This window comes from Populus alba, chromosome 3 (genome assembly GCF_005239225.2).
Source record: "Populus alba chromosome 3, ASM523922v2, whole genome shotgun sequence".
In the NCBI taxonomy this organism is placed as follows: domain Eukaryota; kingdom Viridiplantae; phylum Streptophyta; class Magnoliopsida; order Malpighiales; family Salicaceae; genus Populus; species Populus alba.
Genome location: NC_133286.1, coordinates 8,950,500 through 9,022,588, shown reverse-complemented (window position 1 = coordinate 9,022,588; position 72,089 = coordinate 8,950,500). Strand labels below are relative to the sequence as shown.

Genomic DNA, 72,089 nt, shown 5'->3' with positions numbered 1-72,089 from the left:
GATCAAAATGCATAAATTCCAAACTAAAAAGAGCAAAATAGAATTTGAGAAAAATATCAAGATATTTTTTCAAAAATATGTTGAATGAACAACACCAAGTTAAAAAAAAAAAGGCTACAATGTTTTCCTCACTTTCAATTTTAGTCCCTTTTTTTATTATTTATAATTCAAAAAAACCAATTTTTTTTTTCGCAAAATCGAGTATCAACCCAATATCAAAGATGTTTTCTTTAACATGAGAACTAGATAGAAAGAAATCAAGTCAAATATGTAATCACCATAACATGGATTCAAAAAAAATCCTGTCATTAAGTTAACACTTAATTTTGCAAAAACTTTTTCCAATTTTCTATTTTCCATACAATCATAACTAAAGAGACTACAATTGAAAATTAGTAAAAACAAAATACAAACTTTTTCATCCATAAAGGAAAGAAGAAGAAGTTTCATGTGCAAGAAACAAAGGAAGGAGAGAGAAAGAAAAGGAGGGAAAGAAATAGAAAAAAAAAAAGTTATTGAAGTCACTTTAAAGCTCCATTATACACATGCTTTACCTTGAAAAAAAAGGCAACAATGTGATAGTTTTAAGGACATCAACGACAACCACCTTTAGAGGTTGGATGATGTATAATGTGTTGCCCTAAACTCGATGGCACTTCTCACACGCTAGCATGTGTATTACATGCTCTAGCCCTTTTTGTTCTTTTTGTTCAATTTAGTCCCTACTTTAATAAGAGGTCTTCAATTAAGTCCCGTCATTGAATCCACACAATCCAAACCCTTTTTTATTTTAGTCTTTTATTATCTAATAACTCTTTGATTTAATCCCTAATGTCATTCCACCCAAGCACAAATAATTTTTAAACAAGGATAGAAGAATATAAGGGAAAATAAAGAGACAACTTGCTAACCAGATGATGCGAACTCAGAGGGTAAGAACGCTTGAATCTACAAATAAGATAAAAATAAGTCATGAAAGTTAATATCATATTGAAGATAAGACAAGACTTCAATGATTATCTGAACCGAGACACCAAAATTATTAGATAAAAAACCTCAACCCTTTAATTATAACAAATAAAGAGCTTAAGGCATAAGAAAAAACACCACAAAAATAATTAATCTTTGATAAGTCCAAAAGAATTCAATAAAGAACCAAGTATGAGCAACCTTGTAAACACAATATTATTAAAAAATAAACCAAGCATAAAAAAAAACTAAATACAAGTTAAATAATCATATTTCTACTAGGTAAAAACATCTTAAATAAGTCTAGAAAAATAATAATATTACTAATCCAAATAGAAAAAAGAATATTAGATCAATTAAGAAAATAATGTAAATCATATACGACAGCTTTTAGATCTTATCGCAAGATTTTCCTGATATCTAATTTATATGAAACTTTAACGCTGTAGAAAACAAAACTTTTAGAATTTTTTGCAACATTTCATCTTGATTCAACAGTTAGCTAAAAAGTTTTGTTTATTAGCGTAAATGCATGCATTAGAAAAAAATAAAGCCCAAAATCAACTTAAACTTGTCAAACTCTTGCATGAATCACATTAATTAAAGCCTTATCATTCATTGTTGAAGTATGAAAGCTTAACTTGTCCCAAATATCCTAAATAGGCTAATTGACTTGTAATTAGCCTAATTGGCACTTCTAATAGATCATTTGGTAATGCTTATTAATTTTTATAATTTATTCTTTTCTCAAAAAAATTCAACCTTGAATCATTTCCGATATCAAACAGAGAAAAATCAGAAAACATTAAAAATAACACTAATATTTATAAAGAAAGATTCACTTTATATGAATTGTCATTAATTTGATCAAGAATTTAGAATGGATCATCTCCTCTATGCTACAACTTACATCTCTCACAGGCTAAAAGTCTTTCATTTGTAATATGCGTCTAGACCAAATCACCTTATTCAAATATAACACACCTATGACCTTCGTTATCTTTAGATGCATGGTTATAAAAACCAAAAGTTTTCTTAATAATTTCAATAAGTGATGCAATTAATGCACTAGAATTTCTAGCAAATTTCCATAAAAACTAACCAAACCATATACTTTACCACTAGAAACATAATTAATAGACATTATATCATTATAATCCTACAACAAAGAAACAACAACATTATTTTGTAGAGGATTAATCGTATAAAGAACATTCTTAACAACATTATTTCTTACATAAAGCTCACATGCTTCTTTGTTTTTCCCTCAAAGATCTTTTTTATTTTATTTGTTTTTTTCTTTATATTTTTTGCCGACTCTTTATTCTTTTCTCTCTCAATCGAATATGATTTTCTTCTCTCCTCAAAACTCATGACCTGATTTATAGTTACACTCTCTTTAACCTCACTTTTTATTTTCAATTTCAAATGATCTTCGTAGACCTATTTCAATAATAATGATACAAGAGTATTGAATTTTCTATTTTTTACAAAAACAATATATATTTCTAAAACTAACATGTATTATTTTCCTATCAAATTATCATGACATTCCAAATAACAAGTGTCTCATATATATAAAAACCACATTACATAAAAACCTCGTCATTGCATTTTCCATGAAAAATAAAACCAAAAACCTATTTATTAATTTTAACAATTTATATTTATAAGGTCTATAATACTTTATAATATTCAGATTCAACTTCCAAACAATTATAATACTAACCACATAAACACACATTAACACAACTTTCATCATGTACCTTAATTTTTATATAACATCTTGCATGAAAAATATTCTCTCTTTGTCAAATCTACTCCAATACCAAATAATATCTTGATACATGCCATTTAGAATACTAATGGTTTTTGTTTTGCTTACCAACTTATGATGATAAAACTAATTATTAATTGTCAAAATATACCCATTTAAAAAATTGTAGATATTAAAACAAAAGATAATAAACACACCCTTTAAACACAAAATAAAACTAAAAACATGTAAAAATAGAATGCATTAAACCGCTTTGTATACAACTTTTTTCCCCTTGTTTTTCCATATAGCTTTGACGCAATTATAAATCATTTAATTTTACACTAAATTTCCCCAACGAAATAATGAGAAAGAAAAAAAAAAAAAAAACAAGAAACATTCTCAGATAACAAATTTCTCCAAATTACCCCTAGAAGCATTTCCAAATTCCCTATCAACCTCACTAGCCAACTCTATCTCACCCATTTCCTTTAACCCTCTGCGCAGCACCTTAACCACATACTCATCAGACGTCCACGTGTCTCCACAACCACTCCTCCGCAGCATCCCACAAATTCTAACCGTTGATTCCTTCCTCCTAGCCTCAACCAGCCCTCTGACTACCCTCAACAGCCCCCGATCACTTCCCCACTTTACCCAACTCTCCCCTTCCTCCAAATCACCAATCAAACGATCGATGTCGTCGAAACATTTATTCCTGGACAGCGCAAAGATGACGTCAGCGTATAAATTAAGGTCAATCTGGCCGGGGTATTCTGATCGGAGGGTTGAGAGGACTTGAAGGGCTAGGGAGCACAAGTCTTGACGCAGGAGCTCGCGAATGATAGAGAGGAGGTCTGACCTAATCATGCGGGCGAGGTTTGGGAGTTTCTTACTGGAATCAGATTTGTTGTTGTCGGCGCGTTTGAGGGATTGGATGGCTAGGATTGCTTCAGTGCTTAAGATGCGGCCTCTGACAAGAGGTCCACGTTTGGAGCGTGGACCGCAGCGTATGGGAGTGAAAGTGGAGGTTTTTGTAGGGCTTAGGGTCTTGAGTTTTGTAGAAAGGAAATGTGGAGTGGTGAGGTTTAAGTGAAAGTAGGAGAAGGAAGCCATGGAAAAGGGGAGGACGATACAGCGAAGCGAAGAGATAGTGTGTTTTTAAGTGTTCTTATGGCGTTAAAAGACAATTCTGACCTTCTAGATGCTGCTGCTCCATAGACGGGGAAAAAAAAAGAAAAACGTCGACAGCAGGATTCGAACCTGCGCAGGCATAGCCCAACAGATTTCGAGTCTGTCTCCTTAACCACTCGGACATATCGACAAACTTAATGTAATGTGCGAAACACAAATACTTAAACTTAATATTAATTAGCTCTTGAAAGAAACAGTGTCATGTGTAACTGCATGGTCTAAAGTTTGTATTCTTTCTTCACTTTAATTCTTTATGTCAAGCTTTTATAAATTTCCTTCTTAAATGAGCTAAATGATTCTTGTTGTTTTGTTTTATGTTAAAGTAGGCCAAATGAAGTTGGTTTACATGTTTAAAGTATTCTTATAGGCGTGTGTGTCTTATTATTTGTTTATAATTTTGAGAATTAGGAAAGATAATTAAAAAATAATTTTTCTTTTGTGAAGACAATTAGATTGAGGAGTAACTCAATTTTGCTATATGAAAATTGTTCCACAATATCCTTTCTATTAAGGCTTAAAAATTTTCCAAGTTCTAAAAAGTATTAAATTTGAACTATTTGGTTCTTTTCTTTTTAAGCATATCTCCTAATATTTCTCCTATCTTATGTATTTTTTTTATGTACAAAGTCTTTCTATCATTAAAAAAAAAATCTAAGTTGTGAGTTGTTTTTCTTGTTCGTTTTGCAACATGCACTCTCTTATAAAACATTGTAGATTAAAATAGTTACTTTTTATAATTTTCAATTTGATCCTCAATTTTATTTTATTTTTGCACAAATGAACCATTTTGAACCCAAATTAATAGCCAATTATACTCTCTTTTTTTAAGAAATGGTGGAATTAAAAGATAATGAATCAAAGTGAAAAATATGAAGAAAAAATGTGGAAACTTTGAATTTTATATAAGAAATTCAGTTTGACACCCCATCTTTTCATTTAATATGTAATTGATCCTTTTCATTGTCAAAAAAACCAATTTTGATACCAAATTTATTTCCTTTACTTTTTTTTTCTTTTTTTTTTTTAGAGAGGATAGAGCCTGAGTTGCTAGTTTTCAATGTAGATAAGAGTTTCATATAGGTATTACGGATGATCTTGGTGTAAAAATGTGTTTGTTTTAGCTTTTGTGGTTGAGGTTGAGGTTGGGTGTCACACGTCCTTACGCGGTGTCCAATGGCAATTTTTTGTTACTTTACTTGATTTTAGAGTCGCCATCTAGTATTTGATTGAGTGTTAATAGAAAACCCGGATGTATTAATATTTGTTAGAGATTCATAGGTAATGGACTGATTGTGAGAAGGTATTAGCACTCCTAACACACCCTGTCTAAGGTAACCTGCTTCATGATTTTGATGCAACATAAAAATTTGAAATATTAGTCAAATTCTTCCATTAATTTTCTCACATCAATTTTTTTTTTTTCACTGTGGACTAGTATTTATAGAAGAAGTGTGGCTTAGCTATAATCACATTAGTCCCTCAACTTTTTTTTTTATTATTGAATTTATTTTAAAAACAAGCAATATCAACATCAACTCAATAAGAAAAATTAGTGATTGTAAAATTAACACGTTAAAAATTGAATACATTCAAAATATCTTTGAAAATTTAAATTCTTCTGAGATAATGTTAAAATGCTAAAAAAATATATATCAAAAATATATATTTTTTCGGGTTTTATTGTTTTTTTGCTATTTTTGGTTTTTTTTCTGAAAAAATATCAAAAATATGAGTCAAAAATTGGATAGTAACGTTGGGTATAACCCAGTTATGAACAAAACTCAACCACAAAAGCTAGTTTTTCTTGATTTTTTTTTAGCTTTTTTGGTGGGCTCCTATGCACAAAACTCAACTTTCACCTTTAAAACAAACACACTCTATTTGAATGAGGTGAGTTTCACGTAGGTGCTATGTTTCCTTCTCCTTGCCTGAAAAGATAGATTTACGAAGATTTTTTATTCAAGTTGATTTTAGATTTTAAGTCATTTATGGTTTATTTGAGTCTAAGAATAAATTTATCAAGTTATTTAGAATATTTTTTAGATATTTTGGATAAAAAGAAATTGAAATGAGTTTTTTAGCCAAAAAAAAAAAAAAAGTCATGCTTTTTTGACCACCTTTGTCACTAGATTATGCAAACAGCAGACAACAAGTCATCAATTTTTTGCTTTAAAAATATTGGGTGGACAAAAGGTCATCCTCCCCTTTAAAAAAATAACAAAAACAATATAAAGTTAGGTCCAGACATGCAGGTTAGGCTAAAAGGCTCACACACCTTTTTTTTTTAAAAAAAAAAAAAAAACAAAGACCTATGCACATGACCTCCTTTTTATCTTTTTTATTTTATTTTATATTTTGGTAAAAAAAAATTAATAAAAAAATATTAAACCAAATTAAATTCATGAGCCCGGTCATAGAATTCACAACATCTAGGGTATTATTTTATTGTTTTAATGCATTTTTTATCTCTTGATAAAAAAAATAAAAAAATTATTGATGATTTAATTTTTTAACTCAAAACTAAAAACATTTGACAATTTATTATCAATGATCTAAATATTTACAAGTCCAAGATCAACTTCTCATTTTAGTCTGTAATTATTATTATTATTATTATTTATCAGTTCATTTATTATTTAATTTGTTTTATAAAATACAAAATTATCTTTTCAATTCTTAATTGAAAACTTTAATGATGCTGAAGAATGTATCCATAACATCGAAAGTCTTCTTTTGCTTTGCAAATTAGCTTAAAATCCTAGTCGAAGTGTAGCGTCAGTATCTTTAGCTAATACACATTATAATATTTGAATTTATTATTAACAATTAATTTATAAATAACTATTTATGAACCTATCATGCGTAATTGTTTGAAAATTTTGGTCATTAATATTTGATGGCTATAAAGCATCCACTTTATTATGTTTTATTATAATCTTTTATATGATTTTCTTAAATGTGTAATTCTTAACTTTCTATATTGGTGTGTAAAAATGATTGATTGATAGTTTTTTTAAATTGATTTTTTTTTTAACGATCAAATCATAAGATATGTGGTTCCTATTTTATTCAAATCATAAGAATTTTTATGAACTAATAAAAAATATATATTATTGTCAAAATAAAAAATTTTACATGAATAATAAAAGGATAATTTTGACTAAAAAATTACATTTTTTTCTCTATAATTTTATTCATTACATTTCTTAAGAATATCTAATTATTATATAATTAAAAAAATCCACGATAAGGTACCATAACTAGTTATATATAAAAATAATTAAATGGTGAAAAGTTTGTTTAGAATTTTTAGTGTTGCATACACAAAATAAACCACATATGAAAAGGTAAGGTGGACCTCTTATGGGCCTTGGAGAGACTGCCTTCATTCTTCATTTTGATGGATATGATGGCATCCCGGTCCATCAAATAGGCCTACTTGACCAGGAGTACGAAATTTATGATGCACCAACAAGATCATGGCCTATATATATATATAGACACACATAATTAAAAACTAAAACATGTAGGGTGAATATTATGCAGCCACATTATTCATTCTCTTATAAAACATTATGAATAATCTTATTTATTTTTTAAAAAATTATTTTGATCCTTAAAGTTTTTTTTTGGATGATTTGATCCTCATTGAAGACGAATTGATTTGAATCTCTTAGATATTGGTTGAATTTGAAGAATATGGACTAAAATTAAAAAAAGCATCAAACATAAGTAATATGTCAAAAGTTTCAGGAAAGATATATTTTCATTCTTAAAATTTAAAAATAACACAAATTATACGATTTTGTGCCTCAATTTTTTTCAAATTCAAATTTAGTACAAATTTTTATGTTTATTATTTTTTTAGTCCCTGTTGGAAAGATGTGAGAGAGAGAGATTGTCGAATTCTAGTAGTAAAGAGAAAAAAATATTGTTGACACTGATTTATGCTGCTAAAATGGTCGATGTTTGTGTCGAATGATTTCATTTGATGAAATGAGTTCATATTAAGTATTTTTTTACTAGTTCATGAAAAATCAAATCCACACTTGATTTGATTTTTGGTTTCGGGTTATTTCACTTTTAGGACAAGTTTTTGGTTTTTTTTAAGGCTATAGATAAGTTTATCATAGTTACTAAGGTGTTTTTGATCAAAAATAGATTAAAAAATAGGTTTTGAGGTAAAAACACATAAGCCCTGATTTTTTAGGTACCCTAGTAGCTAGAATTTGGGCAAATCAAACGATATATTGTTTAATTTTTTTTTTTTCAAAAACAATTTGGTAAAGGAAGACATGTCATTCGCTCCAATTGCAATTAAAAACAAAATAAGAGCCCAATCATGCGAGTCTACTAGGGAAAGCTTGTGTGTGGGCCCTAACAAAATGGTTCACACGAGCTTGTCTAACTTTCCAAACTCAATAGCGCTTGGCCTTCGCATTTTTATTCTTTTTTATCTAAATTATTTTTTAAAATTAATGTTTTTTATATGGTTGTTTTTCTCAATTTTTTTATATTTTGATTAATAAACCCTTTTATTTTTCATTTTGTTTAGAAAGTCTCTTTTAAATGATAGTTTTTTTTTTACATTTAAATTTTGAAGAGTTTTTTTTTATTATATATATATATATATATATATTATGGATGAACTTTATTTTTTAAAATAAAAAAATATTTTTTAATATGTGCAGCCTTGTATAGTGTTTTTTTTCTCCTTTTAGATTATCTAATCAATTTAATTTTTATTTTTATTTTTATTATCATTTATTTGAAAATTTTATTTCAATAAATAAATTTAGAAAACAAACCTTAGTTTTCTCATTAAAGTTGTCCCTTTCTCATCCTTGCAACAGATGATCATTTGTGGAGTGATCTTCTAGAAAAGATCAAGAGCTTCACGTGTGGTCCTCCGTGCCATGACATGATAGAACCATCCAAGCAAAAATTGTTTTCGAAGTGATATGTTGTTAGAGCAATTATTGAAAAATATTGTGATGGGAAAGAAATAGGGAAAAATATTGTGATGGGAAAGAAATAGGGAAAAATATTGTGATGGGAAAGAAATAGGGATTTTACATGCCAATGTATCTATATTCATAAGATCCAAAAACTTTTATTTATAAGTATTAATAAAAAAAATTAATATTTTTTTATTTTATTACGAAGACATTATCTCCACACTCCTAATATATTAATCATCCCTGATAACCAAAAAAAAAATCTAAAAAAAAATATTATTATTTGAATCTATCCCACTGATTTCTGATTAATAGTTTAATTTATTGTTATTTTCTTGTAGCCACTTTTCACCGGCAGCTAAAAGAGTCCATCACCAAGTCTATTCACTTGTAATTTCACATAGATTAGATTCTGTAGCATTATTTTACTTCATGGCAACTACGGGGACTAATTATGATGGTAAATTTGGTTCTCTATATGCTGTTGACAAATATATAAATGGTGGAGACATAATTATTCATCCCTGGACTGATTCAAGGATATTGGATATCAACCATTGATGGAGAGCGTGCAGTCCTGTGAAATGATCCAACACCAAATGTCCCTCATGGTTCTTCTGACTATGCATGATTCAATTTAGCTCGTGGCGACTCAATTAACATCAACCTTTTTTATATCTCTCCTCGAAGAAGATCTGTGTGCAACTTTTTAAACAATTAATGCCATGGCTGAGTTGATTAAGACCGAAAGATGAAGAACAGTTGATGCTACAAGAGTCATCCATTACCTTCACCGAACAGCAACAGCAAAGACTATACGCATACTTTACCATGATTTGACAGTGTAATCTGGATTTGTGGTTTAGTTTTCCCGGTATATGCATGCCATAGCTTTCATTCTCAGCATGCTATGATTAGGTTTACATCATTATCAGTGAATCCATCAAGGAAAGTCTCATTAAATCTTGAACTACCTCTAATATTTCTTGATGGGCATTCCTGGTTATGATTGCTTTCATTTATTTAGTGGAATGGCTAATTATTATTATTGATATATCATAGATATGTTAAAGAATAATATAAATTATATCTTGGGACTTCGGAAGCGTTTGTTTTTGTGTTTGTAACTGTGTTTTGGCAAATTTCAAATTTTATTTTTTTTTTTGCTAAAATTGAGTGACGGTTGTACTTTCTGGATCGTTTTGATGTGCTGATGTCAAAAATAATTTTTTAAAAATGAAAAAACATCATTTGCATGCTTTTCGGCACAAAAAGCTATTTGAAAAGCAACCGGCCAAACACGCTCTTCACCTAATAGCTTAAGCTTTTGGGTTGATATAGTTTTTTGACATGGTATCAGAGTTTTAATGACCAAGCGATCATGAGTTCGAATCTCACCATCCCCATTTATTCGATAAAATTAAGCACAAAGTAATGTGAACATGTGTAAGTTTCAAGCCTAAAAGGCTTTCAATTGAGAGGATGTATTAGAGAATAATATAAATCATATCTTGGGGCCTCACCTAACAGCTTAAACCTTTGGGTTAAGATGATTTTTTGATATGGTATTAGAGCTTTAATGACCAAACGATCACGAGTTCAAATCTCACTATCCTCATTTATTTGATAAAATTAAGCACAAGATAATGTGGGTCTGTGCAAGTTTCAAGCCCAAAGAACTTTCACTTGAAGGGATATATTAGAGAATAATATAAATTATATCCTGGAGCCTCACCTAACAACTTAAGCTTTTGGGTTGAATTAATTCTTTAACACGATGATCATAGCTTTTAAGCAGGAGGCTGCATTTATTTCCAGTTCTTCTGTTACATTCTCAATCTGCATCATTCCACAATTACAATCTAATTGAATTATGCACGATCGATAAGGTATTTACATGCACTAAACTCTGCAGTTCTTGGATGCTCGAGTACTTGCCAATATCTGTGTTTTGACTGTGTACATCGTGCAAAGTCATTTCTCCTGCCATGTTCTCCAATACCAAGCACTTGCATCACCATCGAGAGACCAGCAACTACAAAGTGATCTGCAGCTCAATTTCCAAAAGTAGTTGCATGACTGGCTTTCACTCAATAACATTATGGCAAACTTGATATATGTATATTGATTATGAGCACATGCGCTTGTTCTTTCAATTCACCTTTTCCACTTTTTGCAGCTTAAAAGATTCTCAAATTAAGTCATATATATTTCTAATTTCACAGAGCTAGTTTTTCTTTATAGAGTAACTAATGCTGCTGGCTGTTTTTTGCAGGGCACGTAGGAAAATTGCGCCACAAGCACCGGATCCTAGACAAGGGTATTTGTGTTTCAATATATATAGAAAAAGACTATGAACCTGGGTATAATAAAATCACAACAGAAGGTGAAAAACAACTGTTGGATTATAATCAAACGGGGCATTTGAAGCTGCAAATATTGATCCAAATTAGCGAAGAACATGCCTGCTGATGGAAAATTAATTAGCTTGTGAGATTATTATTTTGATACATCAAAACAATCCCGGATGTGATTTCTAGGTGGATGATCATTCTCAAGAACCAAACCATAAGGTGTCAACTCAAGATTTTTAGTCGATCGCACACTTACATGTGAGTTGAGAAATGAAATGCAAGTAATAAAATTCGAACAAGAAATCTTCCCACTCCTTGTCACTTTACTTATAGACAAAGCTACTTGCTAATTAGCTGTAATTAAGAAGCACTTTTATTGCTTTAGTCCACTTCGACATGTAGGGACAGTATATAGTGCAGCTTTGCCCTGTAATTGCTCTACTTATCCACAAACAAGCAAGAATGAAGGACATTCCTTTGAAGTTTGAACTTCCAACAACCTTGGCCGGCGCAGAGAGTTCTAGTTTGGTTGTCTGTTAAGTACTTTGACACTGCTTGGAATTATAGTTTGTGGTCGAGCCTTGCTGAACATAAGTATCGGATGCCATTATACTCATTGGTATCCAGTGCAGTGTTATTAGGTTTCCATCACTGTCTTTCAAAGATTAATCACTAAACATGTTCAACTCGAATGAAACTTGTGTTTCACGGCATCTCCCTTGTTTTCCGCTTCGAGTATCGAGTGCTCCTGTGTAGTGCAATACTAAGAGGGTGTTTGGGAGTGTAGTAGCGGTTGATTTTCAAATAGCTTTTCGTGCCGAAAAACATGTAAATAATGTTTTTTCATTTTTTAAAAATTATTTTTGATATCAGCACATCAAAAAGATCCAAAAAGTACAAACCGCACTCAATTTTAGCAAAAAAAAAAATTAAAATTTTCTGAAAAGCAGTTTCAACCTCAATACCAAACACCCTCTAAAATGAGTGAACCAATCATCAAATCTCTTTTACCGTCAAAAATATTTGTCGATATTAAAAATAATTTTTAAAAGTTAAAAAATTTATTTTAATATATTTTTAAGTGAAAAATACTTTGACAAATAACCATAACCACACTTTTAAACAGGCTAGCTTTTCTATAGAATAAAATTGTTGATTCTCATTAAAAAAAAAAAAACAAAAACAAAAAACAAATCTCTTAGAAAACTTATGTTACCTGTTCAGTAAGAAACAATAGGGATTTGGTAATTTTGGTCAGATTTGAAGGAGGGTAGAAATGCTTGACAAGATCAACCATTAGAAGTCCTCTCCAGGGACCTACCATCATCGCTGTCTGAGTGAGGTCTAGTGAGCGACCCGCAATACATTCAACCTTAATTGAATGAATGATAGGTGTGGAATGTGCGAATGGGCCTCACCAATAATTTCATTTTATCTCTAAATATTTATGAAATTCCCAGTACAGACCAAAAGCACATGGATTGCGATTAATTCTGTGGGCTTAGGGTGGGTTCCCCACTCTTGGGAAAACAAAACGCTAGCTATTTATTACCCAGGTAATTTAAATAAGTGATAAAAATATAATTTAAATCAAAAAAATATTTAAAATAAGATTTTTTTTTAATAAACATTGAAATGATAACATATTAAATTGATTCGGGTTAATCTGTCAATTCACATATTAAGTTATGAAATTATGATAACCTCTTAGAAAGTAAATAAAAATAAATTGTGAAGATCGATTTTCAATAAACTTAATGTTGAAAGATAAAACTAAAAAAATATCAATAAAAAAAGGACTCAAGAAAATTACTCAAATCAACTCAAGTTAAACTGACAAATCACAACCCCCAGGTCATAAGATTTGGATAACTCAATAAAAAGCAAATTAAAACAAATTATAAAGTTCAATTCTCAACCAACTCAATGATATAAGATAAAATTGAAAAAGCAATCGATTAAAAAAATGACACAATAAACAACTCGAGTCAATTGTGATTACTTTATCAAATCTGTGACCCGAGTCATGAAATAAAAATAATTTATCTGCTATATTTACAAAAATATAAAATCCATTATAAAAATCTAAAAACAGCTTCGCACTAATTTTTCTAATAATCACACAAAAAAACATTTATCCTCTAAATTATTTTAAATTGTTACACACAAAATCCTCACCTAGGCTAGGCTAAGAAATCCAAAAAAACTCAAATTTTTAATTTAACTATAAAATTAACAAAAAAAAAAATTAATTGGTACCCTTTAAATAACTCATCATTAGTTCAATTCTAACATATTTAAGTTACAAAAACATACTCAATTTCATCAAGTGACAAATTACACTAATTTCCTACAAATCTCAAACAAACTCTAAAATACAAATCATACATTAATAAAATAAAATTATCATTATAAAAGTAAAACATTGAAATATACATACAAACTATAAATTCCACAAATAAATTTTAAATAAATTGAATTTAAACATAAACGGGTGTCACAACAAAAATGAATTTGTGTTTTTACTTGATAGATAGAGTGAAGCTTGATAAGAAATGGAACCTAAACAAGAGGTTGCATTGCAATCAGCAAGTTGGGTGGCTAGATTTTAGAGAAGGTTGTAAAGATTTTAAAGAAATTAAGGTTAGGGTTTGAATTGAATCGAAGAATAAGAAATGCAGGCGAGAATTGTCGGGTTTTACTTTTCTTTAAAATCATCGATAAAAATTGTATCGGCAATTCTATTGATAATTCAACACGTCGAAAATGCCAATGAAACTGCTAAAGGAATTTTTTTTAAAATTTTTTTATTCCTTTTTTGTTTTCATTTGAATTTATTGATGAAAACCTTTGGGCACAACTTTCATTGGTAAACAACGAAAAAATATTTTTCATCGTGAATTCTATTGTTTTTTTTTTTTTTTTTAATTTTCTAACAGCGATTTTTTTTATTAAAAAAAAAAACATGTTTACAAAATAACAAATTGTTTTCTAGAAAACATGTTTTTTTTCTCTTTCTAATTCTTCAGTGCAAAAAAAAAATATATATATAAAACAACAAATTTTTTTTCACATTCTCCACAATAAAAATATGAACTTTGTTTGGTTAACCTAATATTTTATAGTCATTTCTTTTTATAATTTTTAATTTAAGACAAATAAGCTTTTGTTTTCTATTTTATAAGAATTATATCTAATAAACATATTTTATTAATTTCCGTGAAAAAAATATCTTTATAATAATTTTTTTTTTTCAAAAGTAAACACAACCTAAATATCTCAAAACAAAAGACATGTTTAAATTTAATTTTTTTTAGGGAGCAACTAGCAAGTATATTTTTTGCTTAATATTTGTATTTTTAATTTTTTTCCTACTTCCACTTCTGTTTCACTTGAAATCTTTTCTATTTATCAAAGAATTATTTCAATTTAAAATTTTAAAAATAGTAGGTGAAGCTCTAAACTTCAATCTCAGCACTATAATATCTAATTCTCAATTAATTTATTATTAAACAATGAAATAAAAAAAATTTGAAAAAAAATCAATTAACAAATCTACCCAAAAATCAAAGAGATGTAGAAAATCCAAAAACTAAACTTAAAGAAGAAGGGAAAAGTGAAAAATCTGGAAGAAAAAAAAAAGGTTTAGGGGAATTCAATAAAGACAAATTCAATAAGCAAAGCAAAAAAGAAAAGGACCAACTGGGAATTAATATGTTCCTGCACTTTTAGTTTTTGTTATAATTATATAATTATAATATAATATAATATAATTTTATTGAAATATTTTAAAAGACGAATAGAAACACAACAAATAATTAATTCAACTTTGTGTTTTCATTTTTATTTTAGTTTGTTTTTGGTTTCAGGCTCAGAACCAAGTTGTCAAAAACGTTTTTTTAACATAACACAAAATATATAATATAAATTTAAATTATAAAATCATACATAAAGTATTTTAATTAATTATACATTAACAATTTCAGTCAAATAGTAATTAACAATTTCAATTAAATAGTAATTCATAATATAACATAATTAAAAAAAAATAAACAATAGATAAATCCAAACATCTTTATTTTATTCACATTAATTCCTCTACTTTTTAGACAAATCAATTCACTTACTTCGCCATTTATAAAAAATGAATCCCTTTAAATTTTGATAGGCTATTTAACATTAATTATTCTAAGGATCAAGCATGTCAATTTACTGCTTTTATTCTATATATTTGCCAGCTAAAACATAGTAATATAGTAATTGATATGTTAATAGTTTATATAAGAAATTGTGAAGAATGAATAGATATTTTATTTTTTACGGAAATGAAATTCACAAATAACTTATATTATTAAAAAAATTATAATAATTATAGTCAAAATCAAGCCTTTGATTATTATTTTCATAAGTTTTGCAAAATATAAATTTAAAACAATAAAAATGCTAAAATACCAATTATAAGAGTGCATAATTTTATATTTTTTTCAAACTCGTAAAATTAGTTTGATTTTATCGAATTTGAATGAATTTGATCATTTTTATTAAATTTTAAATTTTAATCTGATTTAACATATTAGATACATATTGTTAGTGAAATTATAAAATTTAACATCATTGCTCACAACCACTCACAAAGCACTAAATAATATTAGTTCCCGAAAGGTGGACTGACAAGGATTATTCTTATATATATATATATATATATATATATATATATATATATATATATATATATATATATATATAATACTCTAAAAACATGGAAAGTATTCAGCTTCCTAACGCCTTTCACTTATGAATATATTATATAATTATAATTATTATATGATAATATAATATAGAACTGTTTTTTTTTAGTTTTTTTAATGAATTTTTTTTTAAATTTAGTTTGTTAATGTTAAATTTTTTTTATTTAGTTATCGGATTTTCATGATATAGGTCCCGGGTTTGATGGATTAACCTGGTTTGATGAATTAACCAAGATTTTTTTTATTTTTAATTAATTTTTTTTGTTTAGTTTAGTTTGTTAATGTTAAATTTTTTTTCTATTTAATTATTAGACTTTCATGACACGTATCCTGGGTTTGGCGAGTTAACTTGGTTTGATGAGTTAACCCAGTTAATTCTGGATAAACCCGTCATTTTTTTTCTATTTAGTTATCAAACTTTCATGACACGAATCTCAGGTTTTACGGGTTAACCTGGTTTGAAGGGTTAACCCAATTAATTCAGATTTTTTTTTCTTTATTAGTTTTTTTCTTCCTGTTAGTTTTTTTTTTTTTGTTTTTTTTTAATTAATTTATTTAATTATCACACTTTTATGACACGACTTTATAGTCAGATCCACATCCAATATTTTTAGGTCTGGTGTTGTAGCTATGCTTACTTAAACTTGGGTAATGCAAGTTTAATATTATTATTAATATTATAAATATTACTCTTATATCAAACGTTACAATCAAACTCAAAACTCTTGGAAATAATTTAATAAAAAAACCTAATACTTTTAAATTTTATTTTTTAAATAAAAAAAATAACTCAAAGCAACAATTGGGTTATGTAGCTAGTATGTTTGTTGTGTGCGTGTGCGTGTGTGTGACAGTAAGATTTGAAAGTGTGGCAAACTCCCATCAGTCGCAATCAAATAAGCAAGATTCCAATTTATTTATATTTTTTCAGAAATGGAGTTACTATGCGACATTTTTGTTTCAAATGTGCCGTGGAATTTCAAACCATCTAGGAATTTCAAAGAGGTTTCATAAGACTTGGAACAATATTATATATATATATATATATATATATATATATATATATATATATATATATATATATATATATCTGTGTGTGTGTGGGCTCATTGATAGAACCAATTCATAAAAAAGAAAAGATACTGTTGGTGCAAAAGTGGCCTACCAAACAGTCCGTATGAAAACCACAATTTTGACAAATAAAGATTTTGATTGTTCTTCTGCTATATTTTTCTAAACATTCCACGCTATTTCTACAACATAATTAATTATAACTTGTAAATCTTTTTCAATATTCTCTTTCCCTTTCTATTGTAATTTGTAAACATAATATCATTTAGGCCCTTATTGGGTTATTTTCCGTGCTTCGCTGCTGCTCATATCATAATATTTTTAAAACATAATTTTTTTTTTAAATAAAAAAGTGAAAATACAAGCATTACTAACATTGTTTTTCTATTTACAAATAAGAGTTTAACAATTAGGATTTAATCAATTGAGTTTAAAGAAGTGAAGAACCAACTCATACATTTAATTAAGTAATTTGATAATTATATATACCAATAAATATAAAAGTTTATTGCTAACGCAAACTAACAACTAAACTGAAAAAAGTTAAGAAATAAAAATAGATTCAATATTTGATCTTGTAATCTAGTTGAGTTTAATAATTTAATTTCTTGGAACCAATTCCTCATTTAATTAAATGATAATAATAATTAACACGCACACGGAAGCTATTGAATAAAATTACAGAAAAACAACTATGTAGGGTTGCATAAAAAAATGTTATAGTCTAATTCAAAAATCAAGTAAAAATTAAATGCTATTCTATTAAACATATCACAAATTTTTTTAATTTATTTATTTTATGTAATGTCAATTAAACTTATTAGGGGTATTTTCAGTTTTTTCTTTACAAAAATATAGCGCAATTGTTAAAGTGTCCATGCAAGCGAAAAATACATAACTTCCATTAAGGAGTTTTTTTGTCTTTTCATATTGGTTTTCTCATTGATATCATGTTAGGTAAGGCTAATATGGTTTTTTGATAAATTAAAAGAAAAAATAAAAGAAAAGTTGCATGTGTTTTTGGGCGACGAGTGCAGGCTTTCCTGGCGAACAAACACAACCATTCGCTGTAGCGTTAGGGGCGGCTTGTCAAGATTTTCACAGTGGATAGTGGTGTCAAGGGTGGTAGTCCGGGGTGGATCCGGTGGACTTCTTTCTTCTCCTCCTATTTTCTCACTCTTCTTATTGGTAAAATACAAAGGTGTATTTTTTCTTTAATTTAGTCCCTTATCACTTAGTTTTATTTGATATAATAATTACGGGATAAATACCATATGTTTAAATAATTATGATATAAATCTCAAATGTAGAGAAAATCAATTTATGTCTCCTTAAGTTTGAATGATTTCTTGAATTTTAAATTCTAATAGTCAACCATGATAGTTTGTATATATATAAAAAAACCATTTTAATTCAAAATCCAAAAGCTTATGCTCATTTTTTAAATTTAATTATTGAGAATGAGAAATAGTAAAATTTAAATTCATAAGTATTTGATTATTAAATTTTATATCATGTTAAAAAAAACATTTTAATTTAAAATATTAAACTGTTAAATAAGATTTGCAAAATAATTTTATATTAATTCACTAATATTTATTGTCTTCTTATACAAATAATTAAATTATCAAATATAATTGCATATCATTTATGGAATAAGAAAGAATTTTCTGATCAATCTAAACTTATATGTGTGTGTGTGTGTGTGTGTGTGTGTGTGTGTGTAGAGAGAGAGAGAGAGAGAGAGAATTCAATTAGAGTAGTTTCACGTCATTCTTAATATATTGACGAGTGATAGTGACCAAATGATATGAATAATATAATATCCAAGAAAAATCTGATTTGAATCTCTTCTGAACTACAAAAACTTAAATTATGGTACGTGTTGTGAAAAAAAGAGAGGTTATGTTTGGTATGGTATTTATAAATTCATTTGATTATATATATATATTAGAAATAACTTTAGATTTAAATAAAAAACTTGTTGGAAAATTAAGTCAAAATTTTGATTTAATTAAAAGTAAAAATTTACTTTTTATTTTTTAATTCTAATTTATACTAAATTTATTCTTCAAGAAAATTATTTAAATGATATTTCAAGTGTTGACATGGTTTAAAAAAGAACATGAAAGATTAGTCATGACAAAAATGTAAGTACGCTAATTAGGGCTAAGTTAATTCAAGATATTTTACTAAACCCTCAGTTCAGATCATGTAATTGAAATAATGTGATAAAAAAATTTAAGAAAATTATAAAGTTTTTTTTAAATACAAAAACTCTTGTTAACTTTTCAAATTCATGACCTGAGTTACTAGATCCAAAGTATCAAATCTAAACAAACCATAAAGTTCAATTATCAATCAATTAAATATTGAAAGATAAAATTAAGAAATAATTTAAAAACAATAGAAATTAAAAGAAAAAGGATAAAAATTAAAATTAAAATAAACTTTATATTTAACTGAATGGTGAAATTTAAAAAAAAAAAAACAATTTTTTTTTAAATAAGGATGAAAATTGACATAGAAATAAAAACAATGCTGTAATTTAAAGTTGAAATTGAGAAAAATAATAACTTTTACAAAAAGGCTAGAAAAAAATTAGAAATTAAATCAATAAGAGCAAAATTGAAAAACATAATATTATTAATTTGAATTAAATGATGAAACTGAAAATCACTAAAACTTTTATGAAAGGGTAAGGAAAAATAATTAGAATCCTAAAGAATGAAGACCATATTAAAAAATATAATATTTGGTAAATTAATATTGAAGGATAAAATTAAAAACAAATAAAATTTTTACAAAAGGATTAAGACCAAAAATTGAGAATAAAAAGAATAAGAACTAAAGCTAGAATACCAACAACTAGAGTTAAGCTATAATTTTTTAGGGAGAAGAGAAAGAAGAAGGAAAAAAAAAAGTTTTATCAGTGCTAAACCGGACCACCACCATTGACACGTGTTGTACCAATAGGAAGATAACACAATGTTGTTCCTAACGGAAATGGTATTTTCAAACGCTGAGAGGCGCCGCATGCACCCCTAGGTGCACTACATGTGTGCCCACCTTTTTGTTTTATTTAGCCTAATACATAATTGCCTTAGAGCTAACATAATTGCCCCTTGTCTTTAGGCTAAAGTGTTTTTTTTTAAGGGTATTTTTTTGTTGATCTTTAGGTCACATATTAATATTTGATGTATTTTGATGATAATAATTAAATAAAAATGAACTAATAACATGCCTGGATGAAATTAAATTTAAATAGGTTTATATGAAAATCACATCAACAAGCATAAGGTATTGAATGAAGAAATCAATTAACAAGTTCAAGACGCAAAGCAAGTGAAGACTTAGTTTTTAAGTGTTTATTTTAGTACTTAAATGTAAATCTTTATATCATACTTGATAGCATAAATTAAAATGAATGTGCACATTTCACTTTGCATGCATTTGAAAATAATTGATAAAACGATTCTAAGAATTCTTGAGGGTTAAAATTGATAAATCTGAAATTCTACATGAACTAATCGATCGTTTGATGATACTAAATGAACTAGTCAACCGTTTGTTAATACATGATGAACACATGTGAATTTACAAAAATTGGTTGATCAATTGGCTTTATCAATCTGAATCGGTCAATTATTTGAGTTAGAGCTAACATAATTGCCCCTTGTCTTTAGGCTAAAGTGTTTTTTTTAAGGGTATTTTTTTGTTGATCTTTAGGTCACATATTAATATTTGATGTATTTTGATGATAATAATTAAATAAAAATGAACTAATAACATGCCTGGATGAAATTAAATTTAAACAGGTTTATATGAAATTCACATCAACAAGCATAAGGTATTGAATGAAGAAATTAATTAACAAGTTCAAGACGCAAAGCAAGTGAAGACTTAGTTTTTAAGTGTTCATTTTAGTACTTAAATGTAAATCTTTATATCATACTTGATAGCATAAATTAAAATAAATGTGCACATTTCACTTTGCATGCATTTAAAAATAATTGATAAAACGATTCTAAGAATTCTTGAGGGTTAAAATTGATAAATCTGGAATTCTACATGAACTAATCGATCGTTTGATGATACTAAATGAACTAGTCAACCGTTTGTTAATACATGATGAACACATGTAAATTTACAAAAAATTGGTTGATTCAATTGGTTTTACCAATCTGAATCAGTCAATTATTTGAGTTGTTAGAGAAACAATAATGACTATAAACAACTAGTTTTTCCTGGATATATATATATATATATATATATATAAACAATTGCAGAATTAGATACAAAATTTGGATATATATCATTCACAAGCTATTTTAAAAGAAAAAACAACTTCAAATAATCAATCCTATATTATAGTAATAGTAGTCCATTAAAACCTTCATATTATTGCAAAAGATTATAAATTCTCATACTTATCATATTTAATCACTTTCATACATTTTAAGTGCTATTGAGTGAACTATAAAGATATAAACTTCAATTATATTATTTATTATTTAAGAGAGTGTTGTTATATTTCAAACAATTATAATCCTTCAAGAATTCAAACAAAAAACTTGGTTAGGTACATCACTAAAATGATAAATTTTAAAGATGATATTTTTTTAAGTGGTGGAAAAAAGCTTAGTGGGGATTTATCAAGGATATTGTAGTCTTCAACTTAGATCAGTAATGAATATAATACTCAAAACTAGTTTGATATTTAAAATTTAAATATAGACTTGTCAAATCACATTAAAATTGATAAAGATTATTTAAATATAGACTTGAAAATATTATTCAAGGCGTCATTGTCATGTCTGGAGTGAGCCGGGGGTGTCGAAGAGACTTATAAAACAAACATATTGACAGCATAGAAAAACAAATATTGAGGGAGCACGAATATCTTAGATTTGACTTGTAATAATATTTAAATAGTATTTGGTTACTGTGATTCTTAAAATATTAAGAGATATAATTGTTAAAAATATGATAGAGCATTAAATAATATTTACTCTAATTTACTCATTTTTTATAACTATAACAAGTTATTAAATTCTATAAAATAATTTAATGTTTAATATTAAATAAAAAAATATTTTACAGGGATCCGAGTCCTGCTATCCCTCCCCCAGCTCGGCCGCTGGGTGTGCTGTACTAGTTTTTTCAACGAGAGCTAAAATCCACCTTGTTGTTCTGTCTGTGGAGAGAATATTACGAAATCTTTGCTTATTTTTATATGATCGATCGACAGTGAAATCAGGACATCCTGCTGCTGTCTTGGAATCACCAAAGAACGCAACTTATTAGGTAATCAATAATTTAAATAATGCGTGGTCAAACTAGCATGGTGTTTTAAGGGATTTAATTGCACAAAAGTTTATTAATAAATAATTAAACATTTCATTGCTTGTCTAAAAATGGGTTAACAAGGTTTAATTAATGAGTGGGGAAACGTCAAGGTTCTTACGAGGGATTGGGAGTCGTTAAAGATAACGCTTTTTGACGGATCAGACATAATCTTTATGTGGAGATTTTGAATATATTTGCTACAAACCAATATCATGCAGAACCCACATTAACCTTCGAAAGTTCAACAATGTGATTGCCGTAGGAAGCACCCACTCGCAATCAATTATAAATAATAATAAAAAAAACGAAGAAATAATGACTTGCACCTACCATTGTAGCAGTTTTTAAATATTAATTTAGTGCAAAAAAAATTTATTTTTTTGGAATGCAAATATAAAATAAACAAAAAATTTTAAGTGAATTTTTATAATTTTAAAATTGAACGTACAAGAAATTTCTTCTTCCGAAACTAAAAGTCATGTAAATCTGCATTTGATTAGTATTGTACAACAAAAGGAATAAAAACATAAAATGTTTAGGTCTCTATGTAGTTTTTAAATTAATTTTTATACTTGAGCAAAGAAAATAACATATCTCCTCTTGTTATTTCATTCAAAACACCACCTAATATGAGGTTTCTCAGAAGATAAAATACACTGTATTAGATAATAATATAAATCAAATTCTGATGTCTTATCTAACAACTTAAACTATTAGGTTAAGATAATTACTTGACATGATATCAGAACTTTGATGACCAAGTGGTTACGAGTTCGAATCTTACAATTCTTATTTATTTGATAAAAATTAAATACAATGTAAAATGAGTCTATGCAAGTTTCAAACCCAAAAGGTTTTCACTTGAAATGATGTGTTAGAGAATAATATAAATCATATCCTGAGACCTCACCTAACAGTTTAAGCTATTAAGTTGAGATGGTTTCTTGACACACTGAACTTCTAATATGTAAGCTATTGAATTGAGATGGTTATTTGACATACTAAACTTATAATTTGTAAATACGAATGGTGTGGTGGGAAAATAACTTGTTATAGTAAAAAAAAAAAAATTAGAAGAAATGAAGAGTTTTTATTTTTATTTTTGAATCCTACTCCTATTTATATAATGAAAATAAGAACGTTCATTCCTTTATAAACATGACTTTGAATCCTATCCTAAACATTTTGCAGTATATTTTTCCTTTCTTGGTTGGGGGATTAACAAGCTCTTCATTTGAACTTAAATTTTATTTTTATTTAAAGCTTGTTTATTTTTTTTTATTTTAAAGATGTTTTTAAAAAATAAATTTTTAATACTTTTAAATTTATTTAATATACTGATATTAAAAAAAATTAAATTAAAATATTTTCAAACAAAAAATATTTTTTAAAATAATTGTTACCTTACTAAAAAAAATTAAATATTTATTGGGGAGGGCCGGATTCTATTACAAGTTACAACCATTCATCTTTTGATTAGGTTACACACAATAATTACGATTGGTACATGCGTGGGGGACACAAAGATTCACCAGCCACCACCCGACAGAATTAACCCCTTGAGAATTTACCACCGCACTCTTCACTGACCCGGACAGTAAAATGTAACTCAATCGCTCTCTTAACTTGCGTGTGTGTAGATTTCCTATATGTATTTCTATTTCGAAACTCGTGTAAATTATGTTATATAAAAATTTAATTTTTTTTTATATTTTAGATTATTTTAATATGTTGATTTTAAAAATAATTTTTAAAAAATAAAAAAAATTATTTTAATATATTTAAGTAACAAATATATTTTAAAAGCAATCACAACCATAATCTTATACATGTTTAATAAAGCTTTAAAATTCAGAGTTGAATTTGAATGAGAATAAAATGTTATTTGAGAGATTCTATGAATTATATATAAATGATATTTTTTTTTATCTCCTTACCAAAAAAAATAGCAAACTATCATATCTTCGTTTAACTACACTGATGGGGAGATCCTTTAATAACCAGCTATAAATGATTTTAAAAACTATATATGGAGTAAAAATATTATTCCTGTATAGTAATCATTAAATAAATGGGAGTTATTAAGTATAATGGAGGCAGAAAAATCCATGGAAATCTTTCGAAAGAAAGGATCTGAAATTTTGTCACAGTTTTTTGATGCAAGCGAACCAAGGACACAGACAGATCACAGATGATCATTTTCGTTCTATCACTCTCTGCTCTCTGCCCTCCTCCCTCTCTCACCTTTTTCCCTTTTTGTAATATATTCACTACCCTCCCTCCTCTTTGCACTTGACAGAGTGTGTTATATATATATATATATATATATATATATGCTCGTTGTCTGACTTGCGCCAGGTTATACGGTGGAGATGTATAGTAACATCAACAGTTGTAAAATAATAATAATAACAACACATGCATGTAAAGTAAGGCATGATAAACACTCTGTAAAAGGTTGCCGGAATATGTACAGGGAGCTGTCGGTGGACATGCATTTGACAGTTCACACAGCCACACGCTTATATATATCATTAATAACATATGTTTTGCTTCATGAAATGAGAATTTATAAAAGTTAACTACTACAGGTCACTCCTCCCAAAAAGTTTTGGTCATATAAAGAAATTTAGTTTCGAAATATATAAAAAAAAAAAGGTTACAAGACAAAAAAAAAACAGGTAAAGTTGCAGAATTTAAGCATAGAGTTTGATCTTCTCCAAAATAAAAACAATAAGACTATTGAACACAAACACAAAAATCAGTTAATCAGATAAAAGCCAATTGATAAATAATGATAGATTTCCTAGTTATGGAGAAAATTCTTCAGATTTCCTATTAATGGAGAAAATTCTTGAAAGCCTATCACTTCATTTTGAGTATGTGGTAGCAGTTATTGAAGAATCAAAAAATTTTAGTGAGATGTCAATTGAGGAATTACAAGGTTTATTAGTAGTTAATAAGTATCGCTTGAATTTGAAGAAGTTTGTAGTAGCCAATAAAAATGCATTGTAATCTCACTTGAACTTGATGACCAAGGAGAAAATCTTAAACAAATTTGAGCACAATTAACATGGTCAAAATAGCATTGGCAAAGATAAAAAAAATAACAATTTTTATCAAAGAAAATGATACAATGGAAGAACAAATAATAGAAGTGGAGAAGATTCAAATTAGCATAACAAGTCTCAAATTCAATGCTATAAATGTTAGAATTATGGTCACTATAAAAAAGATTGTGGCTCTCATATTCAATATCATCACTCTAAAAAGTTTGGTCATTATCAATATGAGTGTTGGCTTTAAAACTCAAAAAATAAAAAAGATGCATGCCAAATTTATAAAGACTAATAAAGATGCTTTGAAGACTTTGTTTTTGCAAGCTGTAATATAAAAAATAAAAATAAAAATGTTTTTATTGATGACTTGTCATATGAACGAGAAAAATAAAAAGGAAACATTTGAAATTAAGTGAGAATTGATTAATAAAGATAAATAATAAAAAAAAAACTAAGAAAAAAAGTCAAACATGTAGCTAAGGAGAGATAAGCTATTTCTAAGTTGCTCAAAGATAAGTATGATAACCATAAATTAGAGAAGAAAAAACAATACAAGATCAATATAAGAACCATGTTGATTAACTTAATCGTAAGCATAAACATTTAATGAATAAAATGGAGCAAGAATGCATGAATGGTTCAACAAGATTCAGAAGGAACATGAAAACTTTTTATTGGCCATTGAGATGCAAAAGAGGGAACTGGAGAGCAATATTGATAAAAGATGCGAAGAGATAAAAAAACTATTTAATGGATAAAGAGAAAGCATTTGAATTAAAAAGGAGTAGCCAGCTTCCACATTTTGCTTCTCTTAGAGAAAAAGTAGAAAAAGAGTTGGAAAAAGTTGCTTTAAAAGAGAAAAAACTTAATGATGAGAAAAAAAAAAAAAAAGTTTATGGAAAATGCATCAAAACTAGTAGATGATCAAAGCCCATTTGTAATGCTAGTAAATAATGCAAATAAGTTGTTTTAGAAAAGAAGAGACTCAATGATGAGAAAAAAAATTGCTTATGAAAAATGCTACACATCTAAGAGGTTGTTTGGTAATATGGCTGCGGGTGAAATTCACTCGCAACCATGTTAATTAATGTTTGGTAACTTAAAAAAAAATGCTTTCAGTAGGTAGGACCCATATGGCATCAAAGTTTTACGAGCAGCATTTTGCTGCTTCTCGTCTAACAGTGGAGCCATGCTCCACTGTAGATGTTCACTAACGTGAACAGTTTAGTTTAGGTTTTTTTTTTTTGTAAATTCTGAAAAACCAGTGTGCTACACTGTTCACATGAAAAGTTTAGATTTTTTTTTTTGAAAAACCAATGCAATTAATTGATTTCACTCGCACTATTCACGTGAACGTGAACAATATTTTTTTTTTTTGTTAAAAAAATAGTTTAAGATGAATTAAATTTACTCATACTGTAATCTCAATTTTATTCCTGATAATATTTTACCTAATTTTATTGCATGCTCAAAAAATCATGAAAACTATAGTTCTTGTCGAATGAATTTTGTACGTAATGAAATTATAATTTTTTTTTTAAAATTGAGTTTTACTCGAAAAACTAGTATTTAATATTATTTAATAACACTACATAAATTAGAAGGATATCGCATGATGACGTAGCATTTGTGGAATTTGATTGCAATTCTAATTATGTTATTGCCGGGTCCGACCCAATTAAAAAAAATTTCAGTTTTTATTTTTATTTTAATTGTGTTTTATTCAAAAAATTAGAAGGATATCGCTTGATGACGTAACAAAAAATTTAGTTTTTGTTGTTGCGTGCTTAAGAAACCATGAAAAATATAGTCATTGTTTGATAGATTTCGTATGTGATAACATTGCATATAGTTTAATTGAATAATAAAAAATATTTGATATCAATATTATTTATTTCATGATGTAATAATAGTAGTTAAATCTACAATATTTAAATTAAAAATATTTTTAAATTATTTTATAACCTTAATTTGAAAAGTATTTTTTTTAACCTAAACACATTAAACTACTTTTTGTTCAATCTCAATTTCAACTAAAATTTTAACCAAACATATATTTTTCCAAACTAACCTCAACTAAAAGTATTTTTTATAAAATAACTTTTTTAAAACCACAACAATAACAACAACCGCAATACTAAACACACCCTAAGTAGATGATCAAAGCCCACTTGTAATGTCAATAAATAATGATCAATTATCACAAAATATTAGAAAAAAACTTACATGTATGAGTAATTATGAGATAATTAGAATCAATCAAACACTCATTTTTCTTTATTCGCATGTTGTGATCCTGTGACTTTTGAAGATGCCTTAAAAAAATAGCAAAATACTAACATTTTCCACTAAATTAAATGTGTTATTAGCAACTTTCTTTAAAAAAGAACAAGACCAGTGAGTTAACATCTCGAAGAAAAAATTAAAGGAAATATTTATTTTACACGACTCAATTCAGAATAGAAATATATAAACTTTTGTTTTTCTTTAATTAATTTTTTTAAAGATATAATATTTATTAACATACATGCAAGTTCTTATATTTCATAAAAAGAAAAATAATAAAGAAATGGTTTAATTTAGATTTAACCAACAATGGAAAAAAAAACGAAGTGGGTAACATTCATCACTCATTCATTTTTGGGCTCTGTTTGTTTTATTGAAAGTGATTTTTTAAAAATCATTTTCTAAATTTTTTTATATTTTTTTATTATTAAAAAAATTGGTTAACGAAAATATATTTTTCAGTTAAAAACAAATTTGACTTGGTTTTAAGGAAAATGTTTTTTGTTTTTTGGAAAAACACTTTACAAAAATTGCAAAAAAATAAAAAATATCATGTTATATGTTGATTATATCAAATTTGATCATCTATATTTTGTTTGCTATGTATTTTTTTTAAATCTTTTTTTTTTTTCAATTTCATCACTTAGAATTTGATTTTTATATCAACTTTAGTCCTTATTTTTTTTATTGTTATTTGTTTTCTCTTATCTTTTTTTAATTGAAATTATTTATCTATCATATTTAGTCTTTATTTTTTTATTATATTTATTTTATTTAGAATAATTTATGAAATTATATATTTTTTAATTTCATCATCTTTAAACTTTTTTATTTGTCGAATTTTATCTCTATTATTTTAATTATTATTTATTTATTTAAAATAATTTATGAAATTATATTTTTTTAATTTCATTATTCTTCAACTTATCTGTTAGAGTTAATTTTTGTTCTTTTAATAAGCTTGAAAAAAATTAAAATATTATTAAGTTATATTCAAACTTATTTTCTATGGCATAGTGAAATACTAAAAAGTGTTTTTCAATATTTTTTAAATCATTTTTATAAAAAAAATTTATTTTTCAACAAATTAGTATTTTATGCTCCCCACAATTTCACTTGTGCTTTTTTCTAAATAAATAAGCAAATAATAAAGGAGAATACTTCTTGCCTTTTGATTTTATGGCCACTCTTATGAAAGAGATTTTGCACAAAAACAAGGTTTATAGTGTTTTTTATTTTTTTTGTTTCTGCTTTTATTCGACGGCTAGGATATATTTATAAGCCAGTTTTATTATGATTATTTTTATATAGTGACTAAATAAATGATAATATAGCGTGATTTAGTCGATTTGCTGGATTAATTTATAACATGTGATTCACCTTTTTATTTTTTTATAAAATAATGTCATTATATTCTTTTTAAGAGAATGTTTAGAGATATGATGTAATCTGAGTTTAATAAAAATTTAATTTTTTATTTATTTAAATTGTGTTTGTACACTGATTTAAAAAAATAAAAAATTATTTTAATATAATTTAACATAAAAAATTATTTTAAAAAATAATTATAATTATACTATCAAATCTTAAATGATAGTATTTTAAATCATTATAAGTCCATGACTTTGGACTAACTTGTTTAATCCATCACTTCGATATGAAATGTAAGCTATATTTTATAACTTTGTACAGAGCACACCCGAGTAATAATCAGATTAACCCTTTTAACTTTTACCTTAAAGATTAATGATAGTTCTTAACAAAATTTGATCCCCAGATTTTATATTTTTTTTTTAAAAAGAAAAAGCAAAGTAGCAACAACAGGGCGAAGAAGGTTCTTTCCTGCATTAACAAAAGCCAGCACTTGCAGAAGCAAGCCAACAAGACAGCCTCTCCCTCTCTCTCTAATCTCTCTCTCTGAAACCATTCTGTATATTCTCTCTTTTCATTGTGCAAAAACCTCTCAACCTTCTGCTGCTCTATATTTTCACTACTTCTGTGACCAACTTTGATGTCTTCTATTCCAAAGGAACATGATTACATAGGCTTGTCAGAGACTCCTTCAATGGAAAAAATCTCTGACAAGCTCTCCTCTTCCTCCTCTACCCTCTCCACTGAAGAGAATATCAACAGCAACAGCACCAGCACCAATACTTCTCTCAACTTGAAAGAAACTGAGCTAAGGCTTGGCTTGCCAGGGTCTCAGTCTCCAGAGAGAAAACTAACACTACCTGCAGCTGGGGTGTCTCTTTTTGGAAAAGATATTGACACCAACAACACTAATGGTTATCCTCTTAGGTCGCTAAAGAATTTAGTGTCAGGAACTAAGAGAGGTTTCTCAGATGCCATTGTTGGGTCTTCTGGGAAATGGGTTTTCTCTGGGAGTAATGGATCTGAAGTTGATTTGGGTAAAGGAGCTATTTTGTTTTCTCCCAGAGGTGATAATGGTAATTCCCAGAAATCTTGTGTTGCAGGACCTGCAAAGAAAGATGATGTTGCTCAATCTCCAAAGCCAGTTCAAGAGAAAATCAGCCCAGTGGCTGCTGCAAATGAGAACAGCAGTGCCCCTTCTGCAAAGTAAGCTCGCTTTAATTGCCTTTCTGCTCTTCAAGTTATTTTCTTTATTGTGTTGTCTTTTGGTTTCATATGTGTTTGTTGCTGTGGCCAATCTTTAATTTCTGTGCGAATTGTGGAGAAGAGGAGGAAAACCAGACCATTAGTTCCAAGAAAATGCAGCTGTGAGCAAACCAAGCTGTATTAAAATTTGTTTTGTTTTGGCTTGGCATGGGAAACATAAATGGACTTACGAACCTCATCTTTAGCCATATTGCTGCATATAGTTCAGTTGAGTGTATTTAACTTAGTTTCTGAGAACCTTGGAATGAAAGGATTGATGTTAAGTTTAATTTCTTTTCCCTTCCTAATTGTGTGCTTCTTGGATTTATTTTCTTGTCAGTTTGGTCATTTCCTTGAATTATGTTCACCAACTGATTTCTGGTTAGAATTTTTTTCGCTTTCAAGTGGTTGATGTCTGTATATTGGATCATGCCTAACCTCTTGTTTATGGTGTCACTGTGATGTGATATTTATCATGGTTATAAATTTGCATGTTGATTGTAATAATTTTTCTCGTATGTGGTCTTCAAAGTGATTTACTCCGAAGAATTTGGGAGGTCCTTACATAAACTGATGAAAATAAGTAGTGGGTATTTCTTCTATCTTTGTGGATCTTTTGCATGCAATTTATGAAATCTTCGAGCTTGATTTTTTTTCCCCAATCAAAACAGCGTTAGCCTTTACCTTATTTGTCTTGGTCAATCAACATATCTACATGTTATGGTAACTTTGGTGAATTGCTGATCAAAAAGTTTTTGTAACAGGGCACAGGTGGTAGGATGGCCACCAATTCGCTCATTCCGGAAGAATACCATGGCCTCTAGTTTGGTGAAGAACAATGAAGATGTCGAAGGCAAATCAGGATATGGTTGCCTGTACGTAAAGGTTAGCATGGATGGTGCTCCATACCTTAGGAAGGTTGACCTTAAAACTTACAGCAACTATCTGGAACTCTCATCTGCTCTTGAAAAAATGTTCAGCTGCTTCACCATTGGTACCTTCTCTCCTCCCTCCCTCCCTCGCGCTCCTCCCTCTCTCTCTCTCTCTGCACACACAACCCTCACCCCCACCCTCACCCCAACTTGTAGGGTTCGTAGGCAAAATTTCAATAAAAAGTTACCTGCTCTATTTTGGTAAGGTCCAGAAAAGAGAGATGCCTAACTCATAATAAAAATCAAGAAAGGGGATTTTTACTCGTTAGAGCCACTGCCTGTAATGCTATACCAAAGGAAATATGATGAATAATTGGTTTTCCCATGTTATCCTGTTGTAACGAACCAATTCCATAACTGGGGATTGTAATTTTATGGTTGACTGGTGGTTTTGTCCCCTGAAAGCAGTAATGAAATATTTATAATTATTTCTAGCCCACTGCAATTTTCAGCCTACTGTCCAATTAAACTAGGTTGCCTGGTGATGTATTTACCGATATATATACCAACAGGTGTTGGAAGTTGCATTGTGAAGTTGTTGACTCCTGTTATGTATGAATGACCCAGGACAATGTGGTTCTCATGGGCTTCGAGGTCAAGATGGTCTAACTGAGAGTCGTTTGAAGGATATTCTTCATGGTTCTGAATATGTTCTCACATACGAAGACAAGGATGGTGATTGGATGCTTGTTGGTGATGTCCCTTGGGAGTAAGTGCTGTCCCCATTTATTTTAAATTAAGAGTTCAGCATTGAAGTCCTTGGATGAGTTTTTTTTCATGAGATGAAATTGCATGATTTGTTCTCTGAAAACACACTTTGATGTGGTTAACAGAATTGAACACATGTTTTGAAGCTGAATTATAGTTGATTTGATCTGGACACTTGTGGCATAAACATGCAACTTGGATCGGGAATTGCTCTTTCTTACTTGGAATGCATCGTTCAAGATCAAAATCCCATGATCGGACAATTTAACAGTTTATTGTAGCTGTAAATTGTTCCTTTCTAATTTTGTTATTGTTTGGTGTCACAGTTTATTGTAGCTGTAAATTGTTCCTTTCTAATTTTGTTATTGTTTGGTGTTACAGAATGTTTACCGCCTCGTGCAGGAGATTGAGGATCATGAAAGGTTCAGAAGCAATTGGACTTGGTAGGTATTCCAAGTTTTAATGCAACATTTAAAGCTTGTAAAATTTGTTCATCCAATTGTTTAACATGGCTGAACTCTGAACACAATTCTTTGATAAACCATTACGGTCTCGTTTTGCGGATACAGGAACTGGATTGGATGAACTTGCTAAGCTTCTGTTTGTATCGTCATATCTGAACATGTATGCATTTGCTTGAAATTGATTTTTGTCCATCTGCTTGTTTGCAGCCCCGAGGGCCATGGAGAAATGCAAGAACCGGAATTAGTAAAAAGAGTGCATGAAGTCATGAAGCTTAAGTAGGATGTTTTCTAGATTTTAAGAGAGCCTTATAGTGTGTTGAGGTGAGCTCTTTGCTCATGAAGCATGTGTTTGGAAATTTTATTTAGTGCATGGGGAAAAAAAAAAAAAAACTTTTTACTAGAGAGAGGATGTCATTGAACATGCATCCAATTTATTCTCAAGTTTGTTTACTTCACATGGTTTTCTTCTTAACTTTTCTTCTTCCACTTGTACTTTAATTTGTGTAAATGAATGGATTGCTTGTGGGTATAAAGCCTGAGCTCTCTCTCTCTCTCTCTCTGCATATGATGGAGCAGAAAACAATATGAAACAAACAATGCAGAGTATCGTAGAAAATGTTCTTGGCTCCATCCTTCCCTTCGAGAAGCGGCGCAGTGAGAAGCAAGAAGAAAACAAAATGAGCACCACCACCAAATTCTAAGAACAAACCAACTTCGAATTCAGTCAGGCTTCACTCCCAGGATAAAAACATTTTGGTCGATTTATTTCTGAACCTAAACCTGTTAAAATAATGCTGTGCGTATAACTTCTTTAAAAATGCTTTCCAATTATATTAAAATAATATTTTTTCAGACAATAAAACAATTTAGAAAACATTTTAAAAAGCATGACATCCTTGAGGATGTAATGGCGGCAGGTGTGCCTGCTGTTCATTAATATAGAAAACAGTGTTGTCAACTGATATGAGATTTCTCCAAGTGCTTGCAACATTAGACGAGTTGCATGCTCATGTCAAAGAGTAGAAATTCAATAACACCAAACAGGAATAAATATTAACAAACAAATTCCTAAAACATGTCAAAACAAATGTAACGGCATGCATCTGAAAATCGCATCATCATCATCATCATCATAATAATAAGAAAATGCTCCAACTTCAGCTATGGAGAAAATATATAAATATTAACAAATCCGTGTTTCAATCTAGAGCAAAACTAAATAAGCTCTCTCATACATTCTAGACAGCTTCAAGATTCTCGTTCTGAGATTTCAATATATACCATCTGGGTATAACCGTTAAATACAGAAGCCTCAAGTCGACCTAATCCCAGCCGCTGGAACAAGCCATAACGACCATCTTCAACAATAGGACTGGTAGCACGAGCAGGATCATATCTTGTTTGATGGGTGAGGGACGGGCCAGCCACTGGAGGGAGCTCCCAATAAACATCAAGAGTTGATTCAATAAACCTACTGTTCTGAAAATGTTCTGCATAGGAAATTGGCTTATTACTGTGATTAAAGTTGTCCCGCATCCAGCCCCTAACACCCCACCATTCTTCATTCGGTCCACATAGTTCATCTATATCAACTGCTTTCTCCCAGAACAACTTCCTCTTCGATCTAACCCTAGCTTCATCACTGTCCCTAAAGCAACTATGGCCACCCCCTGCAATATTTTTAAGGAAAAAAAGAAGTGCAGAGTGAAGTAAACTGTCAGAACCCCCAATTCAATTTCCCACTCACAATCAGATGCAGATTACAATAGTATTTTAAAAACACGAGGGAGGGAAAATTCTATGCTGGAGTTAAAATTCAATCTGAAATAGGTTTTAAGTTACCTCATAGCAAATATCAAATTCAAAGTTGAGATGTTAGATTTGTTTTGTTTAGATCCTACATCTGATGAATTTGCAATTAGGAACCACAGGATCTGTTGGCCGATTTTCCATAACAATCCTAATCCTAAGTATTATCGGTTACAATCTGCTACTCTTTGTTTTGTGAAATTTCACAAAGCAGCATGAAAGCTTTTGCAGTCCATGTTAATGGAAGAACAATGTTCATGTTGTGGATTTCCAGCAAAAGGCAAAAAATGCACCCAAGGAAATCATTAAAACAAAAGGGGAAGTACATGCACCTCTTATATAGGATTGATCACATATCTGCCTCAAGGAATAATGATCTCCAGTTCCAGTATCATAATTATCCTCAAACACAAGATGCCGAAAACCAGCATTTAGTGCCTGCTTTACTCTGCCCATAAAATCAATAATTGAGAAAAAAATGCATCAAGCTAATTTAGAAGGGTAAAAAACATGAAAGCACATAAAATGTGTGAGGTAAAAAGGACTAGACAGATACCACGAGTACCTCTTCAATTCATTCTGATGGTCATCGAAAAAGATAAGAACTCGACTGATATCAGTAATCCCATGTTTATTCATCATGCTCTTCCAATCAACATTACCAAAATCTACAAAATCTTTCCCAGCAAAGTATGTGCAATTACCATCAACATAAGCAGGCCCCTTCTTTAGGTACTTCCCAGGATGCCTGGGTGAAAGTGAAATAATTGGTGTGTCTGGCATTGCTTGTCGCAGAACCCAAGTGGAATGCCCCTTAAAAACACCACTCTCAATCATTAGAACTGGCTTCAGCCACTTTGCAATGAACCAAAGCCCAAAGCTGTGGTCAAAACCCATCCCATAAATGTTGTTTTTTATTGGCCGAGTTTCATAAATTGGTACAAACTCTTCCAAGCCTTTGAGTAAATCCTTGGATGTCCACTGAACTGTTTTTCCATGTTTCGATCTGCCTTTTGCCAAGGACAAGAATCAAATGGGAGTGGATTATAAGAACCCAAATTATGCACTCAAACTCAGTTTTTCAGTAGACTAGCAATATAGCATCCAATGCCACAAAATTTTATAAAGTGAATCAGATGAAAAACTAACTGAGCAAACAATAATTACCATAATATCATGAAAAGAAAGAAGAAAATGAAAAAAAATAATAATCCCAAATTCACAAAAATTAACATACATGGACTCCACACCAACTACAGACTAAAAAATGGTAAAGAGTTATCAGAGTGGAGTGCGTAAAGTGAAAGACACCAGAAAAAGATTCAAGAATCATGTAGTTGGTCATTAATTAAAATGAAATGTTTCGAGGGTATTATCTAGTTCTGCAGAATATCTCAAAAATTTCAACCATCAAGTCAAGTGGCAGTTAGCAATAAGCCTTCTGCAAAAGCTATATCCCTTTTAATTAGAGACTTCGAGGACAAGTAGCATCCTCTCCCACATCCTCCAAATCCCCTGAATCTCTCTCTCACACACACATTTGCATGTGGGAAAAATCTTCAACACTCCCTTTCAAAGCATACATCTTTCAGATTTCAATAGTTGCAGGTCCCATCATGTTGGACCCACAAATACTGAAATTTGAGCAGAAGATGCATCAATGTTTATTGGTACAACGACAATACCACATTTTCCCCCCTGTGCACCCATAAAAGCACAAATGCAGTTCCTTTTGAGGTAATTACACTAAGTTAAGCAACTTTCAGGAAAATAAACCAGCAAAATGAAGAATTACAATAACCAAGAACATGCACCCTAAACTGGAAATTCCAGCTTGGTGAACTCAAAGACAACATCTTTGAACAATCAACCAAGTCTGATGCCAATGCTGCAGTTTTACAGAGAGCCAAATCGAGCTTAGATTCCATATCAAAACAAGAAAACCCCATTTCCAATTCTCATTCTTTATTACAAACCCATTAATTGAACCAAGCCAAGAAGATAGGAAGTAGATTTCCTTATAATTTCTCATATTTATAATTCCTATATTTTATCAGCCACCAAACAGAAATAATCAAACTCAAGATCCATATCTCCTCAGTCGCCACCCAACTAGCAAAACCAAATCTGACTCCGACCCAGATACCCGGATTAAATTCATACAACATTTACAAATTTATAGATAGATAAATTCATCAAAGGCTAGATGAGATAGAGACTTACACCAGGGAACACCAAGTGATCCAAAGTCGGACTCAAGACCATCGAGACCGAAAAAGCCAACGCGAGAACCGGGATCAGAGACGCAGACAAAACTCCGGGAATGAAAAGCGAGAGAAGTGATCAAAACGATAGCTAGTAAGAGACAGATAAGGAGAGAAGCAGTGGGACAGAAGCAGAAATGGGACAAGCGAGAGAGGTAATTAGAAGCCAATAAGGAGAGGTTCTGTTTCTTGGTCTTTGAATCGTCGGCAGAGGCGTCAGTATCGGAGTCGTCAAGGTGAGAAGTGACACGGCGGGAAGAGAGGACTCGGTCTAGCATCTTGGTGGTGGCAGTGATGGTGTTTTTGGGACTGTGTGCTAGAGTGTGCATATTTCTGTTTTGTTGATTTATAGATTCTTACATTTTTAAGTTTGATGAAACTGGAGATTGAGTTTATAGCCTCCTATGGCCGGAAAGTTGGGCTCGTCTGAAAATTAAAAATCAAAATTTTAACATGTTTTAACATAAAATATACAAAAAAAAAAAAAAACACTCTGAAAAACTACAAAACCATTTTCAATCTTAAAACATCATTATCTATTTTTTAAGGCATGATTGATGAGAAAAATAACCTCTGTTGTACTCATCTCTTCAAAATGAACCACTTGACGCCAAATTTGATTCTTTTTTGCAATTAGAGTATGGTAGGCCAAATACCTTTTCTCTTTTTTACCTTTTTCTGCAACTTTTGCTCTCATCTATCATTATTTAGGGAGTAAAACATGATACAAATGAAGTTTAAGTCTAAAATGTAAAAAGCTAAAGTAAAATGGACCAAATAAATGCATAAATTGAAACTTTAGAGACCAAATTAAGGATTTTTGTGCTTCTGAAACTGAAAATGAAAAGGAGCCCCTTTTTTTGTGTGTTAAATTTTATCATTTTTCTTTCAATTATCTTTAACTCCAACAAAAAAAAAAATCTATTTTGTCAAATTGATCTTTAATCTAACATCTGAATATTAATACTCTGCATATACATGTGCATGCAAATTAAAAAAAAAAAAACCCTACACGTAAAACCATGCTAATATATGAAATTACAAAAAAAAAAAAGCTTGATAACCGAATTAAAAAAGGTTAATTGCACTGAACCTCCTATAATTTATTTATTTTTTCACTTTGCCCCCATTGTTTTTAGAAATTACACTTTATATTCTAAAGTTTATATGATTATAATATTTTACATCCTTAAGCTGGCACATAAAAAAAATCAACAAAAAATATCAAATTATTTACTAGAATGCAATTATATTTCATTTAATGTCTAAAATTTTTTTATTGTGTTAAAATAATGAAAACACCACTAAAGTTACTATTGTTATTTTTTTTCCTCGAAAAACTAGTTGTTGTTCAATGCCTTTATAAATACAAAAATACCATCATTTACATATTCTTAACAAAATACCTCCCTCTTTTCTCACCATTTTCAATTATAATAAACATAAAATTCTCCATTTTTTTACACAACTTTCTCAACAATTCCTAACAAAAATTTGCAACAATATTATCAAAACAAACACACCATTTGAGTACAAAACTCACCATCATATTTAAGAATACAAACAACAAAAATTCAAGCAAACTAACACACAAAATTTTAGTAAACACACTGCCATAAATTCATTTGTCCAGAATTCAAGCAAACACAACCAATATTTTTAGCAAAAACACATACTAATTTCTAGCTTAGATATAACAAACAACAAACCAAACCATGCACCGCTAATAATCCAAAATTTATAGCAAATTTACTACCAATACCAAACATACACATTATCAACATGTCATCATATTCATAAAAAACTAATAGTTTATAAATTTGCAATAATTTGGATAGACCAGATTTCAAGAATAGAGTGCATAAAATATATAATAAAAGCATATGTTTGGATATAAAAAAATCAAAAGCAAGTAAAAAGCAAGATATTACACAAATATGATGATAAGTCATGTGACAATATATTTATTGATTAGTGCAAATCTATAAATGAAATTGAATTAGTTACAAGAGAGGAAGAAGGTGCTAATGATATCGGTTGAATGCTAGATAAAGTGAAGAAAATAAAAGATGAATTATGTAGTTTGGATAAAAAAATCACAATATGAAAGCTAGTTTTTCAAGTGTAAAATTGTTAGTGGTAGCTAATTAAGAGTCTGTAATGTTAATGTTTTTAACTTCGATATTGTTCAACATAAACAAATGAAATAAAATAAATGTATTCCATAGCAAAGAAAATGCATGAAACATAAGTATCAACTATTGCAAAACAAATGCACATTAAATAAAGTAAAATTCATAATTTAAACATGGAATAACAACAACAACAACGATCCATAATATTTATGTTCTCACTAGCTTTAAACATTTTAAAACAAAATCTGTATATTGGTTCTTTTACACTCTTTAATCAATGCAACTAATTTGGGTTGAGTATTGAGAGGAGAAAACACCAACACCAATATGTAATTTCAAAGAATATTGATTAGTAATAGAACAATTATTAAACTAAATGAAACATCATGCATATTTATAAGACTCACCTATGTTTGCGTTGAGGGTTTAGACTGGTATGGACTAGTGACCCTCCCGTCATTTATACCAGCTCTTTCACATTCGGAATCTCTTAACCTTTTTGCAGCATTGAATCCTTTAATTTGTGCAACATTATCTCTTTGATGTATTTAGGAATTGTAGCCATTGTCACAACTTATTTTTGAGTTATTTTCTAAATTTTATCATTTTTCTTTTTAAAATAAAATAAATAAATAATAATAGCTAGAGATTGGTGATTTGGCAAAAGTAGGTTAAGGAGGATTTCAAATATACAAAATAATAATAATAATAATAATCAAGCTACAGTTTTAGATAAAATTTAGAGCCTCATCATACCCAAAATTGGAGAGAGGATGCAGATTACTTGACAAATTTGCATTAAAATTAAGCCTAGGGACATAATTACATTTTTAATAGGCCAATTTGATTTAATCATAGGCTAAATTAAAAGATTTAATTAAGTGCAAAGACTTAATTATACTTTAAATAGGTCAAATTAATTTTATTAGAGACTTAATTGGTGAAACATTAAGTTTGAGAACCCAATTTGAGCTTATTTGAGAAGATTAGACTTTTAGAGGACCAAACTTAATTTTTATAAAGTTAATTAGTTGAAATCAGGAGTAAAATTGCTAGAATAAAAGTTGAGGGTCAATTAGAGGTTAAATTGAAGAAGTTTGCAGTGAGGACCAAAATGAAAAAGGCGTCGAACTCTAGGGACTAAATTAATCAAAATAAGGGTGAAATTGAAAAGAAATGAAAGTGTAATGATAAATTAAGGGTTAATTTGCATAAATTAAAAGTTTAATGCGGGCCTGATTTGCTGGCCAACATCTTTCTTTGTTTTTATTTTTTTTGCTTATTTTTAATTGACATCCTTCGTTATTTTATATGTAGATTTTGTTTACATTAATGTCTTTTTATCTTACTCTTTTTCTCTCTGATTTTTTAAATTAATGATTTCATCTTTGTTAAATAGCAATTGTTTTTTTATTAATTATTTTTTATGTATTTAATATTTCAAAGATATCATTCTAATTTATTTATATTTTATATAAATAAACTTTATTTTCATGACGTGTTTATAAAAATAAAAATTTATTTTATTTAGTATAAACAATGTCTTTACTTTTCACAATTAAAAAAAATCATGATATAGTAAAATATAATTGTAATATTATTTTATTTTTTCTACTATGATAAAAATTAACTTGAATTCCTAGTTGTATATGTTAATAACTCTTTGTTGTATTTATTGATATATATATAATTCTCATTTTATTTTATTATATAATGCGCCAATTTTTTAGTTTATAATTAAATTATTTTCTCAATGTAAAAAAAAATTAATAACACTTATATATTTATTTTTTTGCATTAAAAAAATTATCTGAGCCGTGTAGAAACTGACTAGTGACTAGTGATATCTAAAGCAGACAAGGAAGCAAATAATCTATAATAAATAGTAATCTGAACCCTTTAAAAAGATTAAATAACAAAATCTTTCACGCGAAATGATCAAAATTATCTTTTAGAAAATTACTGTTAATCCATCGAGCTATAAAAATAATCTCCATCGCACTCGACATTTGTCACTATAAATTAGACCATGCTAGGTGTCAGCTGTTAATTGGACAATTCTTGTTGAAATAATAACACGTGTCAAATGTTTATTTCAAATATTTACAAACAAATAAGTAAAAAGTTTAAACAAACAACGAGCTTTGGTACTTAATATACGCCTGTGGAGAACACAAGTCAAACTTGAACATTTCTAAAATTAGACTAAAAGAGAGATTAATGAGCAAATCACAAAAACAATCTTGCACTGTAAAAAAGAGTGATTCTTACATATTAAAATCGCGGTAATATTTTCTGAGGAAAAGCCTTCAAATGTTTTAGGGTTCTAGAGGTGACGCATATCTGGGGAATTCTTCTTCAGGACCCAGCTGTTGTCGCATTAAATACCTTTTCCTACCTAAAGTAATTATTTCATGAAACCATATTACAATTCCATGAGCGAATCCTTTCTCACAATATCTGCAGCCCTCGCCTTTGCCTTGAGACACAAAAACAAAGGACAAATCATGGCCTCATTAGACTCTCCGAACTCACCTCCGAACCCATCTTTTGCAATAAGAGAAACCGCAGCCCACAAGTTCCTGAGAAGCATCTCCACAAGAGAAGCACCCTCATTCTCACATTTTCCTTACAGCCCACCACCTCGCCGGAGCACTAATTCACACATCCACACCTCTCCAATATTCTCCTCTCCTCCTCATCAAGGCTCTTGCGCTCCTGTTGATAACCTTGTCACCACCTCTGAAAGCTCTAACTATACTTACAGGTGCCTATCTTCAGTCCTCAAAAGAGATGGCCAGATATTATCCATGGCAATGTCAAATAGCCTTATCTATTCTGGTTCTTCAACCAACATCATTCGGCTGTGGAAACTACCTGAGTTCAGTGAGTGTGGTCACCTTAAGACTAAGGCCCGCATGGTTGTTGCATTACAGGTTTCACATGATAGGGTTTATGCTGCCTATGCCGATGGCAAGATTCGAATTTGGAGGAGAACATGGGATGGAGCTTTCAAACACATCCGGTTGGCAACGATTCCTAGCTCCGGCGGATATGTCCGAAGCCTTATTGCCCGGAAAGATAAGACGGTAATTTTAACTGATTTCCCTTAGGTACATATTTATGATTTCATTTATTGTTTCTCATGTTGCATGGTCTGTGTGAACTGAATATAATGTTAAGGTGTAATTTTATCACCGACCAGAAAAATCAAAACTTAATTACAATTAATTTATTTATGCTTATTATGTGAAAGAGGTGATGGAGGCAAGACTAAGGACAGTACAGTATTAATTATTTTGTCACGCCAGATCTTAAATAGTTATATGATTTATTTATTTTATATGAAGGAATTTTTTCAGCCCCGTAAGCAATAATGGAGTAAGCCAACCTCCCATTTATACCAAGGACCATAGCTATTAAACCCGGTCCGGGGGTTGACCCGGCCAAGAGGCCAAGTCCTGGGTTTTATGGGTCGATCATGGTCAACTTGTATCAACCTGGAAAAATTAAAAAAAATTAAAATTTTAATATTTTATATGAAAAAATTAAGAAAAAAAATCCATGTAAATATAGGCTATACATATTATAAATAATGAAGTTTAAAAGAATATTTTAAAAAGTTTTTTATCCCACATTAAAAAGATATTATGTTAAGCTTTTAAGTTGAAGTATTTAAATAAAAAAAATTATTATCCTACATTGAAAAAACATAATTTGTTTTCTTGTGAATATATAATATATACACTAATAGGTTTTAAATCCTACATTGAAAAAATATAACTTTTTTCTTGAGAACATATATAGAGTATATATATTAATGTGTTTTAAATCCTACATTGAAAAAACATAATTTTTTTTTCTTGTGAACAAAGAATATATATATTAATGTGTTTCAAATCCCACGGTGAAAAAAATATAGTTTTTTTCTTTGAATACGTAGAGTATATATATTAATGAGTTTCAAATCCTACATTGAAAAAACATAGCTTTTTCTTGTGAATATTGAGTATATATATTAATAGGTTTCAAATCCCACATTAAAAATATACTATGTTATCTTTTTAAGTTGAAGTATTTAAACCAAAAATTTTTTTATTCCACATTAAAAAAACATATTTTTTTCTTGGGAACATATAGTATATATACTAATGGGTTTCAAATTCCGCATTTGAAAAAAAAAACACTGAGTCTTGGTTGGGTCTCGTTCAAGTCACAGGTTGACCCACTAAATCAATCAAGTTTGATCGAGTTATTGTTCTGATTGGTTTTTTGACAAACTCGGAATCGATTTATTTTCTGAATCAACCGAGGTTTAAATCAGCAATTGGGATTAATAACACTGCCAAGACTTGGAGCTGTCCTTGTTTATATATGTGTGGATTAAACTAGGTTTTAATTCTGCATGGGGAACATCAACGTGGTGGTTGGGCAACTAATACTTGGAAACTATGAAATATTGTGCTAAGAATTGATCTTAATTAATGTCCTCACCTTCTTCCTGCTGCATCCCCCATCCTGTGCATTTATGTTTTGAAAGGGTACGTAATGATTATTGGCTGATATTTGAAGTAGTTATACTGCTCTTTCTACAGCTACTCGTGCTATACTGTAGTTTTTTTTTTTTTGAAAAATCCTGAATATCTCAAAGTATAAATTAAAACACTCATGTAAACATCTAATTAAATAAACTGATAATTAATTATTTATATAAATAAATAAAAAAATTGTTAATAATAATAAAAAAAACTAGAAAAATTAAGAAATATATATGGGTCAACATATTTAATATCGCAATATGAGTTAGTTACTTGATTGTATTTAATGAATTTATTTATGAAAATCAATTTGTAGCAGAAGTCACTATACACATAAAATTTATTGAATAAAATAAAAAAATTATATAAAATATAAAAAGATTATAAATGAATCACACTAATCTCATAAAAAAACCAAATACACTTAATATAATAAAAAAATTGTTATCTAAAAAACGCTAAAGAAGCAAAAAAATACAATAAAATTAAAGAGAACGAATATTAATCAAAATATAAATGTCATAAATTTTAAAAAACATATAAAAGGTAGTATTTAAAAAAAAAGAATAAAAAAAAATAAGGCCAAACATTGTGGGTCAGGTAAGTTAAGTCTGTTGCCTAGCCTATAAAAAAAAGGCTTGCATTCGGGCCTAAATTTTTTTTTTTTGGAAGTTAGTGGGAGTGAGAGTGGATGATGTGTCATCCACACTATTCTTTGTAAAAAAAAAAAAGGACGACATGTTATCTATAGTTGCTCAAAATCTAGCCACACATGACTTGTATTTCAACTCGTTTTTTTTTTTTTTTTTTTAATTTATTATTATTATCTAAAACATCTAGGAAACACCATTGAAACCTTGCTTAACCAATCCATGACCTCTAGAAACTCAAAACCACCCCAAAATCCATAATCAACCTGAAATTTAAAATCTTTCAAAGCTCGGATATGTTTTTTTAAGTGTTTTTAAGGTAAGAAAATACTTAATTAATCTTAACTCCCCTCATCATATAAAATAATTTGACACAAAAATAATCATTTTAAAGGCTGGAATCGTTGCCAACAATGACTTTATCTTTTTAAGTTGGAAATCCAATTACCCCCCTTTCTTCTTCAACTGAAATGAAGCATGGTACTAAGGTTCTATGTTTAATAATTATAAAGACCAACTACCTAATAATTTAAAAGGTTATGGACTAAAATAAACTTTTCAAACACATTGCAAAGTTGCCGCCCATATTACTCTTATTTTTCACTTAAACCCTTTTTCTCTCAATTCAAGCCCCATCCACCTGGAAAATATACAATTGAGCTCCAATTTGGACTCAAAATGACTCCATTATGTAAAATAAAAATTCAAGAATAAAATTGATTTTTTTTTTAAAATTTAAATATTACAATTCATAGCGAAATGTGAGACGAGGAAAACACCTCAAAATTTATATTATAGGTAATATTTGTTCCCATCAAAGAATTATATATATATATATATATATATATATATATATATATATTCTTTGTTAATTATTCTTAAAAACAATACTTACCTAGTAACACAGGATATGGAAATGACTAGATATTTGACTTGCACTCCTCACGAGTTATTTTTTTAATTTTCAGTAAGAAAAAAAATAAATATGAAGGCTTTTTTTGACATGGGTTTTTATATAAAAATATTCTAATTGTAAATCAAAAAGTTTATGTGCAAGAATATAATTAAATTAATTGATAACTATTTTTATAAATAAATGAAAAAAAAGTCATCTAAAAAAATATTTGATCTCACAACATGAGACAATTACTCAATTGTATTTACTGATTTTTTTTATTAAAATAAAATTTTTATTCAATCAAATTGTAATAAATACAGATACACAAAGGAAATTGATTAAATAAAATAAAAGAAAAAAATATAACTCAAGGTTGTACATTTTAGAGATATTATCTCAATTTTTTTTTTTTTTTAATAATAAATTTAATCTATATAAAACATAAAAAAAGTTATAAATGAATAAGAATAATATCTTAAAAAATTAAATACTAGCAAAATAATTTAATAAAAGCCTCCATTCAACAAAAGGCTAAATAAACAAAATGTTAAAAAAAATTATATAGAAGGGATATTAATTGAAACATAAATTATTTAAAAAAAAAACATTAAAAAAGTATAGTTACAATAAAACTAAAATTAGAATTAAAAAAAGAGGCAATGATAGTCTAGGTGCCACAAACATGTTTAAAATAAATAAAAAAATAAATGACTTGGGTCATAGCCTCGATTGGAGTTCAATAAGTTGATTTTTTTTTTCAAACAATAAAAAATAGGCAACAATAATAAAAAAAATAATTATTTTTTTCCAAAAAAATCATGAGAACTTGAAAAAAAACCTTTGTATGTACAAAATCGATAAAAAAAACAACATGAATCAACCTGAGACAAGTGTGACAGATATGCAACTTGGATAATAAGGGGAGAGCCAACTTAAGTTAACCCATAAAACTCATGACCCAAGCCATGAAATCGAGATAACTCAATAGAAAAGAAATTGAAGAAAACCACAAAACCATTCATTTTTTTTTAAAACAACGTTCAACAATTAAATTAGAAGAGAAAATCAGTCAAAAAAAGGATGCAGACCCATGTTAATTTTTCAAACATATGAGTCATGTCATTAGACCAGAAGCATCATATATGGAGAAATCACGTGACACCCAATCACTAGCAAATCAAACGCAAAAGGATAAAATAAAATAAATTATTTACACAAAAAAGGATCTAAGAATAATAAAAAAATGACAATTAAAAGAATAAGAGTAAAAATTAAAATAAAAATTAAATCAGAAAGCAACCCAAAACTTTTTATTAGAGGGTTAAATTGAAACGAAAAATAACTTCAACAAAAGAAAAAAACATCAAAAGAATGAAGATCAAATTAAAAAAAAAAAGATTATCAACTTTAATTGAAGAATGAAATTGAAAACCAATAAAACTTTTACAGAAGGGCTTAGGAAAAAAAATTCAAAATAAAAAAAATAAGGGCTGAATTGAAAAAAAATAACACATGGCAAATATGAATTCATCACTTAATAAAAAAAAAATTTTTTTTTTATAAATGAGCCAAGAATAAAAAGTAAAAAATCAAAAGAATAAGGATTGATTTTAAAAAAAAATACATGACTAATATGAATTGAAGCATAATAATAATAATAATAATAAAACTTTTATATAAAGGCCAAGAATGAAAAATTAAAATAAAAAAAATAAAAACAAAAATTAAAATACCAAAAACAAAGAGGACTAAGCTATATTTTTTTAGGAAGGAGATAGAATAAAAGAGAAAAAGGCTCACCAGATAACAAATTTTCATTGACACGTGTCACACTAAAAAAAAAGGATGCAAAGGTGCTTCCAATGACATGGTAGAAGAGCATATTTGGCTATCAGAAGATGATGTATATGTTACGTAAAAAGGGCTTGGCCCCTCCCACCAACAACTTTTACAATTTTGATGTTAATTAATTAACTTAAAAAAACCAAATTACCCTGGATGGTTTTTAGAATTAATGAAGAAACTGAGTGAAAATACAAAAAAGCTCTTGAACACATTTTTTTTTATTCTTTTATTTCAAGATAATGATTTAATTTTACTGTATTTTTTTAAAAATCTTAAAAACCCTTAATCAACAATTTTAAAAAATTAATGTGAAAGTTAATTAAATCATTTAACTGTTACTAATAAATAAAAATATCAAATATACCCGGGTTAAATTAGTAATGACTGTATCATGCAAAAAAAAAAAAAAAAAACATCAAACTAAACAAAACTACACTTAGGCCTCTCATTTTTTTTCTTCGAATGATACATAAGTCATTGCACTGGCAATGGATAATTTATAGTGTGTAATATGATTTCTACAGGGTTTTGCTACAAGATTTAGAGTTTTAGTTATTTAGAAGATAATTAATGAAATAACATAGTTTTGACATTTCATCTTCCTTATCTCTATTAAGTAAAACGATTATTTACTCTGGTCCTTAATTCAGGGTACTTTTCATGCCCCAGGTTCCACATTGTGCTTGAATATGAGAAGTTCTTTATAATTATAACTTAATTGAACATATTTTAAATTTACCTTTTAAAAAGTACCAGTTCGAATACTATAAATTTTAAGATTATTATAGGCTTATAATTATTAATTTTAGAATATCAAGAAATTAATCGTAGTACGTATAAGTTAGACAACACTTACAATAAACAAAAACAAAAGAAATTCTTGTCATAAATACTGTCTATAGTAATTTTAAGAAACAATAAGAAGTAATACTAGCTTGAAAATATTCTAGTCAAAAGATTGGTCAATGGAATGTTGTTGATTATTTAAAAAACAAAAACATGAATTTTATATATATACATATATTATCACACACATATGATTAGCCAAGTAATTAGTTTTGTTGATGTTAATGTAACAGATCAAGCATTTGGGGCCAATAACATCATTAGCAATCAACCTTTCTGATGACATCATATATTCAGCTTCCCTTGATAGGACAGTGAAAGTATGGAGAATATCAGACCTCAAATGCATTGAGACCATCCAAGCGCATTTAGAGCCCGTCAATGCCGTTGTTGTGGCCGATGATGGTATACTTTACACCGCCTCCGATGATGCCTCAATCAGAGTTTGGCGGCGCAACTTCTGTAGTGGGGAATGGCCCCATTCGCTCACTTTAACCCTCCCTTCCAAGCACTCACCTGTAAGAACCCTAACCCTAACCTCAGATAACGGGGTGTTGTATGGTGGTTGCTCCGATGGTTACATTCATTATTGGCTTAAGGGATGGTTCCCAGGTCAATTACAATACGGTGGTTCCCTCCAGGGTCACACACATGCAATAATGTGCATGGCCAACGTGTCAAAATACGTGATTAGTGGCTCAGCTGATTCAACTAGTAGGGTTTGGGTGAGAGATTCAGATGGACAACACACATGCCTAGCGGTTTTAGTAGGGCATAGAGGACCTATTAGGTGTGTTACTGCATTTTTGGGGCGATTAGAGGATGATAATGAAGATGGTTGCACGATTTGCACTGGAAGTCTCGACGGGGTCTTGAAATTGTGGCGTGTGACACGTACCAACAAGGAAAGTGGGAGTTTGTCATAAAATGCAAGCGATTATTTTGATCTGTAGTGGGGACTTTATATTGGATTTATGGTGCAAAAATGTGCAGTACATAACTATTCTGAGAGTTGAGAGTGAAAGGTGAAGTCCAGATGCATGCTCTTCAACTCGTCAAAACATGGAGGCATGAGGAAGATGAAGCTATCAGTCTTGCCAGCTAATTGTATCATAGAAGATATGTGCAAGATCCTAAAGCACATGAGTACTATTTTTCTGATCCATCGTCTCTAGGTGAGATTGATCTATACTCGCAGGAAAGCGAAACCTTCTCTCTGCCTCCAGTTAAGATCAAATCAAAAGTGGAAACATGGTAAAATGTACACCCATTATCTAAACTATTTGTCAGATTTCCTTTTGTGTTATATAGAACAAGCAATCACTGTTTTCGCTGCGCTATCGAAAAGTGGAATGTCTATGGAGGGCATCACCTGGTTTTCCCTTTTCTCAATTTCAAGGAAATCAAGATTAGCTGCAAAAATCACAATTAAACATGCCATGCTATAATGATAATCTCTTAGAACTAACTTTCCTTTTTTATTTATTTTGTATTTGAAATGGAAAGAACAATTAATCCCAAAGGAAAGAATCACGAATTACAGCTGAAAAGAAAATCATAAGCACCGATAGAAGAACATTCATGCATGTAGCAAGCAGACTGGACACTTAATGAAGTTAAACAACAAACGAAGCAGCTCCATCTTCTGCTGGGCTAGCAAACTTGCTCTCTGGCAATGATCTTCGTATGCAAATATAATCCGGTAAGCATGGATTTTGGAATATCATAATCAACAAGCAAATTTAGCTTCTCAAATCAAGTCATGTTATTATTAGCTTTGTTATCCAAATTTGTCAACTATCTTAACTAAGATTGTTTCCTGGTTTGTATCACATGTTCTGTATTCGTGGTTCTAAATTAAAACCCCCAACAACATCATCCTCTCCCCCAACCTAAAAAAGAAAATAAGAAGAAAACGACAGCAAAAGCAAAAACAAACAAAGAGTGGGAAAACATGAAGCTAATTCTAAAGATGCTTTTGTGATGCATATAAAGTTTGTTTATAGAGGAAAATGTTAGTTCCTAGATATATCAGTCATTGTTTCACGGTATGTAGGCTCTCTCTTAACCTGGGGATACACAATTAATAGTTACGACTTATGTGTGTAATTATTTTGTTCCCTGACAAAGGAAGTTGATACAGGTGCAGAGTGTAGTTTTGTTGTATTTAGGTATGGTCCTAGATGAGACTGAAAGATAATGAGATATATTACAAGTTGAAACCTTAAAAATCAAGATCATTATAATTATAAAAACATCTAAAATATTTAATTTTTATTCATTTATGGATGTACTTGTCAAAAGGCTATTATAATCATTTATATAGAAAAAACTAGAAAACCTTAGTAATACTAAATAAAATAAAATAAACTAAAAACATTATTCCCTTCAAATAAGAAGAAAAACTAGAACAATATAATAATATGGAATAGGAAAATAAAAATAAAAGAATAAAAGAATAACTAAGAAAAATATATATTTTCCTAAAATAAAAAGCTAATGTATCAGTCTCTCCAGATTGAAAGGAACTCGTCATTGAATTTAGACTTAAATTAGAAATCATCATCCACCACGAATATCATTTTATGTGTGATCCACCCCATCTTGGATTCCCTAAGACCTTTGTACATGTCATCTCATTGTGGGTTCCTAACACAATAACTTTGTACAGGCCACTCCATTGTGTATCCCTAACGCAACAACTTTGTACAGGTCACCTAATTGTGGATCCCGCCATTAGAACTTCCAATAACAACAACTGACGTAGATGAAAACAACACTAATTTTAGGATGTTTTTTCTCAAAAGGGAACCTCCTCATCCCCTTTAACATGGATGTGTTCTGTTCTGTGATCTCTTTCAATTATGGTTATTCAATATCACACACCAACTAACCTTCAATAATCATTGAGCAATAATACACATCTTTTATTACCTACAACCAAAACTAGTAGAAATCATTGGACTTTGATACCAATTAACACAAACAAGAGCAAAGAATAACAAAATTTATTACAAGTCAAAACCTTTAAGACCATGAACACCATAACTATGGAGAGACATTCAAAACAGTTAATTTTTATTCATTCATGTCTCAAATTGTCAAAAGGCTATTATAACCCTTTATATAGACAAAACTAGAAAACCTTAGTAATATTGAACAAGAAAAATAAATTTTAAAAATATTCCATTTAAATAGAAAAAAAATACTAGAAAAACATAATGATATAAAATAATAGAAAAAGATAAAATTATCTAAAGAAAATATCAATTTTCTTAAAAATATTACTGCATCAAGTATATATTTGTTGAGAAGTAATGTCATGTTTAGTAATACTTGCAATATTAAGTTTTGAGGAAGAGACTAGTTCCATGACATCTTTGAGGTTAAGGGTAAGAACTGTAGGACTCAAATGATGGGGACAAATAAAAAAAAATAAATAGACAATGACATAACAATACTTGAATACTAGAGACTATTGCTCATAACTCATCAAAAGATAAAGTAGAAAAAGATATGAAAGAATGAACATACAACTTTTAGAATATAAGAACATAGCCTTTAATGGAACGAGAATATTTGCACCTAACTATAATTCCTACATATATCATTGCTTAGCCTGTTATGAGGTCTTAGATTACTGAGTGATATAGGGGTAGAACAAGAACTTGTCTTGGGGTGCTTTTCTTGGAAAAAACAGAGATGGTTTCTCTAGGGGTGTACTTTATAAAGGGTTACTTGGGGGTATTCTTGTCTTTAATTGAATTTTCTTATATACAACTTACATTTTAAGCTTAGTATAGCTATTATCGTGGAACACTATAAAGAAGGAAAAACAAAAGAATCTCTTCCTTTGAGTAAATTCTAAAATCCACTCTAACGTTTGCAATACCACCCCTATATATTTTTTTATATATAAAAAGATAGACATATTACTTGTGTTGAAACACATGAAATAAAAGTTTGGATGTTTAATGTTTATAGTGAGAATGTTAGTATTTATGTATTTGGTTACAAAGGTGGCAAATTCAAAGACTTGGCATTGAGATCTCAAGTTATATAGCCTAACAAAGGGCATAAAATGTGTGGTGGGTGTCATGAAGTAGTGTAACTCCAAAATCCAAGGTTAACGGCATAGTTAGACCATTACCAGAAAATCGATAAATACAAACGAAAATACCAGGGAAATATTTCCATCGGTAAATTTTCGAGGGATTTTACCGATGGAAATATTCCCTCGGTATATCCCTCGGTATATATCGAGGGAATTACAGTTGGAAAAAAAATTAAAACAAAGCAAAAAAAAATGATGACGTGTTATTTTTACCAATGGAATTACCAACGGACTAAATTTCGTCGTAAATCTATTGGTAAACTGTGAACACTGTTCATCATGTCAATTACAAAGGGAATTATCGATGAAAGTTTTCCAGAACTGTTCACTTTCCAATTGCACTATTAATTGTTGTTTTTTACGGACAAAATCACCAACGGATTGAAAATTCGTCGGTGTTATTTGGCGGTTTTCTAAAAAAATTCAATTGATTTAAAATTTTCATTTAAATATTACAGACAGAATCACTGATGGAGGAAAAAATCATCGGTAATTTTTGGCGGTTTCTGAAAACTTTTTACAAAATTGAAAATTTAAATTAAATATTACTGACAGAATTACCGACAGAATAATTAAAAAAATATTAATATTCAATTATCCGTCGGTAAATCCATCGCTAACATGCTCCAATAAAAAACTTGAATCCGCTTTTTAATTAATATGATTTATGAATTTTTTCTCTCTCATTAGCTTCACTTGCAAGTACATTAAGTTAAGATTTTTCTTTTTTCTTCTTTTTTCATGAATTTTTTCACTATATTTTTTTTTAAAATTTTTTTTGTTCTTAATAATTGTATAAATGTTGTTGTGAGATATTTTTTTTTTCATATGAGATCAATTTTTTTTTTGTTGATTTATTTATAGGATTTTTAAATTTTTAGCAATTGCAACTTTATTTTTTTCATATGAATTTTTTTAGTTGAATTAATTTTATTTATTTATTTATTTGTTGCAAATTTGTTTGAGTTGATTTTCTTATTCTTTTTTCCAAGCATTTTGAGTATATATTATACAGTGTTGATTTATGTTAATTTAATTATTTTATAATTTATAAAATGAATTTTTTTTAAAATATTTTTAAATAATTACCGACGGAAATAATCCGTCGGTATATCCGTTGGTAATAAAAAAATATTGTTATTGACACGTTTGTTCCATTAGTAAATCTGTCGGTAATAATATTTTTTTATTACAACGGATTTATCGACGAACAAAAAATTACCGACGAAAAATTCACCAACGAAGAATTTCCGTCGGTGATTTCATCGGTAAATTAATTTCCGACAGAATATGTGTCTTACATCGATGGAAAAATTCCGTTGGTAAAACTGTTAAATCTTGTAGTGGACAATGGAACACCATCCTAGGACCTCTAATAATAAAAATATTATTAAACATGGCTCGATGAAATGGGTTAACTTGGTGAATCGCTAACCCAAAACTTGGGTTGGATTTCATATCAAACTAGATGAGAGTTGACTTGATCAAACTCAATAAACCTTGTCAAAACCTAGGTGAAACCAAATTTTAACTTTTTTTTTTTTTTTGTAATTTGTTAAGAAATTATTAAAACGATGCCATTTAGATTAACATAAGTTAACCTGGGTTGATCCACTCGACCCATGACTCGAGCCTTGAGCTAAGTCAGAGGCCAGATTGGGTTTTATAACTATGACAAAAAATGATCCGCTCGCACCAAAGAATCCACCAAAGTTCCCTTGACCCACAAGATGAAACATATGAAATTGCATCAACCATTGGACTTTACCTAACTATAATTTCACATTTTAATAATTTAAAAATACATGATAATTTTTTTTAAAAAATAATATAGGTGGTTATGATCATCATCCACAACTAGGCCATGTGAATAGCCTTACAAAAATATTTATGGATTGATAGGATAACGTTAAACCAAAAAGGTCAAGGTTGTACACCACAAGAATTCACAGTTTTACCGACGGAATTATTCCGTCGGTGTGTGACTGTAAAACTGTCGGTAAATTATTTACCGACTAACTTACCGACGGAATACGTCCGTCGGCTTACCTTTTGTCGGTGATTCCCCATTCCGTCGCTATATCGGTCGGCAAAACAAAAAAACCATTTACCGACGACTTTACAGACGGAATTTGCGCGCAAAAAAAAAACAATTCCCACTTCAATAATGCCGACGAATTTTTATTCCGTCGGTGATATCACAATTCATCGACGGTTAATTTTCGTCGGTAAATTAGTCGGTGAATTGTTGAAATACCGACAGAATATACCGTCTGTAAATTTTTCGGTAAATTATAATACTGACGGAATAAATCCGTCGGTAAATCTATTGGTGAGTCATGAAAACACCGACCGAATTAATCCGTCTGGAAATTTGTCGGTGCAGCTACTGTCTAATGCCGACGGATATATTCCGTCGGTAAATCCCTTTGTAATTTTTGTATTTTTATTTTTTTTTATAATTATTTAGAATACATAATATTATGCAAATAAAAATTATATTAAGCATCAAAAACAAAAAATGATAAAACGTAATATTCATTACAAAATGAAATTGTTCAAAAAAACATTAAATGAAATTTTAAATGTAAATAATATTTATCAGGAGGAGGAGGAGGAGGAGGAGGCTGGCTGTTATGCGGCCAACTTGGATTGGGTCACATGTTCCACTTTGTGACATGTTTATGACCATTTGACGAAGCTCTTTATAGGCTGCTATTTGTTGTGCAGATTCTGCTGTGTATTGTTCCTTGAGTTGTGTGTACGCCTCTGATATCTGGTCGCACCTTTGCTGCAAGGCCACAAACTCCTTAGATTGGGAGCTCGATACTGATTGGGAGCTCCCGACGGTTGAAGCAGTACGGGTCGTCCGCAAGGTGTCGGCCCTAGTGTTGGAGAGGCCATAAACCCGATTCTTATCAGGTCCACCTGACGATCCAACCTCCATCCACAAATCCGAATCGAATTCCAGATGGGTCGAAGGGTCGTCCCTGTATGTCTCCCTCAACCGATTATTATAAGTCTCCTGAAAATAAAAAAAAGTAACCATCATATTCAATTCAATAAACATAATAATAACTTACAAAATAAAATGGATGAATAAACATACCACAAAATGTTGAGCGCGGCTGTCAACGAACTGTTGCACCCCTTTTTGGCGGTTTTGACTCCGCACGTGCATCTCCACAAACAGCTCCATAGGGCTCGGCTCACGTCCAAGAGACGTAGCCTATAATGAAAAAAATTTATTAACAAAAAATTAATTGAACGATATATTTCATTTAAATTAATCTTACCATCCGTTTCGCATGAGTAGCAAACGGAACAGAGCCGTCGGTGTGCGTTGTCACCGAGCCATGAATTGGCCGATTCCGGTTGCCAGCACCGGACTGTGAGCGTCGTGTGAACCGCTCAGACGTCACGTGCTCAAGATATTGCGGCCATATATCATCCGGGATGTATATCGGTTTGAAATCCCTCCAAACTGCAACATTGTTCCAACCTTGGAACCCCTTATCCCTTGCAGTTTTTTTTGCCTTTTTTTGGGCTTCGTACCAAAAATCACGCAACCTACTTAACGCAATCAAAAATTACATTTCGAAACATAAATTTCTTTGTAAAAAAAAGTTGTATTGTTTTCGATGTTACCTAGTTGCCGCGTGATTTTCCCAAACCCTCCTCACAACATTGTTATGTTCCTCGTCCCAACATTTGCTTGTCCGCTAGAGCTCAAAACAATGTTCAACTCCTTTACGTCAACATCAACAAGACTATCATCAGAAACACAAAAATTTGAATTTTCTTCCAATTCAATCGAAGGAGTAACTTGATATGGTTCAACCAACTCACTAACTTGAAAGACTTTATCCCGCACACTTGTTTCTTCGTTCTCATCCTGAACAACCTCGACAAGACCCCGTGGTTTCGTTTTCAAAACGGACAACCAATCAACTCTTGATCGATCCTTTCTAAATGAAGGGGTGTATGTGTAATAAACTTGTTGACATTGCTTTGCGAAAACAAAGACATCGTTTATGTTGCGGAGTCTAGCTTTTGAGTTGATTTCGACCAGACCATGGTGCGTATCAACTCTGATTCCTCTGTCCGTCATGTCATACCAATAGCATTTGAATAAAAATACTGTATTCTGCTCGCTATGATATTGTAGTTCGACGACCTCTTCTAATCTACCATAGTAGTCAACTTCTAATTCACTACTTGTGGATCCTTTAACACAAACACCGCAGTTGTATGTCTTTCTTCCTTGCCCGTATTCTTCAGTATGGAAAACGTATCCATTGACAAAATACTCGTTGTAGCACTTAACTTTTCTTTCAGGCCCGAGGCTTAGTGAAGACAATGACTTAGACGCACTTCTTCCCATTTGATAAATCTTGTATACATGTAATGTACATCAATAAATGGTAAATGAACGAGAATCTCGTAATGGCATGCATACGTACAATAATTTTGCAAGTTAGAATGAGTTTGTGATAATGCTTACATGGGTTCTGAACCATGTGGCAAATTGTTCATCTTGTAATTGAAAGATCTGAGAGTCGGTCAGCTGCGAGTTATTGGAGAGCAAATATTGTCGATGTTGCCTGCAAGTGATAATGAGTGTATGATTTCACAATATATAATTACCAATTTTTTACTGACAAAACACATATATAAACAAACTTACTGAATAAATGGTCTCAGCTCATCACACTTAAATAGAACATAGTTGCGTGCTTGTTTGAATTCTATTTCCGCCAAAAATCTTCCTCGTAGGCATTTTTAGGCGTGGGTCGTCCAGTTTTGGAGAATATTGACAAGTTCCCACTGGAAGGCACTTCACCACCATCGTCATGCAGTGGAACGTGATTGATTCTTGTTCTCATATGAGGTTTGAAATAGTACGAGATAAATGTTGATATCTCTTCAACAATATAGGCCTCACATATCGAAGCCTCAACATGCGCCTTGTTCTTAACCTTTTTCTTGAGATTAAACAAGTACCTGCATTGAATTACAATTCAAGTATTTCCAATTAAGAAAAACATAGAAAAAACTTTTAGATATGAATTCTATTGCAACTGTAATATCTCACCGTTCGAATGGGTACATCCATCTATACTAGACCGGTCTTCCAGCTTTTACCTTGAATGGTAGATGTATAGGGAGATGCTCCATTGAGTCAAAAAATGGAGGGAATATCATCTCAAGTTTGCATAGTGTCTCGATGATATTCATTTGAAGCCTCTCAATGTGCTCAACATTCAACTTGCTGGAGCATATATCTCTGAAGAAATGACTGATCTCTGTCAGTGCATCCCATATTCCCTTTGGCAACAAATCACAAAAAGCTAATGGGATGAGTGTTTGCATAAACACGTGGCAACCATGACTCTTCATTCCATACAATCTGCAGTCCTCTATGTTAACAAGCCTTGATATGTTCGATGCATGTCCATCCGGAAAACACAGACTCTTAAGCCATTTGTAGACTAGCAGCTATGCGTTTTTCTCTAACACGAAGCTTGCCCTTGGTTTTGCGACCCGTGACTCCTCATAAACCAACTCCATATTTTTACGGTTACAGTATAAAGCTATATCCAATCTAGCCTTGATGTTGTCCTTTGTCTTCCCCTTCACATCCATGACGGTGTTGAAAATATTCTCAAACATGTTCTTTTCGATGTGCATGACGTCAAGGTTATGGCAGAGAAGATTGGTCTTCCAATAAGCTCCCAAAAGATACTTCGCTTTACCCAATTATGGGTCAAACCAAAACAAGGAAACTTTTGCTTACCTGATTGAAGGCCAAACACAATGTCACTGTACTCTGATACAACATGATGCAATTCTTCACCAGAAAGACGTGGGGATGCAACATCTTTTTCAACTCTGCCAACAAAGAAATCTTTTCTGTTCTTTCTGAACCTGTGATTAAGTGGCAAGAAGTGACGGTGACAGTCAAAAAAAGAAGCTTTACCTCCGTTTACTAGGGTGAATGCCTTGTTGTTTTCCATGCAGTATGGACATGCGAGCTTCCCATGTGTGCTCCAACCAGAAAGCATTCCATAAGTTGGAAAATCATTGATAGTCCACATCAAAGCCGCCCTCATAAGAAAATTTTGTTTCCTCGATATATCATAAGTCAGAACTCCGGAGGACCACAACTGCGCCAGCTCATCAATTAACGGTCAAACACAAACATCTATATTTCGCCCCGGGCTACGTGGACCGGGTATGACAGTAGATAAAAACATGAACTCCAGCCTCATACACATTCCTGGTGGCAAGTTATAAACTATGAGTATGACCGGCCAACAAGAATAGGGAGCAGCAAATGACCCAAATAGGTTGAATCCGTCTGCACACAACCCAAGACACACATTCCTTAATTCAGCTGAAAAGTCAGGATGCACACTGTTAAAGCGTTTCCACGCTTCGCCGTCAGAAGGATGCACTATCACACCATCAACCGCATCATATGTTTGGTGCCATGTCATATGCTCAGCAGTCCTTCGTGACATGAATAACCTCTGCAGTCTAGGTGTGATCGGAAAATATCTAAGTTTTTTATACGCCATTAGAGTCTTTCCCCTGCCAGTTCTGGGTTTGTAACGCAAATGCCCGCATGTTATGCACTCGGTCATCTTAACATTTTCAAGGTAGTATAACATGTAGAAGTTAGGGTACATGTCAATTTTCTCGTATCCTAAACCGAGGGGTTTCATCATGGACTTCGTAGCATAAAAGTTCTTTTTAAGCCTGTTCCCTTCAGGTAAAATGCTTCTTGCCCAATCAATAATTTTGTCATACCCGACCTCACTCAGCCCGTGATCTGACTTGATGGTGAACACCTGTGCCACGGCCGATAATTTACTGTGGTTTGTGCAGCCATCCCATAATGGTTCGTCAGAATCTTTCAACAAATCAAAAAACCTAGCTGCCTTTGCATTAGGTTCTTCTTCTACGATTGGACATTGACTGACATTACCTTGATTCATTCTCATTGCATCCATAACCATGTTTTTGTAAGGATTAGTGTTGTCATTTGTCGCTTCATACACGTTGCTACCACTTGAAGTTGACCCAACCATCGTTTCTCTCATTCTCCTATTACTAACAAATACCTCTCCATGTGCATACTAACACTGGTAATCCTCCACAAACCCTTTGTGTAGAAGATGCATCATTACAACACTGGATGCAGACACTTTTTATTTTGACACTTCCTGCATGGATACCTAATACCGCCTCCAGTAAAATTTATGGTAATAGATGTTGCGAAATTAATAAAACCCTGAACCCCGTTACAATAATCCATCCTCCGCAATCCTTGGGGTGAATCTAGATACATCTATGAACGATCAACCATGACTTCTATCAAACCTCTATAAAATTATGATGACATCATGTATATATACAATTTACAAACAAATACAATCTTACAAAATCTAAAACAAACCATAACAGGTATAAAATTATACATTAATAAACTACAAGTTTGTTTGAGAAATAACAATAAAACATGTACATCTACTAATAAAAATACTTATACTAAAAAAACAATAAAATTGACATTTAAATGTTAAAATTTAAAAAGATAGAATTACTTACAAAAATTGATAAAATCCGTCGGTAAATCAAAACACGGATGCTGTGACCACAAAACTTCAAGAAATACAACTGCTGAGATGAGAAAGATTTTTGTTTAGGGGTGAGGGGGGGCTGGTTATTTGCAGATGGGGAGACTTAGGATTAGGAAGAAGAAGGAGAAATGGGGGAGGAGAATGTCGGTAATATATTCAATTTTTCCAACGGACTTACCGACAGAATAACACCGTCGGTGACTCCGTTGGTGAATTCGTCGCTAAATGTCACCGGGAATCGACACGTCACCGCACGGACCGCTTTTTTCAAATCCCTCGGTGATTCTGTCGGTATTTTTTGACTGTGCACCTGTCACGTCGTACGTACGGATCTTGCATTCAAATCCGTCGGTGATTTCGTCGGTATTTTTGACGGTGCGGGTCAATTACTGGATTTTTATTTTTTCTCTTTAATTTTAGATTTCCTAGTTAGTTCATGTCAATTACTGGATTTATTTAAGAAGTCATAAATTTTTTAGAAAGGCAAACTACTTGAAGATAAATATTCAGACATTAAAATTTTGAATTAGAGTTTTCGTGTGGTTACTTAATTCGAAAGAATTTTGTATTGATTATGCCTACTCTATATATATATATATATATATATTTGTTTTTTATTCAAGCTAGTTGATATCAAAACTTAACATTTCCCAGTAGTTTAGTGTTGTATGTAGGAATGGTTGGAAGAAATCGCAAAATGGATCTTGCTCATATAGGAAGGGATAAAAAGGTTTCCTTTTAGGTAAAATATATCAAGAAGTAGTAAAAAAAGAAGAAGACATGCATGGATAAATTATAGAATTTCCCAATCAATTAGTGATGGTGAGGAACTTAGAAGATTGTTGGGGGAGTGATTATAGATTCATAGTTAGCTTTAAAAACTTGTTTCAGAGGTGAGAGTAGATGAGACAATCTCTTTATTAGGATGAGTATTATGAAAATTTAGGATTTCAGATAAAGCTTATTAAGTTCATAGAAACCTTTTTAGTGAATGAGCTTATCAATTGATTGAATAAAGTATAATGGGTTTTCAAGCAAAAGAAAGTCTCAGAGAAGATATGAGTGAAGCTAGTCACCTTCAAATTTAAAAAGCAAGCTTCTTCTTGATAGAAGTAATTAAATAGGTCTCAGGAAAGATAAGGTAAACAAAATATTAGTGATTAAAAAAGATGAAGAAAAATATGAAAAATCATTTTTCTTCTTCTTTTAGATACACTCATACTTTATACCAATGACTCCATACATTGAGACAATACGGAAGGATTATTGATGAATACACTAATGATTTCTACCAATTACTGATTAGGAATGATTTATTAGAGATGGAAAAGTAGTTGGTTGCTAGGTACTTAAGTTAATTATGACAATCCATCGAGGTTGTGTTGTGTTTATAGTCTTTATAGATAGTTTTTAAAGCATATCAGATGACTTTTAATTATAAAGAAATAATAAGTTGATGAAAAATAGCAAGTTATTGGGATAATGAACAAAAGTGATTTTCGGTTTAAATAGAATAATGGGGGATGTGCACTAATAAATAAAAATCATTCGTTGAATATGATTTGAAGCTTAAAGAGTTCTTAAACCTAAAGTAGATGAATTTAACAGTAGTTGAATATGATTCGAATTTTATTTAGGTTTCTTGTTATGTAGTTGGATTAGTAACCAATGAGAATGATAAGTGTTGAAGATTTAAAGATGGGTTAAATTCTTACATGTGAGGTAATATATTAGTATTATGGATAGAGAGTTATATAAAATTGGTATAAGCAACAATATATGTAGAAAACTAGTCAAAGAGAAAGAGGTATTAAAAGGAAATTAAGTTGTGTTTCGACAACATAATATAAAGGTGACAACTTTTGATAGAAGTGATGAACATTTTTCTTTGAATTATGGATAAAGTGAGTGAGAGAGGGTAATGATTTATCAGCAATAATCACATAATAGACTCCGTAGAACTTTTTAATCGGTGGCTAATAAAACTATAATGTAATGTAGTGGGGATTAATCTAAAATTCTTTTATATGATACTTATGGTAGGTCACTCCAAAAAGTTTATAGGGTACTAATAGGGGGTGTTTTAGTTATAATAAGGAATAATTTAAGTATGGCAGAACAAAATACATGATAAAAAGATAGCATTAAGGCAATTAAGGTATAAAATTATAAGTTTAAAGGTTTGGTACAAACCTTTAAACTAGGAGAAATATATCAAATAAAGGTGATATAAGTTAAGTTTATTCAAGTAGTCTGGTCAATGGGTCTCATGCCTTAGCATAAATGCATGATTTGAAACAAAGTGAAGAATTAGATAAACATGAGGTGGTAATCGGTAAGCTTTTAATATTTAATATTAAAGCTCATATGTTGATTGATCATAACTCTATACATTCTTAAATGTTAGATTTTTTAATGATACATATAACTAAAAAGTATGATCCATTAAAGCATGATGTATTAATAAGTAATCATATGAGTGCTACTTGGAGGCAAACTAAATATATAGGGATTGCCTTACAAGAGTGGGGTCACAAGGATTAATAGAAGATTTAATAAAATTACCATTTAGAAAGTTTGATAGTATCTTAGATGTGGATTGGTTATCAACACATAGAGCTATAATATTTTTTTTTTTAAAATAGAGTAACCTTTGATTTTCCTAGAAAATATCCATTAATGATTGAAAAATAAAGTAAGTAATTCCTTCATGTTTAGTTGCTGCTACAATTGCTAGAAAATGGATTAGGTAAGGATGTTAATCTTTTTTAGCTCACATTAAAATTAATATTCCTGAACTTCAATCTATACTTATAGTTTATGAATTTCCTGATGTATTCCCTAATGACTTACTTTTATTACCATCAGATAGAGAGGTAGACTTTGTTATAAAGATATTTTCAAGTACCACCATTATTTTAATAGCCCCAACAAAACTTAAAAAGTGAAAGGTCTGGTTATAGGAATTGCTAGATAAGGGTTTATTAGACCTAGTGTATCACTTAAATAGTACTAACATTGTTTATGAAAAAAAAAAAGATGGTATTTTAAGGTTATGCATATATTAAAAGCGACTTAAAAGAATCATAGTGAATAATAAGTATCCATCACCTTTAATAAATGACTTGTAAATCAATTATAGGGTGTGTATAAGTATTTTCTAAGATAGATATAAGATTAGGGATCATCAATTGAGATTAAAAAGGGATGGCATTCTTAAAATAGATTTCAAAACTAGATGTAGGCATTATGAGTTTCTAGTTAGACCTTTTAGGTTGACTAATGCAATCGCAATTGTTATAGAGTTGGTGAACATAATGTTTCAACCATATCTAGAGAATTTTTTAGTCATGTTTATTGAAGATATTCTAATGTATTCTAAACCCTAAATAAGAATAAAGTTTATATCAAACTTAGTAACTATGAATTATGGCTAGATAAAGAGCGTGTTTGGTATTGTGGTAGCTGTTGTGGTTTGAAAAAAGTTGTTTTATAAAAAGTACTTTTAGTTGAGGTTGGTTTGAAAAAATAAGTGTTTGGTTAAAACTGTGGTTGAAATTGAGGTTGAAGAAAAAGTAGTTTAATGTGTTTGGTTAAGAATGCTTTTGAAATTGAGGTTATAAAATAATTTTAAAAAATATATATTAATATTAATGATTTTAAATTTAAATATTGTAAAATTAATTACTCCTATTACATCATAAAATAAATAATACTTTATATAAAATATTTTTTTATTATTTCATTAAACTATCTACAATTCTATCACGTATTAAATATATCCGACAAGGACTACAGTTTTCACAAATTTTGTAATAGCGCAACAACATCAAGTAAAATATAATCAGGAACAAAATTGAGATTGTTATCGAATTCTGTAAATGCGGCGTCATCAAGCGATCTCCGTCTAATTTATGTAGTTATTGAATAATGTTTAACACTAGTTTTTTTGAATAAAATACAATTAAAAATAAAAAAAAATATTTTGTTGGGTCGGACCCGGTTCAATGCATTTTTAGCTTTGAACCGGACCGATCCGGTTGGATCAATTTCACTATTAAACTAATGTTCATCCATTTTCCCGTTACAAGAACCAGCCAAGAGCTGCTTCTTATAAGTTGAGGTTACACCACAATTAATGGTGGGATCCACCATTAAAAAACTGTGGTAGCAACGTTACTAAACGATAAAAATTATGGTTGCGGGTGAACCTCACCGTTCACCCACAACCACAATACCAAACAACATCAAAGTAGTTGTCAATTACAAATATGTAGTTTTAGATAAGAGTATATTTGTTGATCCAAATACGATAAAAATAATTGTCAATTAGAAATCCTCTAAAAATATATATAAAAATAAGGGGTTTTCTAAGGTGGACTAGATATTATAGAAGAGTTGTTAAAAGATTTTATTTGATAGTAACACCACTAACAAAGTTACTAAGAAAGAATATGGAATTTAAATAGAATAAACAAAGTCAAAAGATTTCTAGGCTTGATTGATTGATGCCTCATTACTTGCCATTCCTACTAAAGAAGATGGGTATATGGTATATAATGATGTTTCATATAAAGTTTAAGAGTGTGTTTTGATTTATAGCCTACATATCTAGGAAACTTAAACCAAATAAAATTAACTATCCTATCTATCATATAGAATTAGTCATTGTGGTGTTTGCATTAAAGATTTGGAGATATTATTTATATATAGAGAAAATGTTAGATATTTATGGACTACAAAAGCTTAAAATACTTAATAACCTAGAAAGATTGAATTTGAGGTAGGCATGGTGGTTAGAATTATTGAAATATTATGATTTTAGCATAAGTTATCATCTAGGTAAAGCGAAAATTATAATAGAGAAAATGTTAGATATTTATGGACTACAAAAGCTTAAAATACTTAATAACCTAGAAAGATTGAATTTGAGTTAGGCATGGTGGTTAGAATTATTGAAATATTATGATTTTAGCATAAGTTATCATCTAGGTAAAGCGAAAATTATAACTAATGCACTTAGTAGAAAATTTCAAGGTATTTTAGCTCGTGTATTAGTAACCTCTATCTTTATTATTAAATTAAGAGCTTTTTAAGTAAGGTTTGAAATAAATAACAATGGTGTAGTTCTAGCTCACTTGAATGCAAAATCAATATTGATAAATAGGATCCAAGAAAAACAAGGTAGAGATACAAGTTTGATAAAAATAATAGGTGAAGTAAAGAAAGAGAACCATATTGATTATAGTATAAGCGAGAATGGTGTCTTAATTTATAATAACAAGTTATGTGTTATATAAAGGGATGAGTTAAAAAAGAAGACTTTAGAAAAAGCACATAATTTATTTTATATTATACATTTGGTAGTACGAAAATGCATTAAATATTTAAATAAAGTTATTAGTAGAAAGGAATGAAGCATGATATAGAAGAATTTTTATATAGATATTTGGTATATCAACAAGTTAGAGCTGAGCACCGGTGTCATTTTAGAGTTTTACAACCACTTTACATTCTTGATTGGAAGTGGAAGAGAGTTGTTATAGATTTTGTAACATAACTACCTTGTACTTAAAAGAATTATAATGCAATTTGAGTGATTTATGATAAGTTGACTAAGTTTATGTATTTTATAGCAATTCAAGTTGACCATTCTCTAGATAGACTTACAGAGTTATATGTAAATAAAATCATAAAGTTATATAAAATTCCATTATCTATAATATTGGATAGGGATATGAGGTTTACTTCTTAATTGTTGATAAGCTTATAATGGACATTGAAGACTAGTTTAGATTGTAATTTATACTTCAAGTATTTGAAGATATATTAAGACTATTTGTAAGTGAGTTCATTAGTTGTTGTGATTGGCATTTACCTTTGATGGACTTTACGTACAACAATAGTTTTCAATCTATTATTGATATGACCACCTATAAGGCATTACATCATAGGAAATACATGACCCTTCTATGTTAGAATGAAATTAGAGTTGAGTTATTGGGATATGAGTTAGTGTGAAAAATTATAGAGAAAGTTCAAGTGATCCAAAATGAATTAAAATTTGCAAGCAATAGATAAAAATCGTACGCTAACTTGAAATGTAAAGATATTAAGTACAAAGTAGGCAATGAGGTGTTCTTGAAAGTGTCTTATGGAAACAAATTATGAGATATGGAAAGAAGTGAAAGTTGAGCTCTAGATATATAGGTTTGTACGAGATTTTAAACAAGGTTGGACCACTAGAATACAAATTAACATTACATCTCCAACTAACCAAAAATTATAATATTTTTCACAAGTAAATGCTGAAAAAGCATCATCTCTAAAATTGCATTGCTATAATTAGTGAATATATCATGATTTATACAAGTAGTAAGGCATAAATAGATTAAATAATGTAAAAAGACATGAGAAGATAACTAAATGTCAAATAATATAGTATTAAAGAAAGTTAGGGGATGAAAAATATAGAACCAAAGAAAAGAAAGGCTCAAAATGCAATTAGCCAATCCAAGTAGGTGAAGTATGATAATTTTTGCATGACTAGGTAGGTGAAGTCAGATAATTTCTGCTTTGTCATACTTATGAAGTGCTAGAAAGCAGGGAGGGATATGCTTGTCCTGTATCATTTTTATTATCCTTATTTTTTTTCCTCAACTTCTCAATCCTAAAAGCTAAAGATCATTCCTACTAACTAACAATAACAAATTATGCATCCCAAGAGTAAATTGTAGAGTATTGAGTGATTAAATTAATAAGTATTTATAAGTTCTTTTGTTTAATATGTTTTTATGTGGAGAATAATCTTAAATGCTTGATTAATATATAGAATTGATATATGAATTGCTTGAATGCAAACTTCATATAATAATTATTAATTAAGAGTATGCTTTCAAAAGATTGAACAATGATTTGTTCTATTAAAGTGAATGGTGTGTTTTGCCCAATTGATGTGTTGATATAATTGCACATGATATGTGAAAAGAGAACTTGTTTGGTATGAAATTGTGAGCACCTAAATGCTACTTATATTGCCTTTAATGTAGCATACGAATAAATTAAAGATATAAAAATTGAACTGTCATACATTGTGCTATTTGATGTGAATATGTTGTTGGGCTTAAATGGTGAAAGCTCTTTGAAGTTTCTCATGCTTATTAATTTAATTATTCATTGAGTTATACTCATCAATAATTAATAAATTATTTTAAATGAGAAAGAAAGACAGCTTGGGTAGCAGGTTTCCAAACAAAGTGAAGTGAGGGTGCAAACTTAAAGTGTGTCTTGAGTTTTGTTATCGTATCCTTTTCAATGGGTAGTTTTGTGCATGGGTCCTTACGTATATTATGTATGAACTCTTTTGGTACGCATTTAATACAATGTATAAAAATGTTGACAACAAGATAAAATGTGGATTTGTATAGTGAATAAAAGGTTGCGTGTGTATACATTTGTTTAGTGAAGACAACAATAAAAAATGAAGTCAGTTTACTTGACTAATGAAATCAAGGGGCGTGTTTCTAAAATGAATGTAAGATGAGTGGTCTGAAAAGGAAAAGGAGAAAGGAGACCATGTGGTGATTAAGGTTAATGATGGAACTAGGGTGGGTAAACTTTGGAAAAGTTTAACAACACGGGCTTGGATTGGGTTATTGACGAATCTATGGTAACATAAAAGAAAAGGAGAGGAACGACCTGTGCAAAACAAGAACAAAGAAGATAGCGACGAGTGATTGCTAGCAGCTGCAGCGGGTGGTGTCGATTTGAATTTGTTACCTGGGAAGCAGAGTTGACTGTGCTCTGACATCATATCTGAAATCGAAGTCACTTACTTACTTTGAGGTTTGTTGTTTGTCTTTTGTTGTTCTGCTTCTAATGTTTATATGACAACAATAGTAATTTTAAGTTGTGTGTTGTTAATTAATAACAAGAAGAGGATCAGTGGGGTTGGCAAGGATAATTCTGTGATGGATAAGAACAAAAATTACAAGAAGAAGAAGCAGCAGCACAAAGCAGCTGGTGTTTGTCAATTTCAATGGAGACCCGTCTCTGTCTCTTCTTCTTCTTCTTCTTCTAATATTGGAGGTTTGTTTTTCTTTCCTCTTTAATACACTTTTCAAGCCTTCCGAAACCATTCTTCTTCATTATTTAATTACAAGACTAACCATTTTGTTTTCAAGTATTATGAGCAATTTCAATGCTGCATGCCATTAAACTCTCTCTTTTCTTCTTCTTATTGATATATAATTCTTGCTACAACAATAAACCATAAAGCTGATAACTTTTTTACTACTAAATGGACCTTATTGCTTCTCAGCTGATAGGTGACCATGGATTGGCCTTTGTCAACAAAGCAGTCTGTTTCAAAACGTTGTGTTTGTTAGAGTACATGCTTGGCGTTACTAATTGTTTGTCTTAAACGATCTGCACTATGGTGTTCCTTACGAATTATTTAATGTAAATCTGCAGAATCCCTGGTCAAAGATGTTGCAAATGAGTCAGAAGATGGACATCATGTTCAAGAAGTGATAAAGGTTGCTCAAGTGGTGGCTGATAATTCTGACTCAACCATCAGCTCTTGTGTACTGGATGATTGTGTTGAGCCTATGCTTTCTGCTGAGAAGCATTCACATTCGCTTCAGGTAGCTTTTTACTCGTTCAAGTTTAAATAGTTTACACACGGTATGCTCTCTCATTTTGAAGTGGGACTTTTCCTCTGCTTGTATTTTCACATGAATAACCGTTGCCTTAGTTCTCACTCATTAGTTTTCTTTTTTTTAGTGCATGTCTTGCTTTCTTAAGAAACTGCCGCGCAGAATGTGCTGTTAGAAAAAGTATCCTGAGTCTTGCATAGAATATCTGATGATGCAATGTTAGGATTAAGTATAGATTTCTTCCCTAACCCTCCTGTAGTCTTCACAGTAGTTCTTTAATGGCTTCTCTCAACTTTGATCTATGTGTTATTCTTATTCTATTACTCACCTTGATATTACTGCATTGTACATGGTCCATTTCTCTTCTAATTCTCAAATTCCTTGATATATGTTGCTAGACTCTGGCTTTCCAAGATTTTGCGTCATAGCTGGAATACTTTGTTACCCATTTGAAGATTGTAGTAACCATCTCTATCATTTCCAACTGCAGCAAACTTTAAAATGAAACCTAAATACGGTAAAGATATGACGCTTAGACCTTGTGAAGCCCATTGTGAATTATGTCATTAAGTACTATCTACCTGTGAACTCCTTAATCATCCAGTAAATATTGCTATCTTGTTGTTTTCTCTCATGTTTTTAATTTTTTCTATGTCATTTCTGTGTTTTGCTTTGAAGGTGGATGCTTCTCTGATTCATTTCATTAAAGGAAAAGTGTATGAATTTCAGCTTAACCTTTTTTTTTCTTCTATCTTTTATTTGAGCATAAGTTACATCCATATTCACCTGTACTTACAAGCTCCCTACTCAGAGGATCTGCTCAAAAAAGGATTGAAGAGGAGATGGCTGTTAAGATTGTTTTTCCATCATCAAAGAATGAAGAATCAATTGGTAAGCTTTCCTGATTGAAAGTAATTTCTTGCTTGTAAGCAAATGCTACAGCCAGTTTGTCACTTTGAAACTTCAGGGGTGTTACCATGTCTTCCAAGATGGTATCATGACCTGTCCTAATATGTTAATGCTTGAATTTGACAATTTGATCAATACATTTGAACGTGGTGACCACAACTTTGGCTGTGATTGTTCACTACTTGACATGTTTTCCTCTGCAGTCATTGAAGGCATTTCAACTGATTGTGTGACAATAGCTTCAGAAAAGATACAAGCTATTATTGATGAGGTCAGTTACAAGTCATTGTGGGTTCGAAAAATTCGCTTGTTCCTTTCCATTATCATTTGACACATTTGAGACCTAGTTTGATGGTTAACTTTTCTTTTAATTACTCTAGGAGTCCATGACTGACATGAATGTGCTGTAGTGAACAAATCCAATCGATATAGTAGTCTAATAAATGCCATGTTTATTGTTGAGGAGGGAAAAGTATGTGGGTTGTAAAAGGTGTGCTTCACTAGTTAATGTCAAGTTTTGTCATCTGTCATTGTCATTGGATGCAGGCGACACACATCTTTTTTTTTTCTCTCCTTGTTTCCATCTAAAAATCTCGCACAAAAAGCATATGGTATTTTTTGGAGTGCTTCATTTTTTTATTTTATTTTTAACATACATGCTTGACGGATTACTAATATTTTCTTCTTTTTGTGGGTAAAATCACAGGCAATTAAAACAAATCTTGACTACTCTCACTTTGTATCGCTTCCATTGGGAATATACCCTGAGTTGGTTGATAAGCTAGTTGATTTTCAGAACTCCATACTGGGAATTAATTATGTTTCTGTAGATGCAAATGTGGAAAGTGATTATAATGAAGAGACTTCAGACATCAAAAATAAGGGTCAAGAACTAATTGAAGGAGATGATGTAGCTGTTGAACTTAAAGCTGAAGATGACAATCATGTTAAAGTGGATTCAACTAGCATACCTTTTGTTAGTTATCCTCCTAAACCACCAAGGTTGCCTAATGCTTCTGGTAGGTTTTAAGTTCATCAATTTAATTAAGAGATTATCCTGGTGTCCCCTATAATAGCATATAGTTCTATACCCACTTTTTAAACTTTGGGCCCAATAAAATTGCTGATAATCCATTTTCCCGTGTTCAAAGTCTTGCTTCCAATTTGTTTATTCTTAGTCACACAAAAAGATGAAAATAAAATGCTTACTTTACTGTTAGCCAATTTTACCTAAACTAATATGCTTCTATTTCTTTTGGCAATCACTTTTTTCCCTTCTCTCATCTACTTAGATGAAATCTTATTGATTTATGCATTACTTGACAGACTTTGGAATAGACAAAACCATATTCATTAAACCTGCAACATTTCACTTGACTGTGCTCATGTTGAAGTTGTGGAACAAGGAGCGAGTCAATGCAGCTTCAGATGTTCTAAAGGTATGTTTGTGTTAAATAAGGTTGGTATTATCTAATGGTGGTTCTAATAAATCACTGCACGTGTGTTTAGAGTATCTCATCAAAAGTGATTGATGCCTTGGACAATCGACTGGTCTCCATCAGGCTTAAAGGGCTGGTAAGTAGAATATGACTGGAATTGATTCTTCTTGTTTTTGGATCCTCAGTAGGATACATTGGCCTTTCGAATCTCAAGCTCTATCCTTGGTAAATAAGTGTAAGATGCTTTGAAGTTCTAGTGGGTTGTCTTCTGAAAAAAGATGGCTTATTTAACATCAGTGTGATGGGTGGATTGCTGTCTTCATGTCCTTCTGTTATGTCCTTAAGCCAGCTATTACCTACTAAAATTTATACTCTTATCCCTTGGTAGGATACCATGAGAGGGTCTTTGTCCAGAGCTCGTGTTCTATATGCTCCTGTTGAAGAAATCGGGAGTGAAGACCGACTTTTACGAGCATGTCGTATCCTAATTATCTAAGTATCAATAATCTGGTGCCACTTCACTGTTTGCGGCACCTGCAAAAAGAAAACAGGAAAGAGAAAAAAAAAATGATTCTTAGTTCCATTAGATTTTAAGGTGTTTCTTCCACTTGATGGAGGAGTCTTTTGAATTTCCTTAGCTTTCTTAGAAGTCATCATTGATGCATTTGTTGAGGCTGGACTTGTTCTAGAGAAAGATGCTAAGCATAAGTTAAAGGTATGTTACTTAACTTTTGGCCTCATATGGTCATGTTTATATGTCAACGTTAAATTCGGAGGAATAAAAATGTTTCTACCATGTGCTTTGGCTATCTATAGTGCTTTCTAACCTTTCAAGTAGAGCATAATGGTGTATTTTTTCAAGCAGCAATCATGGCATGCTTGCTTAGCTCCTAGGTGTTCGGTTAAATATTGTCCAACAATAGGCCTGGTCACTCTTAGACCTGAACATACTGGACCTGATGCATAATGGGGTTGCGTAGTTGCTTCAGTCTATGTTCCCGTTATTTCATATAGGTTTGGTTTTGGAACTACTAATATCAATTTATGTTGTCTCCTTAAAATGCAGTTGCATGCCACAGTGATGAACGCCAGGAACAGGAAAGGGTACTGATTTTATTTCTTTTTGCTCGTTTTGCATTTTCTTTTGGGTAAAATTACTTTTTACCAGTCCGTGTGCTATCTGTGTTCATCATTAGACTTGGTTTCTAAGTGTTGAAACTTCAAAATTTGTTCTTTAGTTCATTTTTATGATGCAGTAAAACACCCCCCCCCCATATTCTGTTCTGCCGATTCTTTTTACTTCTTTGGGATCAAAGAATAGATTTTAAAAGGTTGGGAGCTGAAGTCTAAATCTTTAGTAAAATCCCATGGACCTATTAATGATTTACCCTTTTTTCTTGGCCTCCTTGCTATCTAGTTTGTATCTGGCTTTTGTTCATCTGTTTGGTATTTATAATCTCTGATGAACTGAAAATCTCAGGAAGAGACAAAGCAAGAATGATTCCTTTGATGCAAGGGGCGTATTCAAGCAGTTCGGATCAGAGGATTGGGGGGAGTATGTTATCCCCGAAGCTCATCTTTCACAGCGCTTTGTGTACGATGAGAACGGATATTACCATTGCTGTGCTTCGATACCTTTTCCAGGGAAAGAAGCTTGCAAAATGCAGACTGATTGACGCGCACAACTAAACTACCTTTTGGGAGGGAATAGTTAAAAGTAGTAACTGCTGAAAATCTTCACAAATTTGGGTTGCTTTTATAGTATTTTAAAGATCTCAGCTTTTAGAACTACAGCAGGAGTAAGTATTTCAACATAACTTACCACCTCAATATACGTGTGGATTTAATCATTAATTATTGTTCCACGCTGGGTAA

At 30.4% G+C, this 72,089-nt stretch overlaps 5 protein-coding genes and 1 non-coding gene across 12 annotated transcripts in view; 3 read left to right on the top strand and 3 right to left on the bottom strand.

Moving 5' to 3' along the window:
• Positions 1–3,127: 3,127 nt before the first annotated feature.
• On the bottom strand, positions 3,128–3,841 carry LOC118037891 (protein THYLAKOID ASSEMBLY 8, chloroplastic). The gene has a single exon (XM_035044043.1). The coding sequence runs from the start codon at positions 3,839–3,841 to the stop codon at positions 3,128–3,130; it is 714 nt and encodes a 237-aa protein (XP_034899934.1).
• A 126-nt stretch (positions 3,842–3,967) lies between these two features.
• Positions 3,968–4,049, bottom strand: TRNAS-CGA (transfer RNA serine (anticodon CGA)). Its single transcript has one exon. It is a non-coding gene; the product is annotated as a tRNA-Ser (tRNA).
• A 25,511-nt stretch (positions 4,050–29,560) lies between these two features.
• On the top strand, positions 29,561–32,997 carry LOC118037966 (auxin-responsive protein IAA27). 3 transcript variants are annotated; one of them, XM_073408167.1, is made up of 5 exons: positions 29,561–30,321; positions 31,125–31,354; positions 31,860–32,001; positions 32,382–32,443; positions 32,570–32,679. In XM_073408167.1, the coding sequence occupies exons 1-5, from the start codon at positions 29,756–29,758 to the stop codon at positions 32,638–32,640; spliced, it is 1,071 nt and encodes a 356-aa protein (XP_073264268.1). In that variant the 5' UTR covers positions 29,561–29,755; the 3' UTR covers positions 32,641–32,679. The 3 variants fall into 3 exon arrangements, with proteins under 3 accessions (XP_073264268.1, XP_073264269.1, XP_034900050.1); XM_035044159.2 differs by having other exon boundaries at positions 29,565–30,321; positions 32,672–32,997; XM_073408168.1 differs by lacking the exons at positions 32,382–32,443; positions 32,570–32,679 and adding an exon at positions 32,126–32,323 and having other exon boundaries at positions 29,562–30,321.
• Positions 32,998–33,568: 571 nt separating this feature from the next.
• Positions 33,569–37,252, bottom strand: LOC118037965 (uncharacterized). 2 transcript variants are annotated; one of them, XM_035044157.2, is made up of 5 exons: positions 37,109–37,252; positions 36,497–36,963; positions 34,839–35,283; positions 34,606–34,721; positions 33,569–34,134 (listed from the first exon to the last, which is right to left on the bottom strand). In XM_035044157.2, exons 2-5 carry the CDS (start codon positions 36,864–36,866, stop codon positions 33,713–33,715), a joined length of 1,353 nt encoding a protein of 450 aa, XP_034900048.1. In that variant the 5' UTR covers positions 36,867–36,963; positions 37,109–37,252; the 3' UTR covers positions 33,569–33,712. The 2 variants fall into 2 exon arrangements, with proteins under 2 accessions (XP_034900048.1, XP_034900049.1); XM_035044158.2 differs by lacking the exon at positions 37,109–37,252 and having other exon boundaries at positions 36,497–37,055.
• A 3,427-nt stretch (positions 37,253–40,679) lies between these two features.
• LOC118037962 (protein JINGUBANG) lies at positions 40,680–49,169 on the top strand. Its single transcript, XM_035044151.2, has 2 exons — positions 40,680–41,761; positions 47,683–49,169. Exons 1-2 carry the CDS (start codon positions 41,087–41,089, stop codon positions 48,373–48,375), a joined length of 1,368 nt encoding a protein of 455 aa, XP_034900042.1. The 5' UTR covers positions 40,680–41,086; the 3' UTR covers positions 48,376–49,169.
• Positions 49,170–66,702: 17,533 nt separating this feature from the next.
• The window catches only part of LOC118037963 (uncharacterized), a 5,407-nt gene continuing 20 nt past the window's right edge, over positions 66,703–72,089 (top strand). Inside the window, exons 1-14 of one of the 4 annotated variants that reach the window (XM_035044156.2) lie at positions 66,704–67,054; positions 67,147–67,297; positions 67,682–67,854; positions 68,545–68,582; positions 68,678–68,757; positions 68,979–69,046; positions 69,482–69,725; positions 69,756–69,794; positions 70,102–70,214; positions 70,285–70,350; positions 70,603–70,693; positions 70,862–70,929; positions 71,281–71,318; positions 71,695–72,089. The exon at positions 71,695–72,089 is cut by the window's right edge and continues 20 nt beyond it. In XM_035044156.2, coding sequence (XP_034900047.1) covers positions 67,180–67,297; positions 67,682–67,854; positions 68,545–68,582; positions 68,678–68,757; positions 68,979–69,046; positions 69,482–69,725; positions 69,756–69,794; positions 70,102–70,214; positions 70,285–70,350; positions 70,603–70,693; positions 70,862–70,929; positions 71,281–71,318; positions 71,695–71,890 — 1,332 coding nt within the window. In that variant the 5' untranslated portion in view covers positions 66,704–67,054; positions 67,147–67,179 and the 3' untranslated portion in view covers positions 71,891–72,089. Of the gene's footprint in view, positions 67,055–67,143; positions 67,298–67,681; positions 67,855–68,544; positions 68,583–68,677; positions 68,758–68,978; positions 69,047–69,481; positions 69,795–70,101; positions 70,215–70,284; positions 70,351–70,602; positions 70,694–70,861; positions 70,930–71,280; positions 71,319–71,694 lie in introns of all 4 variants that reach the window. The other 3 variants (XM_073408342.1, XM_035044152.2, XM_073408343.1) reach the window with 3 other exon arrangements.

Bases quoted from the DNA above. Each gene is read 5' to 3' on its own strand.
- LOC118037891 (XM_035044043.1), bottom strand. From the start codon at position 3,841: ATGGCTTCCTTCTCCTACTTTCACTTAAACCTCACCACTCCACATTTC.
- LOC118037966 (XM_073408167.1), top strand. From the start codon at position 29,756: ATGTCTTCTATTCCAAAGGAACATGATTACATAGGCTTGTCAGAGACT. The intron at 30,322-31,124 runs GTAAGCTCGCTT...TTTTTGTAACAG, and splicing joins AGCAGTGCCCCTTCTGCAAA to GGCACAGGTGGTAGGATGGC. The intron at 32,444-32,569 runs GTAGGTATTCCA...TTGCGGATACAG, and splicing joins TTCAGAAGCAATTGGACTTG to GAACTGGATTGGATGAACTT.
- LOC118037965 (XM_035044157.2), bottom strand. From the start codon at position 36,866: ATGCACACTCTAGCACACAGTCCCAAAAACACCATCACTGCCACCACC. The intron at 35,284-36,496 runs GTAAGTCTCTAT...CCTTGGCAAAAG, and splicing joins ATCACTTGGTGTTCCCTGGT to GCAGATCGAAACATGGAAAA. The intron at 34,135-34,605 runs GTGCATGTACTT...AAAATATTGCAG, and splicing joins TGATCAATCCTATATAAGAG to GGGGTGGCCATAGTTGCTTT.
- LOC118037962 (XM_035044151.2), top strand. From the start codon at position 41,087: ATGAAACCATATTACAATTCCATGAGCGAATCCTTTCTCACAATATCT. The intron at 41,762-47,682 runs GTAATTTTAACT...TTAATGTAACAG, and splicing joins TTGCCCGGAAAGATAAGACG to ATCAAGCATTTGGGGCCAAT.